The sequence below is a fragment of the Balaenoptera musculus genome, chromosome 18 (genome assembly GCF_009873245.2).
Source record: "Balaenoptera musculus isolate JJ_BM4_2016_0621 chromosome 18, mBalMus1.pri.v3, whole genome shotgun sequence".
Taxonomy (NCBI): Eukaryota; Metazoa; Chordata; class Mammalia; order Artiodactyla; family Balaenopteridae; genus Balaenoptera; species Balaenoptera musculus.
This window is the reverse complement of record NC_045802.1, coordinates 17,024,751-17,082,048: the sequence shown is the minus strand read 5'-3', so window position 1 is coordinate 17,082,048 and position 57,298 is coordinate 17,024,751. Positions and strand designations below refer to the sequence as shown.

General features: G+C 44.9%; 1 pseudogene; it reads right to left on the bottom strand.

The window, feature by feature from the left end:
* Positions 1-12,754: 12,754 nt before the first annotated feature.
* LOC118884402 lies at positions 12,755-51,183 on the bottom strand (annotated as a pseudogene).
* Between the last annotated feature and the right edge of the window lie 6,115 nt (positions 51,184-57,298).

The window sequence follows — 57,298 nt, the reverse complement described above, 5'->3', positions numbered from 1 at the left end:
GTTTGTAATAGTCCTTGGCCTATTGGACCAGGTCGGAAGCCGGACCAACCATCTGCTTGGATCCCAGTCTGCCGTGCCCCTGGCCTGTGCCCTGGGGAAGGCACTGGAGCCAGACAGAGTTCCTGGGTAAAACGAACCTAACAGGTTCTAGGTGTGGGAGGGGACCTCCGAGGACCTAAGGCTGAGTGGAGGCTCATCCCGGCGTCACTCCGCCTTCCCTGCTGAGCAGAGCATTCACTGCTCATAAACAAAAGTCTGTGATCTGGAGTGACAGCCAGACCTTGGACTGATGCACCTGGGGCGGACCACCAGATGTCGGTGTCAGCGCACAGCACTGGTGGAGGCCGGCAGTGTGCAGGAGTCCCATGAGCTAATCCGCCCTCTGAGTGAGTGTGTACACACCCCAGCTTGGCACTGAGGCTCCCGAGGGCTCCCACCCAGAGAGGTGCGTCCCAGAACGAATGCTCCCTCGGGAGTGCCGGGGGCTCACAGAGCAGCTTGTCAGCCTGCCTAGGTCTCCCTGGGCACCTGAAGTTTGTCTCCACCAGTGTTTACTCCAAAGAATAAATAGTAGGCTCCAGGGGGATGCCAAATGCACGATGTAGTCATTCAATTACAGCTGGAAAAGATTATTTTGATCCTAATAAACATGGAACAAAATCCTCTCCATTTTCAACCAGGGCTGGGGCACCTGCCTCGCCATTTCTGGCATCTTCGGTAGAGCTGAGCATTAAACTGGCATGTTCTATCGGGGCCAAGGAAGCTGCCAGCTGGGAGCTGGGGCCACAGGCTCCTGCTTTTCTCCTTCCAAAAACAAAACAAAAGCCACTACTCCACCGGGCAACCGTTTGGCTCTTCATCTCTCGTGCACTGCTACCACCTAACAGTGTTCCTAGTTCTGTCTGGGTTGGCTTTCCTCCCTCACCGCTGAGCTAAAGGATTTTGAAAAGAAAGCATACAGGGAAAGTAACAGGAATCGCGAGCTGGATCATCTTTCCTTAGCCCCACTTTAGCAGGAAGACCACTTAACTGGAGCATTTAAAAAAAAATCACATTCACAGAGGGATTACTAAGTGTCCGTAACTCTTCTAAGGGCTTTGTGTATATGTCACGTAATCCTCATGACACCCCTACGAGGTAGGTCCTCTGATTATCCCCATTTTACAGAAGGAACATTCAGACACAGAGATGATAAGCAACTTTCCCCAACACACACAGCTGCCAAGTGGTAGAGCCAGGATTCAAACCGGGCTCTACCTGGCTCCACGGTCCACATGTCCAGGCTACCCTGCCTTGTTTGATGTTGTCGTAACGTTGAACAGCATGTCTTCTGCTTAGGCTATTTGCCAGCGCCAGTGGTGTGAGCTTGGGCTACTAAATCTCCCTGAGTTTGTTTCCTCACCTGTCAGTTAGGGACTGGAAACATTGTCTTATCATGGGGTTGTTGCCAAGAGCAGAGGTAACGTGTCACATACATGCAAGGCCAGTGCCTAGAATTTGGTTATCAATAAATGTTAGTAGTTACTATTGTTGTAAATATCAAGGGCATCTTTGTGCTCTTGTATTTCACTGTGAGGTAGGTGGGGCAGCTGTCACTAACCCCATTTTACAGGTGGTAAAATTGAGACACCAAGACATCAAGCAGCAGAGTCTGGCCAAGAACCCACATCTCTGGAGATTGCATTCAGTCTAATCCTGGCTTGCTCTGGCCCTTCTGAACTATGGGCCACACCACCTATTTCTAGACACAAGACACAGCTGTTGTCTGGAAGGACAGCAGAGCAAGATATTCAGCTCTTTCCGCCTTCCCTTCCCTTCCTGCTCCTGAGATTGGCAGCCGACTGTCAAATCTGCCCTCCTGGGAACTGCTGAAGACAGTTAACGCCTCTTGGGACAAGTAAGGTCCCAGCAAGAATGAATCACAAAATTACGTGTGCCCTTCAGATTTTCTTTCTTACGTAGGTTAAACAAATACTTGTTTTTTCACCATCACCACGTGCAGATGCTAGACCACCAGACCACTTCTCTGCCGCCCCTCGCCCCTGACCCCAGGCCTCTGAGAGCATTTCCAGCACTCGCCACTCGCCACTGCCCAGATGTCCCCATGCCGCAGCGAGAAGCAGTCGAGGGGCCTCCTGAGTCTGAAGGCAGCCGGCCAAGGGACCTGGTGGCTGGCGGCACTCTGCCTAATTTCCCAATCTTTCCTAACTCTGCCCTTCCGGCGATTTTCACATTTTCTCCTCCATTTTACTTTCAGAAAATCTCTGGGGAATGCGGCTTTTGTTCTATCGCTTCACATAATTCCCAGGGCTGGGAATGAAAATGATTTCCTTTCACAATCCCTGGCTGAGTGCCTTTCACATCCCGGCTGTGTTCTGGGGTGATTTATAAACTGCGGGGTCTGGGGCTCTTTCCTCCTCCCTCCCTCCCATCATCATTTAGAGTAAGACATTGCCCACGGCCAGCTCTGAGGTCACGGTGTCCTCTGAAGTCAGTCTGCCACTGGGGCTTCTGCTCCAAGGCAAAGACTCAGTGGAACCACAGTGAGGAGAGCGGGAGAGCCGTTCATTCCCGTTAGAAGAAAACAGAAGGAGGTCCTACAGCCCAACTTCTCATCCACGAGAACAAACAAGATCCAACGTCTCCAAGTATCGGGGTTGGCTTTGAACTGAGACTGTGAAAGCACATTTTCCAAACTTGTCAGGATTGTGTTTCATTTCTAGACCTTTATTCTCAAAGGGACAATGAGGAAGAGACGCAGCTTAAGAAGTCTTGAGCTGAGAAATGAAGTTACTTTTCTTTGCCGCCATTAAACTCAGCAGGGGAGAAATTAACCCGAGGGGTTCGTGTTTCCCCGTCACAACAAAGCACAGAAACCAGACGGCAGCGTGTCATTAGGAAAGCGATGTGCCTTTGAGCTGAAGACCACTGTCTGTCAGCTGCCTCCACGGATTCCTGTCCCTCCACTGGACTCCCTCCGGGTGCCAACTGGTCAGAAGCTGAAACAAGACAGAGGGGTGAGCCGAACGGTCAGGCCTCAGACTGGTCCCGGGACAGGGGTTCTGTTTGAGCCCAGCCCCAGGGAACACAGTAGACACCATGGGCTTACTTTGCTACCTCCTGAGCAAGAAAACATCTTCACAGCTGAGGCCACAAAGGTCCATTCAGACATCTGCCTTGTTACATCTTTTGTCTAAGGCTGTGTCATCTTGTCGGTCACTTACCAAATCTTTACTCGTGCATAACTCACAAAACAGCATTGAGCCTCCATACCTGCTGCCCTGTGACCGTCTACGAGGTCTGAGCATCCGTACACACAGGGTTCAGACCCAGTGCTGCCATGGTTCATCACTAACCTCTCTGGGCCTCGTTTGTCCTCATCTGAAAAGTGGGGAAATAACGATTATACCCTCCCCCCAGGGTTGTTGTGATAATTAAATTAGATGCCTTCTATAAAGTGAGTACACAACGCCCCACACACAGCACAAACTCAAAGATGCCAATTCTTATTTCTAAGTGTGGGAAGGAGCCCATGGGGGAGGCACCAAAAAAGAACCTGGGTCTGTGAGCCACAACAAGGAGGGAGGGAGCGGGACTCGGAAGGAATGGAAACAAGGAGGCTGGGTAGAGACACAATCTCCTGCTCACCCTGCACTTTCATTTGGAAAGGTCAGCATCGAAGATTTTAAAGTAATCTATATTCCCATTTCTCTCTCTCTCTCTTTTCCTTTTTTTTTACACTAATCATTGTTCCAGGAATGCTCAAGTTCAGAGAGGCTCCCAAATTTGATTTGAAGCTCTAGAGTTCTAAAAATCAGGAAATGCAGGCGGGGCTTCGTCTCCAGCCTTCTGTCCCCAAACGAATGAATGACTTCCTTCGCCATTAGGGGCTGTTAGCACCTCCCTTCCTCCTGAACCTGGATCAGTGATTACCTCTATTTTAAGATCCTAAAAGCAATGGGTAATTTTCAGCACAAAACAATCAGATGGAGGCAAGTTCAATTTGCTAATGGACTGGTCATTAATGAACATAAGTGATGACACATGTGGAAAAACGTGGGCTACTGGACCTGTCCCCAGTCTCTCCCAGGCTCAGGCCCAGGATGAGGTGAGAATTTGGCAGATCTAGAACCATGTCACTGGGGCAACTCTGGGTGATGATTCATACGGAGTATTTTGCTCATGCAGAAGTTGGGGCTAAACTGACAAGGTTCATAAACCCCTCAGATGCGGCATTTGTATAAGGTATGGGTTCAGACGGGAGCTGGCTAAGTGGAGTTGTCATTGACTACAGGTTCATTTGCGCATCAAGGCACATCCCACCCCACTCCACACACATGCAAAAGACTGACTCCTGCTCAGCAGTATTTTATGCTCTTTGGAAATAGATTATTCCCATATGGGGTGGGATTTTGGTTTTGTTTTTTTGCTAATTCACTACTAGTTTTATTCCAAATACCCTTTATCCCTTTCACTTTGAATTACAGAGTTCATTGCAGTATTGTTTTTCTTTGAGATGTAAGCCCTATTATAATTTAAAAAGGAATTGAATTTTTCAAAAATGGAAACATTCAGGATAAATGATAAGGACAGTATGTTTGAAAAGTCTGAGTTCAGTTTTGTTTTGGCACCATCGCAAACAAAGGAAAAAGGAACCGATTACAGATGGGAATGTAGTTTTTTTTCTACTGAGAAAGAGTAGTACTGCCTCCAGCTTGCCCATCAGCATCAGAAAAGGGTTCAGCCTCCCCATCTAGCATCTCCCTGTACCTCAGCTTCTCCAGATGTAACAAGATACTAGACCATACATCCGTCTCCTACTCAACTCACAGAAATGTTATAAGAACCTATGAGAGAAAATCTCCACAAAGTAGTACCGTGATCACAGAACTTGTTTTGTCTTTAATTGTACCCCAAGTAGGGGTTACCCTAACAAAAATAAAAAACTGAACAAGAAGGAGTTGGAGTTGCTCCAAAAATAAAAATAAAAGTAAAAAGAGGGACTATAGCAAAGAAAACTGTCTCTTTACCTATCGACAGTCAGGCTCTGTTTCTGATGTGCTCCTGCTTCCAGACGGCACCAAGATTTCTTTGTAACCAGGATGAATAATCTATTTTCTGGCTTAACCTCTCACAAAAAATTTTGAACGTAAACTCAACACTAGGGAATAATATTTCACAAATCTCTTAGTCTCCCCTTTATGCAACACCTTTTCATGTTTTTCTTCCAATTTCTCTTCTCAAAAAATTTTCAACTTAGCTTTTCACTGCTGATTCCGTTCTCTTGCACCCACAGCACAATTTTCTCTCTTCTAACCTGGCTGTGTCTCATTTTCTCACTTGTGTCTTAACTGTGGTCCTCCTCCATATCTACTCCCATTTCACTCCTATGAAACTCTCCCCCCACCCTTTCTCTCCTTGAGAAAAAATCCCCTGATTAACAGTGAGAAAAAGATGACCAGCTAGGATTGTGTTGGGGAAAGAACTGAGATGGCCTACTGAAAGCTGGACAGGCCAAATTTTGAGTTCATGCTGCCTGACAATTCAAACGAGACTTGGTCAACACGGAATTGCAAGACTCTCTTGGAATTTCTACACATATATATTTGACATTTTACCCCAGTGCAATTCCACAATCCAGATGGTGGAAGAATTTCCTTGTTTTCTTGAGATAAATTCTCATTCATCATCTTTTGCTCCCATGAGACCACTGCTCACAGCCCCTGAGGACTGCCTATTAGGAGCATCATTTTGCTACAGTTTAATGCTCATTATTGTGCAGAGTTAGGAAATGCAGCATTCTGGCTATGATGTTTTCTGACTAATTGAGAATTACAATGTACATCTTCCATGGATTACTAATATCTAGACACCAGGAATAATCTAAATACCAAAGCTAAATTGAACTCGGTTAGTCCTTCTTGGAGAATTCAGAGGCAACTTCAGAATATCAGGGTCATCACAAATGGTTGCAAGTGTGCAGAAGTACAAGATAATTGGGGTTTCCATTTGATACAAAGTAAATGTGGCTTTTGGTGTGTAGCACCATGGGAAATAAGTGTACCATTTCAAGCACATAATTTTTTTTTTATAAAACTCGAAATGTGTTTTGAAATGTTTTAAATGTTTAAAGGAAAGAAATTCATCACCTGCTAATTTACCAAACAGTATACGTGATAATCCCAATTCTGTAACAAAAAGTACACGTATACACACATATACCCTCACACACTCAAGTGTGGGAGGATGGGCACCAAAATTTTAACAACAGTCTCTCTGGGTGATGGAATTAACAGGTGCTTTTGTTTTCTTCTTTCGGTTTATCTGCACTTTCTGGTTATAAAAAATAATAATTCCTTCTATAACGTAAATGAATAAACAATCCTTAGTTGAGCAAACTAACACAGCCCAATAAATAATTAAAAGCAGCACAGAAACCCATTTCAAAGTAGATTAAGAATGGATTAAGTGAAAAGAGTGGTAGCAGAAGAAATCTTCCCGTTTGGAAAACAGCCATCACACATGCTATGTTGTCAAATGTGAACTTGGCCGGGGGGAGGGGAGGGGAGCGGTGCAGAAGTGGTAGCAAGGTGGAGTCTGGGAGAACGCTGTTGTCTTGGGGAATATACATGGGATTTGGGTCATCGCCTGGACGTTACAGGCAGGGCTCTGTGGTCATAAAGGATATGATTTGGGGTTACAAGAAGGGATTCTTGCATTTGCAATTAAAATAATTCCTTGTCTGCATTTCTGCATCTGTTTCTAACCTCCTAGACAGAATCAGATATGGGAAACCACAACTTGGTTTCAGTACTGATTCTCCCCGACTGGGGAGGGGGTTTGGCTGGAGCCTGAAGTCAGACTCTGTCGGGTCTCCCCAGTACCCCGTCCCGGTCCTTCCCAGCACAGGGACGGTCACTGGCCTTTCCGTCCCACCCCACCCGTAACTCCCACCCTGCCCTGCTCCAGCCTTTACTCTGCGGGGTCTCCATGTGTGTGGAGCACCTTATCTCCTCCTGCTTGGTTCCATCGGGGTTAATATTCCAATAAATCGACCTGCTCTGGGGGGAGGGCAGGCTGACCACACCATAGTGTTCATGGGTGTGAACAGAGAAAGGAGCCATGGATTCTAGAAATATTTGTGGAGGGAGACACCATCAGTGAGAGAATTTTATCCTAGTGATGAAAAGGATTCAATGGAGTCTCCACACTTGGGGGAGGGGTTGCCATTCTAGGCTCGCCCACCCCCTTGCTTCCTCTTTCTGTCCATGGGCAAAAGAGGCCATGCCCTGGAGGAACTACATCTCCAGCTTCCAGAAGCCCCTGCATTCTCCAGGGATCAGAGCAGAGGCCACACCCTTGCCATGCCCATTCCTGCCGTCACCTGCACGTCCTCTAAGACTCTTTCAAGTCCTCGGTGTGTCTCCAGCCTCACCTGTGCTCGCTGTCAGCCCTGTAACACCCTGCGCTCACCTTGCCTGGGGCTCTCCTGCTGCCCGCTGATCTAAAGCTCCCTGTGTGCAGCAAACCAGTATTATTTTTTTAACCCCTGTAGTACCACTTACAGTTTTGTGCCAAGACTCACATATTTGTTCAGTGAATGAATTCTCAACAATAGGGTCCCTAAGTGATTAAGCAGTTGGCATACCTGACCTGTCTTCAGCACTTTACAGCTTTCGGATGATACACAGTATCTCCTATGTTCCTCAAAGCCACCTCCCTGGTAAAGCAGGCACTCTGTCGCCTGTGCTTTCAGGATGAGAAAAATGAAGCGAAGAGGCTGAGGCTCGCCCGAAGTGACACAGCTGGTGACTGGATATCAGGACCTGGATCCAGGCCCAGGAATTCTGATTAAGGGCCAATGAATGCTCTTTCCACTATGACAACGGTTCCTGAGCCCAGCAGCTCAACCGACTGCCCCGTGGAGATGCCTGACAAACCAGAGCGGAACAAACCCTGCTCTGGACCTGCTGAGTCGCTCTCTGCGCGAGGCCCCGCCACCTGTACTGTCAACCACAGGTGATTCTGATGCCCTCCCACCCACGGCTGCCTCCCACCCACAGCTCTGATGCCACATCCTGGCCAATGATACCAAAGCTGACAACCAGTGACTTTACCCAAAAGTCACATGTTCCTCCAGTATTGACCTGCTTATTTGTAAAGAGTTCATTTACACCTCCCAGGATCTTCCTTCTATGGAACGTTGCTGGGTTAACAGGTCAACTTCTAGAAAGCCTGAGGTTAAAAATGGCTATGCCATTCATTAGCCCCAAGTAGAAGAGACTGGGAAAGTTTGACAGCCATGCTTATGAAGGCCTCAGAAAAGCTGTTGAAAAGCTTTGGAGCTGAGAATGAGGGCCCAGGTTCCTCAGCCTGGCTCCAAACCAGCTGTGCCTCAGCTCGTTGGACACGTCTGGGAAAGGCTCTTGTATTGTCAAGACTCTTTAAAGCCAGGGGCAAGGACCCTGGCAATTAAGTGACCACAAACCCATCCAAGAATTACCCAGGGGGGTGGGAAAGTTCTTCCTGTTGGGAAGAGTGAGTAAAATATGAAGGGAATCGGCAAGTTCCCCAGCAGGCATGCTGCTTAAACTCAGTCAGGAGAGAGACCCTCAGCACTCAAGTTCTCCAGAACGATTAGGAATTGTTGTGAGAAGTCCTCGGAGCTGATTTAACCTGCCGTGAACCCAGCAAGTGGACACCCGCGGCCTGTGATTTATGGGGAGGAGTCGCCTCCAGAGAGGAGCCCGGGCTGCTTGCCTAAGCACCGTACGCGGGTCAGCCTGGAACCCATTATGATAATCGTCGGGAGAATCAGCTTGGAGACAAGTTGAAGCAAGTTGAAATTTGAAAAACACATTAACAGGGGTCTGAAGAGATGCCAGAAGAGCCTGCCAGCAGGGACAGCTGGAAGGCCAATTTGTTAGTCAATACTGAAAGGTGGTTGCTTAAATATCCGAGTCAAACACATGATTTCTCTCCGGCTCAATACTCCCGTTTAATTGCGCTGGGGAGTCTCTCCACTGACACATCTAACACCCAAATGCAGAGCGGAGTGAAAGAAAAGCGTGTTATTGAAGTGCAAATGGGGTCCTGGGTGGAGCCTGCAGGCCTGGGTCCTGCTGGAGAGGTTCCTGCCGCCCCGCAGGCGCTGGCTGGGCTTCCCGGCCGACCCCCGGTAGAGAGGGCCGAGGAGGGCGGCACGTCTCAGCTGCCCTCAGAGAGGGCTCTGTGGGTCGCTCCTCGCCCCTGCAGCCCCGCGGACTGCCCAGGCCCTGGGGGAGCCTTCAGGAGCCAGAGTTCTCCCGGGGAGAGGGAGGCACGGCGCTGGAGCCCAGTCAGAGGGAAATGCGTGCCCCTGGGGAGCAGTCGCAGGCTTGGCAAGCAGGTGACAGCCTGGTGGGGTTGATCGGTGAGGAGAGCCTTGACTGGCGTCCTGACGTTGGGAGACAGGCTGGTCTCTGAGGTATCGAGACCCAACAGCCTGGCCTTCGGAGGGAGGCCTGACAGACCGGTGGTTCCTGACGGGAACCCTTTCCCAGGATGACGCCCACAGAGGGGCCCGGGACTGGAGGTGACAGCTGGGGCAGCCCTCACCTACCTCAGAGCTAAGCAGGACGTTATCAGATGTAGCTAGGAACCCAGGAGAACTGGGATGTCACCAGGATGAAAAGGAAAAGGCAGGCCCCGGGGGCAGGTGACACGAATCCCTCAAGGCAGAATTCTCTGTCTCCTGCCAACCATCAGTGATAAGGAAGAAGCCTGGCAAACTGGAACTCAGTGCACCTGCAGCAGCCGTTAAAAGCACTTCCTGATTCAGTAGGTCTGGGTCTGGGGGGCTCGCCTGAGGCCCACGGCCCAGCTGGCTTTGTCCTCGTTTCCCCAAGCCCCCGGCTCACCAGACACGGTTTCCCATTCACCCACTGCGCGTGAGCTGTTCCTTGTTCACATCTCCGCTAATCACACCCAACAATCAGAAATCTGTTCAGGTGGGGCTCAGAGGATCGGATGGAAACATGGCTGGGCCATCCTGAAGCCAAGAAGTCCAAGTGCAGCTGCCCATGCTTGGGGAAACTATGAAATGGATCCGGTCTTTTCCCGAAGGAGGGCTCCCATGGGCGTGGGCTGCCGCAGACAGACAGACAGCCTGCCGAGCAAGTCCTGCTTCTCCCACTCGCTGGTGGTGGGACCGTGTACAAATTATACAACCTTTCTGCACTTCAAGCTTCCTGCCTCTCTTATGGGACTAGTCATGTGACTGGTGTAGCACAGGACTTGTATCAAATACGATCATGCGGGTAAAATGCCCAGGACAACAAATATCCGTTCTCTAGCCTGCCAGTTCCCCCCACCCGCCAAACTGAGGTGGCCTCAGTTTCCCCTTCTCTTGCTGTTGGGTTTAGTTTTTGTCCAGGGAAGCAACAGTTAAAAGAGGTACTACATCAGGGTCCCAGATGAGAAATTTGTCTCTCACCTCGAAGCAAGAGGCCAGCCCTGCCCAGCCCCGTTGGTTTCTCCCATGGAGGGGGACCCCCTTACGCAGCAGAAGTTTGAAAAATGAATCTCTTCGCCTCCCTGGAGCAGGCGTTCTTAGGGCTCCCGCTCTGAGCTGCTTATGGGGCAGCCATTGAGGAATGCCAATGGCAGAGGTCTTCTCCCCTTGGGTGTCCCCATGGAGACCCAGCAGCTCCTAGCTTGCCCGTACTTCATATCCTTTGAACTTGCCAAGCTTGTGTCTGCCTTAGAGCGTGGTGCTGCCCGGACGCCCGCACCCGGAGAGCCGAGTGGCTCTCTCCCTTTACGCTCGTTTCAGCTTAAATGCTGCTCCCTGCAAGAAACCTTCTTGGCCCTCTTCTCCATTACTCAGTTTTATTTTCTTCTTAACGCTTATCACTACCTAGGATGATCTCATTTATTTTGGTACATGTTGGCTGTCTCCCTCTACTAAAACCCAAGCTGTGTGAAGGCAGGGACCTCATGTGTTTAGTTCAAGGAACATCACAGATCCCACATAATGCCTGGCCTCCACTCTCTGCATTCCTGGAGCATCAAGAAACGTTATGGAACGAACGAATCTATGAATGTTACATTCCAAACTGTAATAGCATTGGACAACTGTTCAGGCCTTGAACACTGTCAGAAACATGTAACTGTAATCAGGTGGGGAGCGGGGAGGGGAGGAAAACGCCTCTGGGTGATGGCAGGAAGTCTGCTTTGAGCTTCTCATGCTCCAGAATCCAAGATTCTACCTGCCCCCAGATCAGAGCAAGGGAAGTTTTGCTCTGTCTCCTCTCACTGGAATTGAACAGAAGAGTGCTGGTCATTCCCTCAACCTCATATTCTGGGATCAAACTAGAGGGAAGTGTACAGACATTGGGGCGGTGCCCAACGCCAAGGGCTCAAGCAACACTCAACCTAAGAGATGTCTATTAAAAAAACGATAGCTAACTCTTTGCAAGGATTATTAAGCTGTTCTAACTCTTTCCGTGGATTGTCTCATTTGTCTTATGAAATTGTCTCAGTGACCAGGGATGGTTTTTGAAAGATCCCGGGGACGTGATCCTCTGTAACAGACACACACTGCTGCTTTGCCTCAAAAGCTTGACTCCACCGGGATCGCCGAACCCTAAATGGGGTTTCCAGAAAGGGAGAGGGAGGCAGTGGCAGCACGAAGCCAGAAAGGAGAGGGGGGCGGGCCTGCTGCTACAGTGGCTCGTTCTGCAAGCCCGTCCCTGGTCCTCCGGCACTCCGCTGGGACCCCACTGTGTCAGTCCTGAGAAGCGCTCCTGAGGAAGCTGAGGGCTCGCCAGGGCAGTCGAGAGTAAGCATGAATTGAGAGAAACCCTCATTTCCACCGCCTTCAGGGACAAAGAGGAAAAGAGGGTCCCTGCGCCGGGCTTTGGGGTGGGGTCCATGCTCTGAGGTGTCCAGGGAGCGCCACGTGGTGGGTACCAGGAGGTCTCCAGCACCCCTCCCTACCAGGCAGCGCACCACCGAGGGCACCGCGTCCAGAGAAACTTCATTTTGTGGGTTCACGGGGGCTAGTAAGTTTTTCTGAGGATCAGAGGTTCTTTTGGAGGGGGGCAGAGAGGGCCCTTTTCATAATGAGGGACTCCCACTTGGGACACGGGGTGGGGAGGTGGGCGGGTTGGGGGACCATTTTAAAAAAAGCTTCCTCGAAACACAGAAGCATCCTGCCCCGGGGCCCCAAACTCCACCTGAGCTGCCCCTCTCCGGGCCTTTCCCCTCCCCGGGAGCCGGGCCTCCGAGGCCGCGGCAGCGCTGGGAGGCTCTGTAACCATCTGGGCTACTCACCACGGGCTGTTTCACTCTTGGGGAGCAGCCGCCGGCTGTCTGCGGACCTCATGACGGCCAGAGTCCTGCTGTCTCGACGTCCCTGAGCACTCGCTTCTGCAAGAAAAGCACGCGGGGAAGGCCTCTGAGCGGGCGCCGAGGCGGGGCCTTCCGAAATGCCTCTGAAGGCGGCAGCCCCGGGCGCTCCCCGCGCAGGGCACGGACGGCCGGGAAGAGCACTGCGCAAGCCCCGCCCCCAGGGCACGCCCGGCTCCCCTCCCTCCAGTTCAACCCTCGGCCTCCCAGGCCTCCTCGAGTCACCCGGAGCCCGCGGGCGTCCCCCAGGGATGACCTGAGGGAGGACGCAGCTTGGGAAGAGCGCTGACTTTCCCCGCCTCCATCCCGGGCTCTGAGAGGCTGACCCGGCCGCGAGGGGGAATGTCCCGTGGCCCCTGGAGGCTCATGGGTCACATTCTCGGATCCCTTGGACCCTGAGGGAGCAGTGCCAGCACGGGGTCTCCCCTGAGGTGCGGATGTGGGGAGGGGAGGGGCAGAGACCCCCGTCCCCAGAGCTTGACAGCCAAGGCTCAACGTGGGAAATCCTAGGCTGATAGGGAAAAGGTGAGGGAAATATAGAGAAGCATGAAAAATAAATAAATAAATACAGAGAGAGGGGGAGAGAGATGGAGATTCCCCCCCAGTCCCTTCTGGGTTCCACACACACAGGGTTGTGTTTCTCTGCACAGAGATACCTGGCCAGGGGCTCGGCTGGGGGCTGGCATCCGCCCAGAGGAAGGGGTGACTTTCCTCTATTATAAGCCATAACCGGGGGCTCCCTACCCCCTACCTACCTGGGTGCCTTTTCCCATTTTGCACCAGACACTGTTTGGGGTCCGGGAGGGGCTGTCCCCTCCGCCCTTTTCACATCCTCTCCCTCTCCTCTTTCTCAGGGTCCATCTTGAGATCTTCAACCAAGACATCCTTACTCATCTCTGTTTTGTTTTGTTTCCAGCTCAGAACTGAAAGTGGGTTAGAGTCTACTGACCCCAGACCATGTCCTAGAATCCTGTTTCTCAAATTTCCAGCTTGAGAGCCACCCCCAGGGGGGATCTGGGAGGAAGCGGTCTCGGGTTTGAGCTCGGCACACCTAGTTTGTTAATCCTATACACACCTCTGTCCTGTGAGGAGGACCAGCTGGTGAGAAGAGCAGGCGATGTCAGTGGGTGAGGCGCCCAGAGCCTAGAAATTCAGAAACTCTAAGGAGGGTGGCTCCTGGTTCTTATTAGCCAAAGCTATTTCTACTTTTTAATTTAGATCTTTCTATCTCACATGTCTCCAGCAATAAAATGTGGCCAAAACCAGTCACAGCTCACAGGCATACTAAGGTGAGCTGCTATTAGAATGACAGCACCACCAAAACCATTTTAAAAGCTTTCAGATTTCTATCTCTTCGTTGGTATAGCCCCACTTTTAAAAACAGTAACTATAATTCATTTGTCCCAAAGAGACATCCTTCCTAAATTAGCTACGTAAACGAGGAACCTCTAGATTTAGAGATTTTCCTCTGCAGGCCCCAGGAGCAGCTAAAGATTAGCTTCTGTCAGAATGAATCCATTTCCTTCACCAGTTTGCTTCAGAGGTTCAGGAAGGTTTGCCTTCGGCTACTGGGTCTCCCCTTCAGGTCAGCATTTCCCAGCATTAACTAGGGTGGTTGTTAAGAAACCCTGACCGTGTGGGGGGATGTGCTCCTCCGTACAGCTGAAGGAGGCCTCTTTGCTGGACTCCAGCCAAATGGGGTTTTAACCTAAACTCACTCTCTTGCCATTACCGGAGCCAGGTGAGTCACAGATTTTGTCTTTCTTCCCTGTTTTCAAAGCCAACAGACAATGAGGAAGGTGGAAGTTTCCAGTGTGTGAAGAAAGCCTGTCTGGAGCCTCCCTGGAGGCTGAGGAGCAAATGGAGGCTGCGAAATCCTCCCCCGGCTGCAGGAGAGGCTGAGGGAAAAGCCCTTTCTTGGACAGGGAAGAACCTTGAAAACAAACGCATGAGGGACCCTTTAGGCTGGGTCCATCAGGCCAACTCAAGAAACATCCTAACATCCAGGATGCAAGAGAAGAGTGTTCAGGGCAAACTGGTCGCACGGGTCCTCAGGGGCTGTTCCCAAATGGAAGGTTGCAGCGTGGGCGTGGGCAGGGATGGTACCCACGCTGGCCTCAAACCCAAAGAGCTCACTAAACACAGCTGAAGTTGTTAGTGGGGGGGAAAAAAAAAACATTCAGCACAAATGACAAAGCTTATCTTTTTTGCTTACCCTCAGTATCAAGCCGAGTTTGAGGTCTCCCCATGATCTCATCCTCTGAGGCATTCAAGTTCCGGATCAGAAAGTATGTGGTCATTTTCCCTTTCCCTTTCACTTCAATTTCACCCCTCTCAATTATTTCAAAACCTTGATTATCCAGGGCTCTGCACAGAGAAAAGAAAAATGCCCCTGATATCCAAAGATCGCGGTCTGCAACTTGATAGTCGGCTGCAATGGGAAGGGTGATGTGAGAGGAGGATTCTGGGACCCAAGAAGAGGAGTACAGGGAGGGGACCATGCAAAGGGACAGGGCTGCAGGATGACTACGAAACGTGGACTTGCTTATGTATTTACTGGCCACTGAGAGATGTTGGAGACAAACCACAGAACGGTGCAGACCAGCAACGTTTCAGATTCATGGTCAGCTGCCTCAGCCAGGGCTCAGCACTCATCAGCCTTCCCTTGTCCTTGGCCAGTTTTGTGGAGGTTGCAGACCTTCACCATGCTCGTCACATTCCCGCATTTAGCACCTGCCCTCCTCACTCTCACGCTGCTGACCACGCCTCCTACTTCGTGACGTGATCCATCCACAAAACTACAACCCTTAGAGCGGAGACCCTGCACCTTCTCATCCCATTGACCACACCCATCCTTTCCCCCAACCTGAGAGGATGTCTTGTTCAAGGGCATCCCACCCACGCTCCCTTCCTACCTCCTCAACTCTTGGCGCCCTGGACCACCTCTTCCCTTATCTTCAGCTCCCTCTCCACTTGCCGCCTCCCCTCAGCCTGCCAGCACGCCAAGGTCTCTTCCATCCTAAATAGAAGTAAAAACCTTCTCACTTGATTATCTTCTGCTTTAATCCCGTACAAACACTCTCTTCCTTTTATCCTTCAACCCACAATCTGGTGTCTATCCTCCCCTGCCCCCCATTCTATCACATCCACTTCTGATAATGTCCCAACACCTCTGGTGAATATTTTTCACTCCTGGTCACTATATTTGACACTTTTTGTTCAATTCTTCCTCCATAAAAATATCCACAAGGGTTCTTCTCATCCTGAATTCTCTTATTTCTCCTGCCTCTTCCATGGGTCCCTCTTCCTCCACCTGCCACTTAAATGTTAGTTCTTTCCACTGTTCTTCTCACACCGCATCCCTCCCCAAGTGATCGCACCAACTCTCATTGTTTAATTACCACCTCTATGTTATTACTCCAAGTCTGGTTCCCCAACCAACAACTTGGCTCCAAATCTCACCCATCCATTTAATGGCACCTCTCCCTAGATACTCCCCAGTTCCTTTGAATTCAACACTTCCGAACTTGAATTCATCATCTGCCCCTCTGAACTGGGATCCCTCTCCATTGTTCCATCTCAGATGATGAGATTCAGGCCCCAGTCACCCAGGATGGGGACCTGGGAGACATTCAAGGCTCCTCCCTCATTCTCATCCCCCATTCCTAGCAATTACCAAATTTAGCTGATTTTACTCCTCAGATTCCCACTGACGAATTGTTTTGGTTCAAATTAAACTCTTAACGGGTCTTCTCTTTCCTATGTCCTGATGCTCAAACATCTGCCCGTATGCAGCCTTGAGTGGTCAATGTCAAACAGGACCCTGACCTTGGCATTGTGTCTGATCTCACACTCCTTAGGGGCCCCTCCTCACCTACAATGAGAGCCCTGCCCTTCAGTGAGGCACACACAGCTCTCCCCACTTTCTGCCTCATATTTTCCACCCCAGCAAAGCTAAATCATTTGTAGTTCTCTGCACTTATTCTACATCTGTGTTTGTACTGCTTGCTTTTCACTCCCAATACACCAGTTTGGGATAAATTGTGCTCTGGGACTCCTTGTTCAAGATCCAGCTCAGGAATCTCCCTCCTCCACACAGAATCTCCTGACTGGGTTTGGCACCCTTGCCCCACGACACACACTATAATTCCCTCAGGCATGAGAATGGGTGGTTAAAGCCTGATCCCCTGGGTTGTATCCAGGCTGTTTTGCTTCCTAACCTACTTGTGACCTGAAACTAGTGATTAACCTTTTTGCACCTGATGTTTTTTTTTCTTCTCATCTGCAGATGAGAATAATAATAGTATATCTTCATAGGGTTGTTGCAAAAGAGTAAATGGACTATCATATGTTGACGAACTTGGAAGAGAATGTGGCCTCTTACAAGTTCTCAGCAAACCATAAGTATTGTTTCATGCATATCTTGACCACTGTACTTATCACACTTTAAAAATAATTATCTGTGAATATTTCTTTCTTCTTCCATTAGACCAAGGGTCAGCAAACTTTTTTTTGTAAAAAACCAGATAGGAAATATTTTCAGCTTTGGGGGCCACATAGTCTCTGTCACAACTACTCAGCTCTGCTGTTGTAGCATGAAAGCAGCTGTAGATAATATGTAAATAAAGATCCTGGCTGTGTTTCAATAAAACTTTATTTACAAAAACAAGCAACAGCCGAGATACAGCCTGTGACTATAATTTGCCAATCCCTGAACTGGACCATATGCTCCTTGAGAGCAAAAACTACCTTATAGTAGAGGCTCAATAGTATTAATTGTCTGCCACAATGTCCTCTGTAAGTGTGGCATGGAAGGAAAAACACAGGCTTCCTCCACTACCCCCATCCAGTGGCTACTAGGCACTCTGTACCTTCTGGAAGAAAAAGGGACAAAGAGAGGCATGAATAAGTGAATGGTTACCTGTAGGCTGTGGGGCTAAGATGCACTTTGTTGGGAAGCCCGTGACTTTCCATCCTACAGACTGTATTCACAGTGTCACCAAACAAGCAGTACCGCGGCATCTTGTCCCCCATGACACCTGCCAAGACTGGTGCCGCAGGGATGCCCACTCTGACCTGCAGAGAGAACCTCACTGAAAAGGGACCATCAGATACTCTTGTTTTTAATTTTAAATTAAGGTATAATTTACATAAAAGGCATACATAAAAGGCAGACCTTAAAGTATTTAGCTCCACGAGTTTGGCAAATATCCCTGTAGCCACCATCTAAAATAAAATACAGACTAGGTCCATCACCTTTGCAAAATTATCTTGTGCCCCTTTCCAGTTAAGGTCCATCCCTCCCTGCAGAGGTCACCACTTTGTTATTTCTTCTCCCAGAGATGAATTTGCCTGTTCTGCAACTTCACATAAATGGAGTCATATAGTATATTCTGTTTTGTGTCAGACTTCATTTATCTAAATCAATGTTTTTAAGATTCACCGATATTGTTATATGTATCAGTAGTTCATTCTTTTATTTCTAAATACTAGTCTATTGTAAGAATATATCACAATTCATTGTGTCCAGTCTTCTCTTCACAAACATTTAGGTTATTTCCCATTTGAAGCTGTTGTGAACATTCTTTTACAGATCTTTTCATGGACATAACATTTTTCATTTTTCTCAGGAAAATACCTAGAAATAGACTTCCTGGATCACAAGGCAGATGTATACATGTATTACAAATATTTTTCCCATTCTGTGATTTTTATATATGCATTTTCCTTAATAAGCAGAATTTTTAAATTTCAATGAATGTATTAGTTTGCTAGGGTTAACAAAATACCACAAACTGAGTGGTTTAAACAACAGAAATTTACTTTCTCACAGTTCTGGAGTCTGGAAGTCCAAGATCAAGGTGTCAACAGGTTTGGTTTCTCCTGAGGTCTCCCTGCTTTGCTTGCAGATGGCGGCCTTCTTGCTGTGTCCTCACATGGTTTTTCTCTGTGCACACACATTCTTGGTGTACATCTCTTCATGTATCCAAATTTCTCTTATTATAAGGACACCAGTCAGATTGGATTAGAACCCGCCCTAACAACCTGATTTTGACTTGTTACCTCTTTAAAGGTCCTGTCTCCCAATACAGTCACATTCTGAGGTACTGGCAGTTAAAGCATCAGCATATGAATTTCAAAGGGAACACAATTTGGCTTAGAGCAATGAAGTTAACCACTGTTTTTCTTTCACAGTTTGTGCTTTTTGAAGCACTAAGAAATCATTGCTTACTTCAAAGTCATGAAGCTATTATTCATATTTCCTTCAAGAAACTTTATGGTTCTATCATTTAGGTCTGCAATATATATCAAATTAATTTTTATAAATGGAGTTAAGTAGGATTGAGGTTCATTTTTCTTCCCATATGTATATTCAATTGTAACAGAACCCACTTCATAAGAAGAGATTCCTTCTCCACTCAACTGATTTGGTACCTTGGTCAAAAATCAATTGTCCTTAAATAAGTAGTCAATTGCTGGGCACTATATACTGCACCAGTGATCTATTTGTCTATACTTCTGCCAATTCCACTGTCTTTATTACTGCAGCTTTAAAATAAGTCTTGAAATTAGGTAGTGTAAGTCCTCCAATTTTGTTATTTTTCAAGATTTGAAACAGTCTATTTTTATTTTCCAATTTGTTTATCCTTAGTATATAGAAATTCAACTAATTTTTAGATACTGCTCTTATATCCTGTGATCTTGGTAAACGTACAAGATCTGGTAGTTTATTGCAGTTTCTATAGGATTTTCTAGGTGCACCATTGTTTGGTTTATGAATAACAATAATTTTACTTCTTCCTTTCCAATACTTATGTCTTATTTTTCTTCTTCTTGCCTTATTGCACTGGGGTGGGGATTTTGGTATATTTGACTAGAAGTGCCTTTCTTTGAATTTATCCAGTTTGGGTTTCTTTAGCTCTTGAATCTGTGGGTTGATTTCCTTCATCAGTGTTGGGAAATTCTCAACCATTGTCTCTTCAAATATTTCTTCTGACCCATTCTCATTCTATTCTCCTTCCTAGTACTCCAGTGCACATATGGTAGCCCAATTGATATCCTACAGATCTAGGATGTTCTATTCCACTTTTTTCATCCTGTTTTCTTCTTTATGTTTCAGTTTGAATAATTTCTATTGCTCTGACTTCAAAATCTCTAATCCTTTCCTCTACTGTGTCTAGTCTCTTTTAAGCCCACAAATTGAATTCTTCTGATTTCTGACATCTTGGTTTTCATTTCCATGGGATGGATAGATAAGTAGTGTATATGTATATCTCATCAGTTTAAATGTGTTGTTCCCCTTTTCCAGCAGATTCTTTAAAATATTTATCAAAGTTATTTTAAAGACTGTCTGATAATTACAACATCTGGCCATCTCTGGATTCGCTTCTATTGACTATTTTTCTCTTGGCTATACACCACACCACGATTTTCTCATTTCTTCTTACAGCTCATATTTTTAACAATTTAATTGTATAAAAGTACAGTGGAGACTGAAGTAGGTAATATTTACCCCTCAGAAAAGTTTATACCCCTTCTTCTGGCAGACTGCTAAACTGGAAACTGAGTGAATTGAATCTGTATTTTAGTTAAGTCTGGGCTTTTTCCAGAGATACTGTTAGATTCCGTTCAGCACTTTTTTCTTTTTAACATCTTTATTGGAGTATAACTGCTTTACAATGTTGTGTTAGTTTTTGCCGTATAACAAAGTGAATCAGCTCTATGTATACATATATCCTCCTATCCCCTCCCTCTTGTGCCTCCCTCCCACCCTCCCTATCCCACCCCTCTAGATGGTCACAAAGCACCAAGCTGATTTCCCTGTGCTATGCAGCTGCTTCCCACTAGCTATCTATTTTACATTTGGTAGTGTATATATGTCAATGCTACTCTCTCACTTCGTCCCAGCTTACCCTTCCCCCTCCCCATGTCCTCAAGTCCATTCTCTATGTCTGTGTCTTTATTCCTGTCCTGCCCCTAGGCTCATCAGAACCATCTTTTCTTAGATTCCATATATATGTGTTAGCATACGATATTTGTTTTTCTCTTTCTGACTTACTTCACTCTGTATGACAGACTCTAGGTCCATCCACCTCATTACAAATAACTCAATTTCGTTTCTTTTTATGGCTGAGTAATATTCCATTGTATATATGTGCCACATCTTCTTTATCCATTCATCTGTCGATGGACACGTAGGTTGCTTCCATGTCCTGGCTATGCAGCACTGGTTTTAAATATTATGAAGTCTGGATCAGGACTTTCTCTCCAGCAGGACATAGGATCTAAGCACCACCAAGGTTCTGAGGACCTCCTTATGCTAACCCCAGCCAAGCTTCCAGCTTTGTGAATTGTGGGAGATCTCTTTCTGCTTTACAGCCCAACAGTGAGATTTTGGGGTGTCTCCTTGTTCTTCACTCCCACCTGGACTCTCTGCACCTTGGGAGATTTTTCTCTACCATTCTTCTCTGCCCCCAGACTTCAAAGGGTCATTGTAGTGCACTAGGTGAAGGCCAAGAGCACCTCAGAGCAACTTGTCTTAGTTCTCTGACTCTAACATTACGCTTCCATGGACCATGGCCTTGCATTTGGGAAAGGCCCACACTCCTCTGGAACTGGGGGTCTCTCTCAGGTCTCCTCCCTTATCCCTAGCCTTTGACTGAATGAACCTATGCATTTCGTGAAGACCTGTGGGGAAAAAGTTGGTAAATGGGTACCGACTCTGTGGCTAGAACTTATCAAAGACAGCCGCTTTGGGATTCTGACCTGTCATCCCAGCTCCAAGGTGGCCATTAAAAGTTCACTGAACTTTAGACTGGTTTCTTCTTACCCTCACCTCTGGTAGATTACTTCTCCTAGGGCTCTATGAGGGATGAATGTAATCAATCATGGGTGTCCTCCTCAAAAGTGTTTGCCACTTTCTGGAATTTGGTTCATTTATATTTCTTTGCTATGTGATTTTTAAATTTTTTTAACTACTAGCATGGAAACAGAATTCTCTTGCAGCTTTCAATATCCTAGTCAGACTTACTTGTCTTTTCATCTTTTCATGCTAGATTTTCTTTTCCCTAAAATAAGATCATAAATTTCTCTAGGAAAAAGAATCTGCCATACATTTCTCTGAATCCTTCAAAGCACCTAGCACTCATGCATAGTGTGACCTCAGCAAATGTGTATTAAAGGCTTTATGAATGAAAGAATAAAAGATCTCAATGAGTATTAATTTTAAAACTGTAGAAGTAGCAGCACAATTCTCTTAAGAGAGAGAATGTTTCCAGCCCTCTCCCCTACTTCCTTAAATAAACCCACATGATATACATTTTCTGGTGGATATTTAATGATGCTCGTAACTATGTCCCTATTCTTATCTTAGAACTGATAACATCTTTTCCTGTTTTTTTCTTGGTAAATCCACTATGCAAGTTTCCAGGAATTCATTGTTTAATTTCATTCTTTGTGGTGTAGCACTATTATTATCTCTGTTGCCACACCTCCTTCACAAACAGACACACGTACTGTCTATTTACACAACAGTATATTTTCAATTATTCTTCAGCAGCTTACATTAGAATTCTTTAACCAAAACACTAATCTCATATCTGACCTTCTTATGTCTTCTCCCTCATTACCCCCCATCTTGATTTTTAAATTTATTACATTGGGGGTTTTATACAACAGCTGTACCTGTGTGTTTGCAATGGGCCAGTATCATGGACATGATACATGGCCAGCTTTTACTCTGAAGACTGCCATGGACACCATAACCAGGACCTGCAGCATTTCTCAGCTTCTAAATCATTGAGGTGATGGCAAATGTGGTGCATTTTCAGAATCTCCTACCTAGGGATTATCATTTGGGAAAATCCTATTCCATCTTATCATTGGCTTTATTTATTTTTAGTTGGCTGTTTATTTTGCAGATCTGACTGACAGGAGTGGGAAAGGGATCTAGATTTTAAAAGACTGAGACACTGCTCTACGCCACCTCGGGGCAGTTAGGATCAGCTGAGCAGACAGAAGAAGACATTTACTTTTCATCACCAAACGTGTCCAACTTTTACAGTGAGAACAAACTTCCGTACATGGAAGAGTAGCTTCCTGTATTCCTGTGAGAAAGGCGAGCAGATGTCTCGCTCGTGGCCACGTGCTGAAGGGAAAGCTATTCTGAATATCTTATGGCACCCTGGTGTCTGGACGGCTGGCTGGAGACAGTTGCACACCTCAGCCTGAGTTCCAAGCCTGTCAGACGGCATGCTGGATATACAATTTCCCTAAGCGAAGAAAAGTGGGCTGTTTAGTAAACCTGAACCACTTGTTGAAAGTCTCGAACAAAAAGGCAGGAATTAGAAGTGAGCTGGCTCCCTATGGATCGAGCCCTACAAAGTCAGTGAGGAGATGTGCACAGCGCTGTCCTTGGTCATGGACAAAGGAAGCCAGCATGAATCGCATCACAATCCCGAGCTCCACAGCCCCTTCTCAAATTTGAGAGAATAACATCCTGACGAATATCTCTATTACTTAGTAACATATGCAAGAGAAGAGACGAGTTGGGAGAAACGACCCATTTTAATTACTGTCACATACCCAGTAACCATCCGAGCAGACTAATAAACAGAATTCCACTTTTTTGTGTGAGGTGGTTGGTATTAAGCAAAGAACTCAGTTGCTCTCTGCCTGGATGGGTTCTCCAGTAACAGGGTTCATTACTTCTTTTGCAGAAATTCTCATCCCCGAGGCAAAGTTAGCTATTTTTTGAGCATGGCTTCCAATAGGCACTGGTACACCCCCTACCACCATATAAGCATCTCCTATTGTTTCCACCTGTAAGGAGCAGGGGTAAGGCAGGATTCAGAGGGTTTTCTTAATGCACTAAATATAACACTAAATATTTTTGTCATTTTCCATGTATTGATAGAAGAACCATATTAAAGCTGGTGATTATTTTCTAGGGCATGAGGAGCATGAGGGGAAAGGTGAGAAGAAAAAAGACTCAGGAAACAGCCATGAGGGAGCCAAAAGGGCTTTCTGCTTTTGGTGGAGACAAGTTCCAGAGAAGACAAAGCTGCTGGGGTCGTTGTATGATGCTGTGTATTAGATCCACATTATTTAGGTTAGACTTGCTGCTGAAATGAAGGAGTAGTATTCTCTGGGAAAGCAGTATGCCCCTCAAAGGCAATCTTAGCATTGGGTAGTATAAGAGGATTTTTTTAAAAAATTAAAATCCTAAAATACCTCTAATTCCTTGTTAGTTCTTCCTCCCATCCCCACTCTCATCCACACCAAACCCCAGACCAGTGAGGGGAGAGGAAAAGGAGGACCCACCACCAGGTACGTGACCTGCCTAGGCACACAGGGACATGCACCCCAGAGCACCACATGCTTACTTTGTAGACATCGTGGACACTGGTTAACCTGTCGAACTTGGAGTACATTAAATTCAGCATATTCACTATCTGGATAGGTTCGCAGGCAGCACAGATGTTCATAAATGTCACCACGTCGCTGAAGAGGATTGTGCAGGTTTTAAATTCTCCTGCAACATAAACCGGGTGTCAGTGATAGCTAAGGATGGAGAATAACAGTTCTACTAATTCTGTATTCAAGTGCCATTTGGGAACCAAGTCTGACTGTGCCTTGGAGTAAAGGAGCCAGAATGCCCATCACCATTCACCATCCACCCACCAGACATTTATTGTCTCTTATGTGCTGGTCATCATGCTGGAGAATCATATACTGTGAAGCAGACGGGGTCCCTGCCCATAAGGAGCTCCTAGTCTAGTGAGGAGACAGAAAGCAAACAAATACTCAATAAGACGTGCAGAGTGCTGGGGGATGACAGGATGGATTGGGTGGGCACTGGCTTACAGAGAAGCCCTTGGCAGGTGCGCCAAGGCAGAGCCTGAACTATGGGAGACCCGAAGGGAAGGGAAAATTACTCGAAGGGGAGATTACTACCAGAGGTATACCTGCCCAGCCTCAAAAGACACCACTTCGCCATGTACCCCCATGTTCTAGGGATAACACCCTGCAGTATTGATCTTCACGGTGCCTTACCTTGGCTCTTGCTGTGCCATTCTCCTGAAATGCCTTTCCCTCATTTTCTTGCTGAAATTCAGCCTCAAGGCCCAACTCAAGTGCCACACTTTTTATATCAGCCTTCACACGCACACCCATCCCTGTCTCTTTCTCTTCTGACATTTATATATTATTAATTTCCATATTATCTATGTTTCCACAGTAACTTATGTGGTGGAAAACGTACGAATTTTGGAGTTAAATGGACTTCTGACTGGTTTCCAGCTCTTTTACTCATAAACTGGAGTGAATTTTCTTAGCTGTCATGGCTAATAACACCTCCCTCACAGAAATGTTCAGAAAATTAAATGAGAAAGCATACATATACGTCAATCCCAATCTCCCAATTCATCCCACCACCACCACCCCACCACTTTCCCCCCTTGGTGTCCATACGTTTGTTCTCTACATCAGTGTCTCTATTTCTGCCTCGCAACTTAATTCTTTTATTACAGACATTTGTAGTTTCTACCATGAGCCAGTCACACTGCTTTAGGCGTGGAAGGGGGTACAGCAGCAACTCAAACTGACAAAGCTGCCCTCAAGGTATTTACATCATGTCTTCTCTTAGTTAATCACACCTTTATGACCCAGTTACCTAAGCAAGAAAATTAATAATTATCCAGATAGTCTCTCTTTTTCATCCTCTACATCCAGTCACCAATTTCTGCCTTAAATCTGTTCCCGCATCACCACCCCAGAGCCACTGCCTGACTGCGTTCAGCACTCAAAGCTTCTCACCTGTTCTCCAGGAACAGTCTCCCCTGGCCTCCCAGACGCCATCTTCTCAGTGCTCTGGTCCATCCTTCACAGGGCTCCAGCGTGATCATTCTAAATCTCAAATCTGATCACAGTAGACAAAAGTATTTCCAGTGACATGATAGAGCTCAAGTCCTCATCTCACCAGCCTCCTCTCCCATCACTCAGGGTTCCCAGAACATTTCATCTTCCTCTCCAATGTCTCCATCACTCTGCCTGTGTTTATGCCTAGAATATCTAATAGTCAGTCCAATAGAAAGCTCAAAATATGTGCCCCCTTATATCATATAAAAAATTAACTCAAAATGGGTTAAAGACCAAACGTAAGAGCCAAAACTATAAAGCTCTTAGAAGAAAACGTAGGAGAAAAGCTTCATGATGTTGGATTTGGCAGTGATTTCTGGGGTGTGACACCAAAACCACAGGCAACAAAAGGAAAAATAGGTAAATTGGACAACATCAAAATTAAAAGCTTCTGTGCATCAAACGACACAATCAACAGAGTGAAAAGGCAACCCACGGGATGGGAGAAAATATTTGCAAATCATAAGGTGTTAATATCCAGAATATCGGAAGAATTCCTATAACACAACAATAAAACACCAAACAACCTGATTTAAAAATGGGCAAATAATTTGAATAGACATTTCTCCAAAGAAGATATACAAATGGCCAATAAGCACATGAAAAATGCTCAGCGTCACATCATTAGGGAAATGCAAATTAAAACCACAGTGAGGGGCTTCCCTGGTGGCGCAGTGGTTGAGAGTCTGCCTGCCAATGCGGGGGACACGGGTTCGAGCCCTGGTCTGGGAAGATCCCACATGCCGCGGAGCAACTGGGCCCGTGAGCCACAACTACTGAGCCTGCGGGTCTGGAGCCTGTGCTCCGCAACGGGAGAGGCCGCGACAGTGAGAGGCCCGCGCACCACGATGAAGAGTGGCCCCCGCTCTCCGCAACTGGAGAAAGCCCTCGCACAGAAACGAAGACCCAACGCAGCCAAAAATAAATTAATTAATTAATTAAAAAAAAAAATTCTATGAGAACAAAGTTTAAAAAAAAAAAAAAACCACAGTGAGAAACCACTTCATACCCATTAGAATACCTATTATCAAAAAAAACCAAAAAACAATAACAGAGGATAACAAGTGTCCATGAGGATGTGGAGAAATTGGAACTTTTGTGAACTATTAATGGGAATATAAAATGGTGCAGCAGCTATGGAAAACGGTATGGCAGTTCCTCAATAAATTAAAAATAGAATTACCTAATGAACCAGCAATTCCACTTTTGGATATACACTAAAAGGAACTGAAAGTAGAGACTCAAAACATTTATACACCCATGTCCATAGCAGCATTATTCACTATTCAGAAAGTGGAAGCAACCCAACTATCCACTGACAGATGAATTGTTAAGTGAAATGTAGTCTATACATGCGGGAATAATATAATAATAATTCAGCCTTAAAAAGGAAGAAAATTCTGACATATGCTACAACAAGGAAGAACCTTGAAGACATCATGCTAAGTGAAAAAAAGACAGTCACAAAAGGACAAATACTGTATGATTCCACTTATATGAGGTACATAAATTAGTCAAATTCATAGAGACAGAAAGTAGAGTGGTAGTTGCCAGGGGCAGGGGGAGGGGAAAACAAGGAGTTGGTATTTAATGGAGTTTCAATTTTGCAAGATGATAACGTTCTGGAGATGGATGGTGGTGATGATTACACAACACTGTGAAGGTACTTACCACTACTGAACTGTACACTCAAAAATGGTTAAAATGGTAAACTTTATGTTATGTAAAGTTTACCACAATTGAAACAAAACCAAAAACAAAACATGTGCCCTATTAACAGTAGGTCAGATGATCACGTTGCTGTATAAAGGACAGACCATTTCAAGAGTACAAATAATACTGAGTGCATTCTAAAACTTTTGGTAACAGAGACCAGGATTTTATAATTATATATAAATATAATTAGAGTTCATGTCTAAACTAGACATGGTTGAAGAAATAAAATATATTGTTAACTATAGATTAAGCCAAATGGGAAAAAAATATACTGCTCTCAATGTAGTCCCCCAATTTTTATCCAACTTTTTTGAGGCAATTAGAAAACTGCTTCTTCCCTTTTTGTCCAGTCTCCCAGAGCAGAAAGCAACGGGGAGGAAGGAGTTACTACCTCGGAGTTTGAGGGCGGGCTGACTTCTCAGGCATCAGGCTTTGCAGGCATCATCTCCCTTTGCGTCTTCAGGACAAATTGTTGATAAATTTGCAGATGCTGAAAAGGTTGAAGGTAACCTGGGGTTGGACGATGGAGAAGTACTCATCTAATCGAATCATCTGGGTTTGGAGTCCTGGGACATACTTCTGAATGTTCACTCCAGCTTGTTTGACCCGCAGCTATCCACAGAGAACACACATGAGACTACGGAAGAGACAGCAACCTGCACGTAAACTTTCCCCTAGAAATAGCATCCGCCCACGATTTGTGACTTGCTAGGGGGAAAAGGGCCAGTAATGGAATAAATACCATGGAAGCAATAAATATTATTTTAAAAAGCAAATCTGCAGCTAATCTCTGAAAGAGCAAAGAATAATCGCATGAGAGTGCCTGAAAGCACAGCATTTCTCTGACTAACAAGAAACAGAGGTTAAAGCTCTCAATGGGGATAATATTTCTTCCCTTGCTTCAGTCCTCTCTGTCTTTGTCTCTGTCTCTTTCTTTCTTTGGAATTAACTAATAAAGAAACTAGAAAAAACTGTAGCTTGGATCTGATGCCCAGGTCTGGGTGAAGGAACCCATCATGGAGGTGGGGAGACAACTTTCACTGCCATCTCCAGGGAACACACAGAAGGAAAAAACAAAATGAGCATCCTTTACATAAAAAGTCCAATGCCAGCCCAGGCTATCCAGAAATATTTAAATTAACTTCACTCTGTCAGGTTGCAGAAATCAACCTAGTCTTCTGGAATAAGTGTCATTACATTTTTGGTTTCTATGCCCAAAACTTAAAAAGAAAGGGAGTGTTTAAGTAGATCAGAATTTTAAATGTTAATAGTAGTAATAATAATAATATCCTCATGGTATTGGGGAAAAGCCACAGTACATAGCTTTATAATTCCCTGGTTGTTTCATTAAGGGGTGTTTGATTTCCTTAGTTAGATCATAAATTCTCTGCAATCAGAGATGACCCTCAAGTGAGTAAACATTAGAGAATCTGTGTCCAGCATCCACTGGTAGGTGATGATTTGACATGTCTGTGCATTCACATAAATATCAGAGGAAATCAAAATGGCTGGAGGCATTTTAACTGATAATTTTTGGACCAATTTATTTTGCCTAATTGCCCTTTGAATGAGTTCATAATCAATTCAACTTTATCAATCAATTTTATCCAAGGAAATTGATAGTGACCACACTTAAATGGTCACACCTCCCACAGAACAGTGGCATGAGTGGGCACAGGCCAATCCTCTACCTTCAAGATGCAGAAAGAGAAGCTTGGTGGAATTGAGCCATCCATGGTAGCCACAAGGATGGGGAGTGGTCACAGGTAGAATCCCACCCTGCCTTTGTTACTGTGTTCTTTTGTCTCTTGGTATAGTGATTTCAGTGTCATTTCCTTTTTCTTTAATGGCAAACTTGCTCTTGCACTCACTAGTTCAAACCCCTGGGCACTGCTCCCTTCCGTGCCAATCAAGAAGATGCTGCATTCTGGTTTCTGGAGGATGCTACAATGAAAAGGAAGGCAGTGGTCCTGCCAAGCTAAATCCTAGCCTCCCAAACCCTAGGTACTCCTCAGGGACTTGAAAGTCCCCCCCAGCCGTAAAAGACTATATGACTGGTGGCGCAGTGGTTAAGAATCCACCTGCCAATGCAGGAGACACAGATTCGTGCCCTGGTCCGGGAAGATCCCACATGCTGCGGAACAACTAAACCCGTGCGCCACAACTACTGAGCCTGCGCTCTAAGGCCTTCGAGCCACAGTTACTGAAGCCCGTGCGCCTAGAGCCCGTGCTCCCCAACAAGAGAAGCCACAGCAATGAGAAGCCCGCACACAGCAACGAAGACCCAATGCAGACATAAATAAATAAATTAATTAATTAATTAAAAAAAAAAAAGACTATGTGACTTACTCCTCTCCCCAGCCTATCCCCAGTTCAGGAGGGAAAGGGCCTCTTACTGATTCATCAAATACCACGTGGAAGGGAAAAGCATTGCAGAATGTCTTCTCTTCAATCCAGAGCCACTTGGGATAAATTGGTTCAAAGGTGTCCCTGAGATGCCCTGGATGGAGAAACAGAATCCCGTTCACAGGCAACTCAGGCCACCAACCCAAGAGAGTATCTCAAATGTTTCCCGGGCAAAGCGCAGTCCCCGCTGCTCAGCACAAGCTCCCTCCGCGTTTCCAGATGGCCACGGCAATTCTGCTTCCCAATTAAAACAAACAGAAAACTTGCTACCAGGTTGAGAAGCCCTCCTGCCCCCTGCCAAGTTTCTGCCCGCCGCTGAAGAGTTCCTGGGCCAATTGAGTGTGTCTCGCCATGAAAACAGGGCCGGCATTGAAAAGCTGACAGCCAGACAATGAGCTCGCAGAGCACAGCGCGCACGCCCGGCCGGTGTCAGGGACATTTGCCATGGAGCTTTGGAGACTGACAGTTTTGGGTGGCACATGAAAATTTAACCAACAGCCCTATTTGGCAGGGGGTAGAGATTCGAAATGGAGCCTTTTTGATATGAAAATCTCCTAGACAAAGCATGTCAATTGCATGTTTGACTCGCTTGCCATGGCTTGAGGGACTCAAAATTCAGTTCTTTGAGCCCTGCAGACCTTCTCCCAGATGCATGTCATCACGACCCATGGGGCATGACCAGGAGTCTCCAACTCCCTTCTCCCAGTGGGCCGGAGCCCCTGTTCTGACTCGGATCTTAGGCGCTGATCATGAGACCAGCTCAGCGCCAACAGGGGCACTTTTGAGAACCTAATACCTTCATTTTGCAGGTGGAAGATGAAGGACTTAGGTTCCCCAGGGACAGAGCCAGAAATCTACTCTCCTGGTTCTCGATCCAGGGTCCTTCGCACTCTTGGACACCATGATTCTTATCTACAGACTTCCGGGCCAGAAATACATCCCAGTTCCGAAGGCCTGAGTAGCTGTGGAAAACTCAGTGCTCTTGATAATATGTCAGCACTCATCCTGCTTCTCTTCAACACAGTCACCAAAAGGGGTTGATTCCAATCCCCTCTCCAGCGGCTTCCCCTGATTACTAGGAGAAACTGCGCCTCCAAGTGACCCCCAACACAAATAAAAGGGGCAAAGGAAGACAAATTAGAGTCTGATGTTTTAAAGTTAAAAACCATGCCTGCCAAGTCCAAGCTCTGAAGAAATCAGTGACATCCTCATTATAGAGGACTCTGCCCATTTGTGTGCACAAAGCAATCATTCTGCTCTGAGAGCCAAGGTTGGGAGAAGAGCCCACTTACCTTTTCCAAACATGACTATGCTTCTCATAACTTCCCAGCTGGACTTTTTCACGGGACAGAGACACTCAAATATTTCTCTTTCATCCTAAAGAAAGCTGCCTCCAGGGCCTGCAAATGGCAGGGAGAGAAGCATACAGGTCTGGTCATGTGACAGGAGATGCACGAGGATACACTGTTCCTCTGTGATGGGGCCAGAGGAACAGTGAGGCCACACAAGGTCAACTTTAGCAAGACTTCATAAGCCCCAAAATTGTTATCCAATTAATCCTCATGCTGTTTCTCCACCAAAGGCAGCAAGAACTTTTTACAAAATCTCAAGGTGAGGCTGGCAGGAAAATCACACAGAAACTTCTCTTCCTGTGGTTGAAGATTCTGTAGTGAAAAGACTCTGAGGTGAGCTTTGAATACTCTAAGATATAAACATTGTGTGCTCCAGGAATCACAGACTTCTCTGCATATTCGTATGAGCTCTGTGGACACAGAGAGTCACGTACCTAATAGATGTGGTGCCTCAACAGATAACAGTCACACCGCAAGCTGCAATCGAGGCAACCAACCACAGGCTCATGAGTTGACTCCAGACCCCAAACTGGCCCCAGCTGCACAAGTGGGCATTCAGGACTTGAAAAGTCAATTTACACCATGACAATTGCAAAATAAGCCACCAGATCCAAATCTCAAGGACTTTACATTGCTTTTTTTTTTTTTTTTTTACAGGTAAAAATGTTTCAGGCTAAGGTCCATCCCAGAGAGCCTCCCAATTTTTTATCCAAATGAACTTATTCCAGTGGTTCTCAACCAATAGTGACTTTGTCCCCTACCCTTACCCTGGGGATACTTGGCAATGTCTGGAGACATTTTTGATTGCCACAACCTGGGATGGAGGGGGAGAGCTGGGTGCTGCTAGCATCTAGTGAGTGGGCTAGGGGTGCTGCTAAACATGCACGGGACAGTCCCTCACAACAAAGATTATCTGGTCCAAAATGTCAACAGTGCTGAGACTGAGAAACCCTGCCCTAAATCCACAATTAGAAGGTCCAGTTCTTTGCGTAGATTGTTCCAAGACTAGTCACTCCACCAGGAGGAACTGTGCTTTCTGAAGACACAGCACACTGGTACCTCTTGGTCTCTCTGGCTGTCCTGAGTGTCTTGTGATCCCTTTGGCTTTGCCCTGCTCATCTGTGTGTGCGACTTCTGCACGATCAGAAACACAACATGCTCCTTCTTCCCTGTCCTCTCCTCTTGATTCACGTCAAGGATATCCACAGTCACGTCAATGTCAAAGAAGTCTTTGGCCACAGCCTCAATGATACCTGCAGCAGAAGGATACCTATTGGTGAGGGATGGCAGAAGGCAGTTGTGTCAGCAAAAATCATAAAATAATCAGGTTATACAACTTTTGATAAATATTCCAGAGTTCACCAAGCCCAGGCCCTGCATCAAGGCAGGCAGCATATGACAGATTAATAAATTAAAAAAACAGTAACTTAAAAGCAGAGATTTACACACTGGATACTAAATATATCCCTGCTACCCTGATTTCTTTTTTTTTTTAACATCTTTATTGGAGTATAATTGCTTTACAATGCTGTGTTAGTTTCTACTGTATAACAAAGTGAACCAGCTATACGTATACATATATCCCCATATCCCCTCCCTCTTGTGTCTCCCTCCCACCCTGCCTATCCCACCCCTCTAGGTGGTCACAAAGCACCGAGCTGATCTCCCTGTGCTATGCGGCTGCTTCCCCCTAGCTATCTATTTTACATTTGGTAGTGTATATATGTCCATGCCACTCTCTCACTTCGCCCCAGCTTACCCTTCCCACTCCCTGTGTCCTCAAGTCCATTCTCTACATCTGTGTCTTTATTCCTGTCCTGCCCCTAGGTTCTTTAGAATCTTTTTTTTTAGATTCCATATATATGTGTTAGCATACAGTATTTGTTTCTCTCTTTCTGACTTACTTCACTCTGTATGACAGACTCTAGGTCCATCCACCTCACTACAGATAACTCAATTTCGTTTCCTTTTATGGCTGAGTAATATTCCATTGTATATATGTGCCACATCTTCTTTATCCATTCATCTGTCAATGGACACTTAGGTTGCCTCCATGTCCTGGCTATTGTAAATAGTGCTGCAATGAACATTGCAGTACATGCCTCTTTTTAATTATGTTTTCTCAGGGTATATCCCAGTAGTGGGATTGCTGGGTCATATGGTAGTTCTATTTTTAGTTTTTTAAGGAACCTCCATACTGTTCTCCATAGTGGCTGTATCAATTTATGTTCCCACCAACAGTGCAAGAGGGTTCTCTTTTCTCCACACCCTCTCCAGCATTTATTGTTTTAGATTTTTTGATGATGGCCATTGTGACCGGTGTGAGGTGATACCTCATTGTAGTTTTGATTTGCATTTCTCTAATGATTAGTGATGTTGAGCATCCTTCCATGTTTTTGTTGGCAATCTGTATATCTTCTTTGGAGAAATGTCTATTTAGGTCTTCTGCCCATTTTTGGATTGGGTTGTTTGTTTTTTTGACATTGAGCTGCATGAGCTGCTTGTATATTTTGGAGATTAATCCTTTGTCAGTTGCTTCATTTGCAAATATTTTCTCCCATTCTGAGGGTTGTCTTTTGGTCTTGTTTATGGTTTCCTTTGCTGTGCAAAAGCTTTTAAGTTTCATTAGGTTCTATTTGTTTATTTTTGGTTTTATTTCCATTTCTCTAGGACATGGGTCAAAAAGGATCTTGCTGTGATTTATGTCATAGAGTGTTCTGCCTACGTTTTCCTCTAAGAGTTTTATAGTGTCTGGTCTTCCATTTAGGTCTTTAATCCATTTTGAGTTTATTTTTGTGTATGGTGTTAGGGAGTGTTCTAATTTCATTCTTTTACATGTAGCTGTCCAGTTTTCCCAGCACCACTTATTGAAGAGGCTGTCTTTTCTCCATTGTATATCCTTGCCTCCTTTATCAAAGATAAGGTGACCATATGTGTGTGGGTTTATCTCTGGGCTATCTACCCTGTTCCATTGATCTATATTTCTGTTTTTGTGCCAGTACCATACTGTTTTGATTATTGTAGCTTTGTAGTATAGTCTGAAGTCAGGGAGCCTGATTCCTCCAGCTCTGTTTTTCTTTCTCAAGATTGCTTTGGCTATTCGGGGTCTTTTGTGTTTCCATACAAATTGTGAAATTTTTTGTTCTAGTTCTGTGAAAAATGTCATTGGTAGTTTGATAGGGATTGCATTGAATCTGTAGACTGCTTTGGGTAGTATAGTCATTTTCACAATGTTGAGTCTTCCAATCCAAGAACATGGTATATCTCTCCATCTGTTTGTATTTCTAGTTTAACATCTATTCATTTGTTTTTTCCAGGAAGGCAGTCAACTCATTAAACAAACTCTGGAGAAAATGTAAGCAAAATTCAATTGTAAAAGCATTACGGATCATGTTTTTAAAAGTGTTCCTCTAGGGATCTATCCCAGGGTTCTAATATAAAACATGGGGAAAGCATGCATGAAGATATTCATCACAGCACTGTTTGCAATAGCAAAAGAGTAGTAGTATCAACTAAAAGTTCAACCATACGGGACTAGTTAATTACTACATGAAATATGATTCAGCCATTGAAGACGGTGGTTTTAAAGACCATGTGAAAACATAAAAGGATCCCTTTTCTATAATGCTGAATACAAAAAAAAAGATACAAAATAACATGCAGAATTATCACAACTATGTAAAAACTCACATATTGAAAATGCTGAAATAAAAATGAAAATCATTCCTTCTTTTGGTACTTGGAAACTTATTTTAAGGCTCAACTTTAGGAGTTATGGTCAAGATAGCAAAGAGTCAGACTGCACAAGAGATGGAACTTTAACCTCCTACCCACAGCCAGCTATTACTCATCCTAGGGAATTTATGGGGAAAGACTTCCTTACTCTGGAGACCTCAGAGCTCTGGGTCTGGTTAAGCCACCCGCCTACCTGGTACAATGTGGCACAGACCACTTCTATCAGAGTAGTAATGGAGAAGCATCTTCCCATCTGCTCCTCTCTCCACAAAAAACGATGGTGCATTCATCTCCTAATTAAAAGACACAGCACATTTTCCCCAGTGGATACAATTTCTCTAAATTATGCTTCTGAGGCTTTGTGAAACTTACTCATTACATCATGCAGAACTGTATCCCCAAACCCCCTCCAATCACATAAAAATAAAATCTACCATGGTTTCGGCCCCTAAAAGTCAGGAATTTTATATTATACCTAAGCACATAACCAACTCTATATGGCAAGCATTAGCTCCATTGTAAAGAGGAGGAAACTGAACCTCAGGGAAGTTAAGGCCAAATTCATGATAGAACAACATCTTGACACCCAAATGAACCTTTCTGCCATGCCATGCTGCTTCTACCTACACTCCAAGGAGTGGATGGCTGCCATTCTTGGCCTGTGACCAAGTGACCATGAGCATCTTTACTCTGAAAGATCAGGGGCTCAGAAGAATTGGCAAGTGGAGAAAAGTTCATCTCTTGTTCTGGAAGGATAATGCCATCTGTGGTGCAAAGTTGCATGTCTGGAAAATCAAGGATACATCAGAAGAGATCATCTTTCTCCAGGAATAAATGTTGACATCAAGTGTGTACCATCTCATGGTAGATTATGTCAGGACATAAGGATAAAGACTTTGCCTGGGGGAATCCCTGAGAGAAACAATTTTCTCTCCCATTTGATTAGTAAGCAGCTCAGTACCCCGGCTCACAGCTTTTGGTCTGAGTGACAGAAGAGATTAAGGAAGTGTGTTCCTTCTGAGATTTTTGTTCTCTTCCAAAGTGGTGGTGGTAGTGGGGGCTGGAGGGGGAGTAGGGAGGAGGCGGGGAGGGGGTGCTAGTTAAAATGAAGGGTTTTTTGCCAAGTATTTATCTTTCCAAAAGCATATACAAAGAGAAAGTATGTATTTGTGTGTTTACATTTTGACTGAATCTAAAGAAGATTTGTGGCAGCACATATAAAAAGCATATGATGAAACAGAAAATTAAGTTATTTCAAAAAAATATATCCAAACCCCACATAGCAAAAAGATAATAATAACAGAGTACAAAAGGGCTGAAATTAAAATCCACAAGCTTTTGCTACCATTTCCACCCTCACTTCTCACCCTAGCCTAGGCCACTTCCTAGACATACTTCTCAAAGTTTGTGCTTTTATAATCCTTCTGGTCAATGTCTCCAACTCTCTAAATAATATTATACTTTTATTTTTAAAAATTGAAATAGGGTTTTATAAAAGTGGAGAACTAGGGCAATGGGAACATAATGAGAAGTCGACCAGAGCATGGTCTTTGGAGACAGACACACTTGGGGTTGGGTCCTGGCTCAGCCACCACAACCTGGGCAATTTGGGACAGTTACTTAACCTTTCTGGACCTCAGTTTTTTCATCTGTATAATGGGAAGAATAAGAGTACCTAATCTTAGGGGTAAGAGGATAATTCAATGTTTATACATGAGTTAGCCCAATATCTGTCTCATAATTGGCCCTCAAATGAAAGGTAGCTAAAAAATAACAAGATTAAAGGCACAGTTAAAACCAGAAATGTAAGCCTTAAGGTACTGCCAAATTACTAGAGACAGACATAAAGAAAAAGTCAGGTTTATCTTACTGTATTTTTGCCTAAAGAGATAATCTATAACCTTTTGTCCAGTAGAAAGTACTATACAACAACCAGATATCATTGCACGTATTTTATTTCAGCTTGTGTGTGTGTGTGTATGTATGTATATATATATATATATATATAGTATATTTATGTATTTTATTTATCTCATTATGTGCAAAATGTCCTTACTGACCCCAGAGAAGTTCTAGTCTATTGCTTCTCTAACACTGGTTTTAGCATATGAAGGAATGACTAACAGAGGAAGGGTAGCAGGAGTAGGCATAAAAACAATGGACTTGGGACTTCAGAACCTCGGTTCCTTTCATCTTATTCCTAAGAATGACAATAATATCGTGAGAACAATATCTGGAACATAAAAGAGATTCCATAATATTTTTATTTAATGAATTAAAAAATATTAATATCTTCTCCAGAACTGTGACTTAAAATATTAGCCCAATTTTCAAATGAAAGATGTGATATTTAAAATACTATGGAAGATTACTTAAGGGCCTTAATTGTGTTTCTTTCCATAGTAATTGTAGTGATTTAGCAAAGAAATTTAAAAGGAAGTTGCCATATGAATTATTGTAATTTTAAAACTGGCCATACAGAAAAGAGAGGAAGAAAACATAAAGGAAGGAAGTTATTAAACATGGAATGCCTTATCTGGACTGATTACAATGCTAGAGATTTCTACATGTTATCTCCTATAATCCACACATCACTATGGAGTAAATTTTTTTTTCCTATTCATTCCTTTTTGTCTCTCTGTGTGTCCAATGCCTAAAAAGTACTTGGCACATAGTAGGCACTCAATACATATTTATTAAACAAATAAGTGAAAAAAATTGAAGACCAGAGAGGGCAAGTAACTTGCCCAAGATCACACAGCTAGGAAGTTGCAGAGCTGGTCAGACAGCATCATAGGCTCATGTGACCCCACAGCCAGGGCTCTCTTCACTCCCTCTTCCTGAGTAGTTCACATGATAACAACAGGACAGATCCGACTACTCATCCTACTTGAAGTCAATTAAGTCTCCAAGCCTCTTATTCCTTACTTGAAAATTGGAGGAAATAACTGTTTTCCCATTTAACAACTATGAGGATACATTGTGGTTCATGAGGCACTTTCACATTCACAATCCCACTTTCTCCTCATGACTACCCGTCAAGGGTAGTTATGAGCATTCAATATAGAAACGGTGAAGAAAGAGCTTAGCAAACTCTGAAGGGCCCTAGAAACAAATATTAACTTTTATATAAAATAATAAACTATTATTATGATATGTGCAAATGCCACTTTGCCTTTTCAATGAAGCATTTTCTTTTTTAAAAAAGAAAAGGGAGTCTGGCCATTTAAATTTCCAATGATCTCTACAAACAAGAAAACCAAGGACTGAACTCCAGAAGGACATATCCCAGTAGGGAAATTAGTTTAGCACCTCAGGCAGTCACTTCGTGGGTTAATCAGAGTTGGATGGTTTCCGATTCCGGCTCTTGGCCCTGTCAAGTCTTTCCTTCTAATACATGAATAAATGAATCTGGCTGCACAAGTTATTTATCAGCTCCTTCCAGGCCAGGAAACCTGAGGAGAGATTTTGCAAATCCACTGAAACCTGACTGGCTCCCAGCCTTTGTTCCCATTGTGATCAATCTTCTGGATTTAATGTCAAACCCCCCACCAGCCGCCATCAGAATAGGCCCTCCCCCATCACAAAGGCGACCCCTCCAGCTTGCCCTTCTTTGATTCTTGCCGGCCAGTTTATAAAAATGGGCAACAGGTTTTCATTTTCCATTCCTTCCACCAGAGAACTCAGCCCACCGACGCCACGTACCAAGCATTCCACAGGCCCCTGGCAACTGCACCCTCTTGGGGGAGGCGGTGAGATGGCCCAGAGCTGCTAGAGTCACCTGCTTCTTCTCAGGGCCAGCAAGATCAGACCTAGATAGGCTTACCTGATAAGAGAGCGCCGGGTAACTCTGGAGGGCATCTAGGTTTTCAGTAAACTCCGTGAGATTTCCTCCCAGTGTCCATAACATCCTGTCATCGCCAGACATCTTGCAGGATTTAAAGAAGTATTCCCCAAAGAGTTTCAGAATGGCTCCCATGGAGACACCTGTGGAATCCAAAATAAAAGCACCGGCCAGGTATTCATTCTCATTTTCACAGTCTACATTCGCTTCCAAAGGGTTCCAATCCCAGCTCTGTGATACGTTTCTGAATTCTCTCTAAGGCTTCACTTTCCTCATCAGTAAATGCCAATGATACCATCGACGGCATGGGGCCACCATGAGAAGCCCCATGCAGGCTGGCATCTAGTAGGTGCTCGTTAAATTAGTGAGTCCCCCCAATCCTACCCTGGTCTTTTCCATGGCTCCCATGGCAGAAATTTCTCTAGGATCCAGAAGGGGGTTCAAGGCTGTCAGATTCCTGTGACAATCTCTCCTGCCATCTTTAGACATCTTTGAACACAATGGCCATTAAGTGAACTAAAAAGCTACCTCTGAGAAATAATTAATACTGCAACTGAAAAACAATACCAACAAATTCATACTACATCAATTGAGCCAAAAGAGGATACCAAATATCTGCAGTGGTTTCCCCTTTCTTTCTCATCTCCTCAGCATCCTGGTCTTATTTTTTTTATGATAAGACCAATTATGCAAATATTTATTTTTAGGATCTTTATATGCTATTTACTCTTTTTTTATATACAGCAGGTTTTTATTACTTATCTATTTTATACATATCAGTGTATACATGTCAATCCCAATCTCCCGATTCATCCCACCACCACCACCCCCCCGCTTTCCCCCCTTGGTGTCCATATGTTTTTTCTCTACATCTGTGTCTCTATTTCTGCCTTACAAACCGATTCATCTGTACCATTTTTCTAGATTCCACATATATGCGTTAATATATGATATTTGTCTTTTTCTTTCTGACTTACTTCACTCTGTATGACAATCTCTAGGTCCAACCACGTCTCTAGTCTTCTTTTCAGGGCAGTTTTTACATTACATCCTCCACAGAAATTTCTCTGACTATCTTACATCACACTGACTTCTCTCTTCCTAAGTGCTGCACTTTTCTTTTCTTCCTAACTGTATGGTAATTCTGAAGGGCAGCGACCTCACACTACATGTTTTCTGAGCTGGACACAAAGTGGGTGCTTGATAAATCCCTGGGGGTAGGTTTTCGGTGTGAGCGGGGCTATCGCCCCATCTGCTCTGCTGGACTAGATTGCGTGCCATCATTTGCTTTATGGAGGGGCATGGAGTGTTTTTAAAGAATGTTTTTTATAGTTCCTGAAACAGTCATTAATCAATGTTATTTTACTCAGTGCTTGCCAAAATCTTGTAAGAGGGATCACCTTATTAACATGTCCCCTTTTTCACAGGTGAGACCATGGAGGCTGAGAGTCACCTATGTGAATTGACCTAAATTACCCAGCGTGGCAGAGGCTCTAACTCTAAATGTGGTGCTTTTTGTGCCATATCTCACAGCCTCTGGAGCAGCAGTTAGAGAGAAAAGGGGTCTCCCCCAAGGTAGGGGCTGCTTATAGGTTTTCATTATTGATACAGGAGACAGTACATCCATCCTCTGCGAGAGAACACTCTCTTATTTACGTTGGTGTGGTGAATCACGATAGGTGGTGTGGTGAATCACGAAAGCTGGTATGGTGAATCACGATAGGTCCTGAGGGCTGGGAGAAAGTCTGGAATACCCAGGCTGATGGGAGACCTGCCAGATTCACAATCACCAGAATCCATGGCTGGACCCTTGCAGGTTCTATGAGGCTCTGGCTGGGTCTAGAATTCACAAGTGGCTTTCAGGTCTCCAATTCCTACACTATCCAGGACCAATTCCTATGGGACTGGCAAAGGATCCAAGGAGGTCTGGGCACTTTCCAGCCTCTACTTTCTTCCTAAGATGGTCTGAGCCGCAGCTTCCCTACATCTCATTGTCCATAGCCAGACTATCGGACAGATCATTGTTCTGCAATCTGAGCAGAGAGTCCCCACTGAGTTGGTCAGGTCTCATCAGAGATGAATTATTTATATGTCCCAAAAATGTATTAGCCAGGTCTTCAGAATCCACACAAAGCTTGGGACGGTAGGGTGGATGTGGTATATGGCTTGTGTTAATTGCCTCTTCCGGGTTCTCTGCTTGTGGGTCCATCCCTAGCTGGATGCAGGCAGGTTTGTCTATAACAGCAATCAAGAGCCACCTGCTAACCCCCAAGGGAACTGGAATAATAAATTCCACTCCTGTCTTTTCCAGTGCTGATGAGCCCCTGGGAGGAGAACTCCTGAAAAGTACATGGACATGTGTGGAATTGTTCCTTCCTCTTTCCTCCTTCCACCCCTCCTTTCCTGCTAAATCTAGCTTGTTCAAGCTGAGGGAAAAAAAAAAAAACCAGCTGTGCTGCGCATCCCCTAGGCTGGAGCTCTGAGCAGGTGCATCCTGTAACCTGCTGGGAAAGCACAATCCCAGAGGCCTCCCCGTCCCAGGGACCTCTCTCAGGTGGATTGGGCTGTCTGCAAGACCAGCAAAGTTGTATTAAAGTGGCAGTGGCAGTCTTGTGTAGAAAGACTGTCTGCTTGACTTTTAGGTCTATAAACGTACAAAAATCCATGAAGTTTCTTGTTCCAGACACTGGTTATTTTGTCTCTGGGCACCCAGCTCTGTTCATAGGAAGGACATCTAGCTGAGTGGCCTACTCTTCCTTGAACAAGCATCTTGGGTTTGGGTGTGGTCTTTTCCATCCGTGCTGGGTTTGGGGCTTCCTGTAGGATTTGTAGTTGAGAATGCTTGTCCAGCAGAGGACAAAGGTCACTTTTCAAAACCAACACCTGAATAGTGTAGTTATACAGTTTCCCCTCAGTGAACTTAGGATTCCACGAGTTTTCTAAGTCACAGGGGGTCAGAAATATATAGGAAATGCCAAGAAAATGCAAGAGAGAACGAAACACAAGTCGTAGATGCCTCAGCATATTTTTTGATAATGCAAAGGAGAGTCTATAGCATGCTTAGTATTCTATCGTTTGTGTAGCAAATAAGGGGACATAAGGAAATATTCATCTATCTACTTATTTGTACAAAAGTAAACACAATAGACTATTGAGACTGGTTATCTACAGGGCACTGGGAATGGGTAGAAATGTTAGAATGGTTGTGGAGTGTGTGTGTATGCAGGTGGTGGGGAACTTCTCTGAGTGTAATTTTTTGCAGAGTTCTGGTTTGCAGAATCATGTTAATGACTCATACGCTTAAATTAAAGAAAATAAGATCAATAAGGGTAGGGAAAACTCTAAGATGGAATACAAACAGAAACATAATTAACAAAACAGTATTTCAACAGAACAGTTCTGAATAACCTAATTGCCCAAGAAAAAAATAACCCAGTAAAATTTGAACATAGTATTTAGACTTTCTCCTTAGGCTAAAGACAAAACAAAATTTAAACAAGTATTTGACTGTAGCGAGTAGGCTTTCTTCTCACAGCAGTATGAGTCAGCAATTCTGAAACGACTTTTTAAACACTCAAGGATGAAACCTGTAAGTAAATACGTGGTAAATGATGGGAACCAGCTTTCTCATTATGCGAGAAAGAAGAAGACTAGAATGAAGCCTGTGGTGTAGATTAGGAAATCTACCCTAAGAAGACCACAAAACCCATCACAGTTTCAGATAGATGGATAGAAAGGAAGAAAGAGAGGGAGGAAGATGACAGATAGATGGATGGTGTGTGTGTGTGTGTGTGTGTGTGTGTGTGTGTGTGTTCAGGGTTCCTTGGAGAAATGGCAGATTTCAGGGCTGGGGCAGGAAAATGATGAGTTTATAACATCTTGTCACACCAGAAAGTAAAGAAGTGATCAAAGAATGATGGGGGAGGGAGGGTGGGAGGGAGACACAAGAGGGAAGGGATATGGGGATATATGTATACATATAGCTGATTCACTTTGTTATACAGCAGAAGCTAACACAACATTGTAAAGCAATTATACTCCAATAAAGATGCTAAAAAAAAAAATAAGAATGATGGGGACATGTCAAGGACACAAGGACCAGCTTGGATGGGCTCTAACTGGCTAAATCTTGGAGAATTTGAGCATCAAAATAATTAAAGGATTACAACCTACTAAAAAATGAGTCAAGAGTTCACACTGGGATGGATGGATAGATAGATGGATAGATAGATAGATAGATAGATAGGGAAAATTCTTCCTTATTGTAGAAATTCAACTAATAAATGTAAAAGAAATGATATACTTAGAAAATCACCATTTGGCCACTCATAATTATTAATTCAGATAAGAATCACCAATGAATACTAAAATTAGGGAAGGAGAAGTTTGAGAAACAACAAGATAATATACATAGTCTGAAAGTATCTTCTCACAAGATACTAATTTCGAAGGGAAAAAATAATAACTTTACAGTGGAGAAACCTGGCAGATTCCATATTAACTAAGCGATCAAAGTTAACACCAATAATGGGACAAATCGACATAAGATGCCTCCTGATATGATGAACTGGGAAGGAAAAAACATCACTCTGTGGTCTTTCCACCAAGAAAGCATAGCCTGAATTGAATCATGAGAAGATATCAGATAATCCTGAGTTGAGGGGCATGCTACAAAATAGCTGACCAGAACTTTCCAAAGATGTCAACGTTATAAGACCCAAAGAAAGACTTGGGGACTGTTCCAGACTGCAGAAAGCCAAAGAAATGTGACAACTGACATGATCCAGGGTTTTCTTTTGTCCTACAGGTCATTACTGGGAAAGCTGGAAAAATCTCAATGAAATCTGTAGATGAGATAATAGCACTCACTTCCTGAGTTTGATAGTTGTACTGTAGTTACTTAAGAGAACTTTTAGGGATAAAGAGACATCATTTTCTTAACATACCAACGATTCAGGAAAAATATATAGATATAGATATAGATACAGAGAGAAGGATAGAGCCAACATGGTAAAATGTTAACATTTGGGGAATATAGATGAAGAGTCTATGGCAATCCTTTGTACTATTCTTACAAACCTTCTGTGAGTTTGAAATTATGTCAAAGTAAAAAGGTTTTTCCGATTGTCCTGAAAAGACCTTAGGAAATCTAATATAAGAAGACCACAGCTATCCACGGCCAGCTGAGATACGGCTAGGTCCTGGGCCTCTGTAATATTCTGAATTTTGAATTTTGCTGAGTATAATCAGGGTATTATGATTATGCTTTAAAATGTCTTTATGTTGTTAGAGACTCATACTGAAATATTTACAGGTACAATTATGGGAAACCTGAGATTCACTTTAAGACTTTCCAGCAAGAACAAAACCAGAAAAAAGGGTAGAGGAACCAGAGAGATGAAACAAGATTGGTGAAATAGGAATAATGATTGAAGCTGGGTGAAGGGTATGTGGGCTTCAGTGTATAATTCTCTCGAATTTAGTGTATGTGTGAAAATTCTATTAAAAAGTTGGTGGTTTTTTTTTTTTAAATAGAAGACTTCTTCGATGGCAGGGAAATAAGTGTCACAAAGTGTCTGTGCTTGGCTTCCCAGGAGAGCTGTAGAGCCTTCTGGGGAGTTTTTCAATTGGAATGATGTATAAACTCAAACTTTCTGACTTAGCAAGCTTGGCTCTTTGGCGTCACCAAGAAATGTTTACTAATTGCTGGGCGACACCTCAAGGGACTGGAAAGAACAGAGGTAGGCTGTACAGGACAGCGGGAGGGGACACCTGCTAAGGCTCAGTGGGGGCCCCAGAGCCACCGCCGCCCACGCTGGGCCTTCTGGGCAAAGGGCTGCTCGGGGCTGGACTGCCCACGACCCTTGCCTGCTTCCCGTCACCCAGAAACAGGCAACAAGACCCTCATTGTGACCATCCTCATGGTGACCCACCTGAGGCACCCAGAAAAGCATGTGCTCTTCCACAAGACAGGGAAGTGATTGCTACACATTTCTGAGAGTTTTCTATTGAAAATGGGTATTTTTCCCCCAAAGCTTTGGTTTCCAAAAGAATAAGTTTTAGGTATCGGGAAAGAACTATTCATCTAGAGTACTGTCCTTCTCAAATAATATATGGCTTCAGACACGCACGAGATAACCAGTGGGGAAATCTTCTGTGAGGAGATAGAGGCCTTTAAGAAACGGAGAAGGGGACTTCCCTGGTGGTCCAGTGGTTAAGACTCCACGCTTCCACTGCGGGGGGCATGGGTTCGATCCCTGGTCGGGGAACTAAGATCCTGCATGCCACACAGCGTGGCCAAAAAAAAAAAAGAAGAAGAAGAAAAGGAGAGGAACAGCTGCCCATGTTGGTACCATAGGTTGCAAGAAGGAAACAGACTCTAAATTGGGAGGGCTGGGTTCCAGGTGCAGCAATAAGTTGATGAGGCAATAGAGAAAAGGGAGCTGGGAAATGGATGCAGGCAGCTCAGGTGGGAGACCCTTTGCAGCCAGGGCGCAGTCTCACTCATGCCTGGTATAAGCTGCCAGCTTCCTGGTGAGCTTTGAAACAGAGACGTTGGCCCAACTAGGGGTCCACTGGGTGGTCTCAGTGGACCTGCTTTGCTGGTCCACTGAGAGAGAGGGGCCTGCTTTGCCGAGTACCCACTCTGTGGTAGACACTTTGCTTACATTACTGGACTTCATCTTGAGGATAACCATCCAAGGTAGGTGCTGTAGGTACCAGCGACGTTTACCGATGGGGAATTTGCCCCAGGTTACCCTATTAGGAGACGGTACAGCCAGGGGACTCACCCAGGGCTCGCTGATTCCAAAGCCCTCCCCAGAGATCGCATGCCCACCCAGCCAAACGCTCCTCCCGCCCGCAGGCTGCAGCGATGGCCTTGGAGTCAGGACACCTGAGTTCCAGCTCCATTTCTGGTTGGTTGCAGGGTTTGGGTTGCTTATCCTACCTCAGAGGGTCACAGTAAAGATCAAATATGATAGGCCTGATTTTAGGACTTTGTAAAATTTTATGTTGTTACTCTTCTTTTTACAGAGGTAGGTGCAGAGAAGGCTTGCTGGCATTTGCCGATGGTTAACTGTTGAAATGTGTTTCACTACTGGTTTCTTAGTGAGCAAAGTCTAGACGGGCACAACTGTGTCCAATGGCTATTGTGTGTTGTTTTGAATTTTGTCACTTCAGATCACTAATAACCCACTTACAGACTAAGTAGGCACTTATTCATATACAGAACAATTCTTATGCAAGGCTCAACCTGCCATCTGGTCCCATCCTGAATTATGCTAATTAGAAAGCACAGAGCTATGCAGTGGCAGAGTGGTCTGGAAAAGTCCCAACAATTGCTTAAAGGTAGAGAAACGGCATTCTGGAGCCCACTTGGAAGGCAAAGCACTAGCGAGTGGTAATGGAGCATGCTTTTTTCTTTGTCTAAGGGAAGAGTTTGTCTCAATTGACAAGTGTCTTTTATTAAACAGTGAAATGCCCTTCCTGCAGAATTCTTCCCTTCGGCAGGGACTTGCTCTCTCTGATTCATGGGAGATAGATGTTAGACATGATAGATAGATAGAAAGATAGAAAGATAGATAGATAGATAGTTAGATAGGCAGGTAGATGTATAGCCAGGGCACTCACCCAGGTCTATCTGATTCCAAAGCCTTTGCTAGAGACGTAGTCAGTCTATATATCTATATCTGTATCTATATCTGTATCTATTTCTATCAATAGATAGACAGATGTGGAGAGAAACCACACAGCCTACGCTTCCCAGGGCCATCCTGATTCCAAGTCTCAAGCATGTGTTTACTCAGATTTGAATCTCAACTTTTGATTTGAAAAATGCATTCACTGTACTTATATACCCTTTCAGGGATAGACCAACAGATGTCGTTGAGATAAACAAGAAGAAAACACCCTTCTGATTTTCAAAGGTGGACAGATAGAAATCACAGTGGTAGACTTTGGCCTTTGGTAGAAAGGCGATGTGAGTCAGACCACACATTGGTCTATAAACTTGTTGCTGCCTCTGAACGTATTAGTTGGTTTGGAACTGTGAATGCACTGGGGCAGGTGTGTGACGGGATCTCTCTGCTAAAGGTACTGCTACACCACATGGTGTCCACAATCATACATAGTTACAGAAACAGCCTGGGCGTGATATTAGACATATGTAGCATTTCTTTCTGGACATATAAAAACTTATTAGATTCCTGTACTGGTTTGCCAGGGCTGCCTTAACTACATGCTGTAGACTGGAGGGCGGCCTAAATAACAGAGATTTATTTTTTCACAGTTCTGGAGGCTAGAAGTTCAAGATTAAGGTGCCAGTATGGCCGGATTCTAGGAGAGCTCTCCTTCTGTCTTCTCCCTCTTTCCTCACATTGTGTGTGTGTGTGGTGCAGGGGTGTGGAGGGAGAGACAGACAGACAGAGACACAGAGAACAAGCTCTCTCTAGTGTCTCTTCCTATAAGGGCACTAGTGCCATCATGAGTCCCATCCTCATAACTTCATCTAAACCTAATTATCTCCCCAAAGGCCCCACCTGCAAATACCATCACACTGGGGGTTAGGGCTTCAACGTATCAATTTGGGAAGGGGCACAATTCAGTCCACAATAGTTCTTCAATAAAAAAGAGATTTTAAAAATCTTGAAAAATGTCTGTTTCTTACAGATCCGTTCTCCAGATCATGAGATGAGTATACTTTTCCTGTAAAGGGCAAATAGTAAACATTTCCAGCTTTGAAGGTCATGTGGACTGTGGAGTAGTGCATGTTAGAATAAAGAGTGCATGCTTTGAGAAAACATATGTAACACCATAACCGCATGTTTAAAAATACTAAAAAGCAATGTTTAAGAAAATAAACCCCCAAATCTCTTCGGCATGTGTGTTAAACCAGAAGATGGAGAGGTAGCACCCGGCCGGGGCAGGTGTGCTGCTGCACCTGGGCCAGGAAGGCTGCTACTTAGGAGCGGAGCTGAGTCTGGAAGCCGGGGCTCTGGGCTCCCAGCCCAGGGGTGGCGCAGTGCTATACAGAGCACACGGTCTGGGGTCAGACTCCTGCAGGAAATCTCACGCCACCTGCCTGTGGACAGCCCAAGCCCCACACAAACCTCCCCCAGCATCAGCTACGGGGATGACAAAGGGGTCTGGGAGCCCCCCAAACAGGCAGGACAGAGTACGAGTGGGGTTTGCAGGTGGCACTGGCCTACTTTTTCTCCAGAAGCTCTCCCTGTGAGCCCCTTTGGAGAGGGGTTCGACGGGGGGATGCCCAGCTGTGACTGCTGGGAGACCACATGAGCCCTGCCTGCCAACCACCTGTGTCCTCTTTCAAAGGGTCACTGCCAAGGGAAGCTGGGCACTGGCTTTGGAAAGTGTCCGGAGATGTTGTTGCTCTTGGATCCCAGATTCAAGGAGCTGAACGATCGAATGAACATTTCACTCCCTGCACCTCATTTCCAATCTCAGAGACAACCTTATCGAGTTCTGTTAGGAGGTGCAGGTGACAAGTCACTAGGAGCTGACAAACCTCTGACTGGACCCATTGATGCTCCGGATTCCTCCTCGCTCCAATCACCATCATCCTGCCAGCCCTCGTTGGCACCACTGGCCCCTGCTTGGCTCAGACAAACAGCCTGATGAGCCAGGGGCAGCAGGTAGCCCGGAATGCTGGGGACAGCAGGTGACCTCCCCTGGCTGGGAAGGGTCTGCTCATCACACACGTCTACCCCCTAAGCCTCAACAACCCGCCTCGAGGCTTTGCAGACACTCCCAGCTTCTCCCAGATGCAGACGCCCAGAAGGTCTTCTGCATCCAGGAGATGACCGGGGACATGAGAAGACACAGATGTCGGTCAAATCGCCATGTGAAAATCCAGGGAAAAGCTCTCTTTTCTATTGGATCCAGGTGCATGAGGTTAAGGCTGGCATATTTATTTTTTAATCAGAGAATTCTTCTGAGATTCAAAGGAAGAGGAAATAAACACAATGCCTCACCTGACACAGGCACGTTACACATCACTACCACATTCTGGAGGAGCCCCCGTCCCTGTGGGCTGAAGCTTGGCTGGCTGCCCAGGTGTGTTCTCCAGCACACCTGCTGGGCTGGTTCTGCGGTGCCTGGTCTGGCTGACTTTAACCTGTAACCGCCTCAGCAAGAGGCCCCGAGGACAGCAGGCCAGTTGTCTGGGCCCTCAGAGGCACCGTGAAAGCAGCTAGAAACCGCCCCCCCTGCCTCCTGATCCTCTGGGGCTGCACAGGAACCAGCTGGAAGGCCCTGAGCTTCCAGGACTCACCCACATGTCCAGCAATTCTGCCCCAGGGTCTCTGATGCCAGGTGAGGATGTTGATCCAGTGACCCCCTGCGATAATTCCTAAATGCCCTCTTAGCATGACCCAAAGCCACACTGCCTGTTGAGGAATGGGCAGGGGAAATTTAACTGGGGCTGACAGAGGGATGTTATCAAAGAGGCTGGAAGTGCCGGGAGCCTTCCTCTGCTTCCTGCATGCAGCCCCTAGAACCTGCGGCAGGGGACGCCACCTGCCCCTCCTTCCTGACCAGGGCCCAGTTCACTGTGTGCTCAGTGCTGGTGAGAAGGGAGGATAAAGGAAAGCAGGGTGGACCGGGTTGAATAGTGTCCCCCCAAAATCTCTGTCCACCTGGAACCTCCGAATGTCACCTTCTTTGGAAGTGGGGTCTTTGCAGATAGAACTGGTTAAATGAAGATGAGGCCATACTGCGTGAGGGTGGGCCCCAAATCCAGTGACATATCCTTATAAGAAGGCTGTGTGAAGACACACAGGGAAGAAGGCCACGTGAAGATTGAGGCAGAGATTGGAGTGATGCAGCTACAAGCCAAGAACTGCTAGCAACCAACAGAAGCTAGGAGAGAGGCATGGGACTGGTTCTCCCTCAGAGCCTCCAGAAGGAATTAACCCTGCTGACACCTTGATTTTGGACTTCTGGTCTCCACAACTATGGGAGAATAAACTTCTGTTGTTTGAAGTCACCCAATTTGTGGTACTTTGTTACGGCAGCCCTAGGAAATTAATACAGAGGGAAGGAAGGGAGGAAATTTTTTTTGAGAACTTATTATACACCAGGTACCACATTTGGTATATTCCACATACATTATCTCATTTAATCCTCAAAACAACTCTGAAGGGTAGATCTTATAATTATTCTCATTTGAACAGTGAGAAAACTATGACTGGAATAAGTTAATTGTCCTCGGTCCTTAAACTAGAAAGCGATAGAGCTAACTTCTCTCTTTGTCCTGTAGCTCTGCCCCTCAGTGCCTGGGGAGTGAGCAAGTTAATACAATAAACCATCCCTTGCTGATATATCCATTCTGGGAGTACATGTGCATTGTAAACGGGACCATCCACACATTGTCCCCCCAATTATGACCCTGTCAATGGCATTTTAATGTCTGGGCAGATGGGAAGATGTCCCATGGCAGAGCAGATGAGGGAGAATGGCCCTCAGCACCCCACAAAGCACACCATGTCCATTTCCAGAGAAACACAATGGGATTCTCAGTGCTGTTCCTCCTGACAGCCAGAAGTCATTGTGACGATCTATTTCAAAGATATAACAACATCTGTCAGAGACAACATCGAAGCCAAATATGACAGTGGTGTTGCAGATGATGAAATTCAGTGTTGCTCACAATTTTTGTCCATAAGACGCATAAGGTTACTCAAATGGAAGGGATGAGTTACCAGGTTTGGGTGGGCCTGAAATCCAATATGACTGCAGTTCTTATGGGAAGAGGGAAATTTGGACATAGAGACATAGACACACAGGGGAAAGGTGGCCATATGAAGACGGAAGCAGAGACTGGAAGTATGCTGTCACAAGGAACAGTTGGGATCACCAGGACCTGGAAGAGGAAGGATTCTTCCCTAGAACCTTCAGAGGGAGCGTGGCCCTGCTGGCAACTTGATTTCACACTTCTGGGCCCTGAGCTGTGATAGAATAAATTTCTGTTGTTTAAGCCACCCGGTTAGTAGTACAGTTGATCCTCATTATTTGTAGATCCGTATCTGCAAATTTACCTACTCCCCAAAGTGTACTTGAAACCCCCAACTCAATACTCATCAGAGCTTTCGTGGTCATTCGTGGATGTGTACAGAGCAGGGAAAAAAGTGAGCCACCCAACATGCATGTTTCTGGCTAAGGTCACAGGAGGCAATGCTCTGCGTTCTGGACTCGGTTCTCAGACTATAAACAAGTGTCCTCTCGGCAAACTATGTAGAACTACGTTTTTGCATTTTTGTTCTTTTTGTTGGTTCTGCTGTTTAAAATGCTCCAAAGCATGGTGCTGAAGTGCTGTCCAGTGTCCTAAGCACAGGAAGGCTGTGATGTGCCTTACAGAGAAAATACATGCCTTAGATAAGCTTCATTCAGGCACGGGTTGCAGTGCTGTTGGCCGTGAGTTCAATGTTAATGAATCAACAATACATATGGAAAAAGGTGTCTTTAAACCGACACACACACAAAATAAGATTATGTATTTATGAGTTATGCAAATGAAAATGGTTGTGGCCAGAGGCTCTCAGGAACCTAACCCTATCTTTCCTATAGGAACAATGGCTCAGTAATTTGCTAATTCAGTGTTTGCAAACTTTATAGACCAGAACTACCGCAAATAATGAGAATTGATCATACTTTGCTACAGCAGCCCCAGGAAGCCAAAAAAAGCCCTATTCAGACTTACCAAGAACCTTGCAGGCCTCTTGGATGAGCTTAATGGTGATGACGTCATCATACACTGTGTAAGTCATACACTGTGTAAGTCATGAAGGCATCTTGCACTTCTGCAGAAGCTCTGAAAGATAAATCGCGGTGCAATGGAAATCCAGCAACTGGAGCTTTGCCCCAGGAATATACCCACCAACCCAGCAAGATATAGCAAGAACACTCCTGATCATAAGGGATGGGAAGCATTAGAGTGTTTGGGTGTCAGCTCTTCAAAGAAGCCTTCCCTGGAGCCCAGTTTGGATCAAGAGCTCCCTTCTTGAGTACCCACAGCAGGCTATGAGTTTCCCCAACTTCTATCCAGATTATCGGTCTTACCCTCTAGACTGGGTTCCTTGACTGTGACTTTTATTGTGACATCTTTGAAGCCCCTGCAGATGGCACTGTGCTTGGCATGTGTTAAGAACCTAATACACGGTAGTGAACTTGGAGCTCTGTGGTCACGGAGCCTCCTTCTCTGAAGCAGGTAGAGTAGCTCACGGTTTTACATTGTGCTTGGCTGGGTTGTAGGAGTTGCTGCTGGACTTTGGTCTTGCAACAGCTAACCAGACCTGGTGAAGAGAGGCTTAACCAGGGAGTCAGAAAATTTGCACTCTTGGCTTGGCTCTTGTGTGAATCACTAAAGTGTAGTTAGCAATTCAGTCAACTTAGGGGGAAGGAGACAGGTCAGGGAATGCTTCCCTGAGAAAGGGAGGTTTCATTGGAACTGAGGAATGGGTAGGCCAAGAGGAGCATTCTGGACACAGAGAATATGCTTCGTGGCAGCAGAGAGCACATTTGAAGAACAGCGAAGAGTACAGAACATTTGAATTTATCCCTGAACACATCATAGAATCTTGGAATTGGGAGAGGCGAGAAATTTCCTAATTGTCCAATTTCCCACCTTATAACTCAGTTTCTTCCTAGCAAGAATCTCACTTCCCTGCAAGGCAGTACATTCTATTCACAGACTACTCTCTCTGAAAGAAGTTTCTTAAGTTGAGCTAAGAAACCTACTTCTGAGCCCTATCAATACCTTCTATTTGTTGAGCATCTGCTTTCGGCCACAGATGACAGATTATTTCTAATCACACCTTGTACTGTTGAGGAAACTGACGCTCAGAGAGGTTAGTGTCTCGCCAGCATCAGCCAGTGGACAAATGAAGGGTCTCTGAAGACCACATACATCCTGCATTTTGCTGCTGCTACTGGCCTTAGTTCTGCCCTTAGGGGAAAGGCAAACTGGGCTGGTCCCACCTCCAGATACCTAGCCCTCTGTCTTTGAAGATCCTTACTCACTCCTAAATCTTTACATTTTTCTCCTTTATCTTTCTGGAATTCATCTTCTTCACTGCAAAATACGGTAATGATAACTGTCCCACATTTCTGACAGGAGTATGGATGAGGATAAAATAGGATGACCAAAGGGAGAGAGCTTGGGGAAAATGAGAAGCACCATCTCATGTGCCAAGAGGAGCTTCAATAGTACTGAGGACACGGAGGTGGCCTGGAAAACTGGGGAGTGACTTGGGCTGGGAGGCAGGAGACTGTCCCAGGCCCATCCTGACACAGATGAGCTCTGAGGGGAAAATCCCTCCCTCTCTTTAGGCCTCAATTTCCTTATCTGTAAAATAAAGGAGATGGTTGGTGAATTCAGTGTTCCTCAACCATTTTTTCAATCCATGTTCCTCCTCTTCATACACATACTCACTGGGGATTCTCAGACAGCCCCAGGGGCCCTGACCCTGCGGTCGCACGATTGAACTAGAAGCTCCCTGAGCTTCCCTCTGTGTGTAAGGCTTCCTGCTCGTGTGCATGTCTGTACAGTGGTCCCTAAGCATCAGCAGATGCAGCTCTGCAGAGAAACTGGTGGGGCCCGGGGCAGAGGGGGGATCTAAACCACCACCTCTCCCTTAAATGGGGTGTTCTCTGCCGTGTGGCCATCACCCCCGTCCTGCTCCCCAGGGCCCGTGGGCCTCTGTGAAAACACGTGCCCTGCTTCTGTGTCTATGAGCAAAAGAGAAACATAATGGGCAAGACGCATATTTAAACTTGACATGGTGCCATGGTTTGTTCTGAAGGCCCCAGAAAGATTATGTCATCTCCAGGACCCTTGGAAATGAAACAAACTCTGTGGCATCCCCAGGCCTTTGGTGGGACCACCCATTCATACCTGTCTGGGTCTGGCAGCCTCTTCTTTCCTATAGGCTGAGCTCATAGCACTTTAGTGTCAAAGTGTGTATATGTTGCACATTTCTGGGATGCCAGACATGCCCAGACTGTTATGATTACACAGAGATTGTCAGTCTTGTTTACTGATCCCAGGATCTTGCATCTAACACTTCTCACAGAGTCAGTGCATGCTTACATATAGAGTCACTTGAATCGCTTTAGTGAAACAGTCTGTTTACCAAGAATTAAAAAAATAAATAAGCCAATTGATATCTTTCTAGTAAGATGGCAAAGCCTCTGGTAAGAAGAGAAGGAGAGAAAAATGGCCATCAGAAAACATGTTAAAAGAGATTGGGGATTGGAAAATCAGTGAATGCGGTAAACGAAGTAAGAGGTCAATGTTTCCAGCTCAAAAAAGAGCAGAGTATTTCATGTAACATGAAAAGTGCCAACCACGCAGGTGGTCACATAGACACATATTCAGGAGATGCTGCGAGTCAGTATTTAACTAAAACAGTCAGTCATTAAATGTATGTTCTTCTTTAGTTGGTTTCAGCTAATGATACCCAAAATATCTGGGCAGGAAACCACGGCCAGGCTGCCTGTTCCAGGATAACTTGGGGAGCAAAATAAACGTACAGATTCCTGGGCCCTAGAGGTGGTGTCTGGAAATTCATATTTTTTTAACCACTTGTCTCTGATGACTCTCCAGGCTTGGACACCACTGCTCAGAAACACTTTCTAGGATTCAATCTGGCAAGGCAAAGGATTACAAATTATAGATCTTACATTGTTCGACATGACTAAACTGATGTAATGGTTTCTAAGAGTCCGGAGTGAGCCGTAAAGCCCACAGGAAAAATAAATAGCACTCTGTAGCCAGTTTCAGGCCAAGAAAATGGGATTGATTCTAAAGCATGGGAAATTGTTCCTTCATGAGTTCCCTTATGGCAGGTGGGGAATTCATATAACAAATCTGAGTGTCACCGCGTGACCCAAGGTATAGCTGGGGAAGGGGAGGCGCTGAGAATTGGTTGGGGAGGAGGGGTGTTGTCCTAGTGCCGTGGCCATCTGCTATTTGGAAGACGCACCAGCCTGTCACCCAGCCAGTCGTCTGGCTGGTATCCACAGCTCCCCAGGCTTTCATGACAAATCCAGACTTCTTGGGTTGATGCAGACAGTCCTCCGTGACCTAACACCTGGACCACCCCCCCTTCTCTCCTCCAGACTCTCCTCTAGCCGTTCCTCCAGCTACTCAGAATTCCAGCCATGCCCATTCTTCCTCCCTCCCTTCCCACAGACTCTCCCTCCACGGGGAGGGCCCTCACTCCCTCTTATCTGGCTAACTCTTGTTCCTCCTTCCCAGCTCAGCCTAAGAATCACTGCCCCTGGTTGTTCTGAGCAACAGTCAGATGCAGGCGTCCCTCCTCAGAGCCCTGAGCCTCCCCGTGTTTACCTGCCTTAACACCGGCTGCAAGTGGAGGCTTGGATTTGCCTGTCCAAACGCTCCCTAGACTACAGAGTCCCAAAGGGCAGGGAAATGTCATTTGACTTCATATCTTCAACACCTACCATTGTACCTGGCACACAATAGGGCCTGATGGATATTTATAAGAGAATGTAGCAGATGAGAGACACCTACCTTGACAGAGGCTCACACATTCACTGCATGTGAGTCAGGAGACCTGGGAGCTAATCCTGGTTCTGCCATAATGCAGCTGGATAACTCGGAACAAATCTCGCTGTGCCTCCATTTCTTCATCTTTATAATGATAGTATCGGGTTAGGTCAATGTTTCCATGGAGATTTTGATGTCCATCCCTCCCCTCTCGTGCCCTTCACTCTCCCCAGCCAACACATGACATGATTCACTGAGAAAGACTCTGATGCTTCAACCAGCAGTTCTCAAACTGTGTTCCATGGAACCCCTGTGGGTCCCTAAGATGCTTTTAGGGGTCCATGAGGTCAAAACCACTTTCATAATAAAATCAAGACATTATTTGCTCTTTTCACTGGTGGATATTTGTGCTAATGGTACAAAAGCACTGGTGGGTAAACTATTGGTGCCTTAGCATGAATAACAGTGGCATTACTCTATACTAAGTAGTCACTGTATTTTCTTCACTGCCACAATTCATGGTTTAAAAAAGAAAAAAGAGGAAAGGTCAGCTTCACTTCAGATCATCCTTTATGACACGGTAAAAAATATCAGTTTTATTAAATCTTGGCCTTGAGTACACATCTTCTGACCATTCTGCATGACAAAGTGGGAAGCATGTGTACACAGAAAGCACTTTGCTGTATACAGAAGTGTAGAGGGTCACCTCAAGGAAAAGCACTTCTGCAATTGTTTTTGTGAGCTGAATTAGCCACTTTTTTCATGAAACATCATTTCTACTTGAAAGAACCACTGATAGACAAATAACGGTTACTCAGACTAGGATATTTGGCAGACATTTTCTTAAAAAAAGAACAAAGTTAGCTTGTCATTTCAAGGAAAGTAACTGACAGAATTTGTTGCCAATGATCAAACTCAAGCTTTCAAGTGAAAATTGGAATTTTGGAAAACTTGCATCTGCTACTGTGAGCTCATTAGCTCCCCAATTCTAAGAGGCTTTGGTGAGATTGTGGTGATATTGACAAATGTGATTTTGGTATTGTATAATGTACTGTATCATGTCAACATTCATAAGATCTGCATAACTCAAGGAGCTAGTATTTTCCAAATGACAAATGCATGACAGCTCAAAACAATGATAAAAGATTTATTTCAAAGGGTAACACAGGCCATGGGACTTGCACATAGAGTACAAAAAAGGCCATTGGTGTGGTTTCACACTCAATATTGTAACAGATCTTTGAGAAACAACCACTTGTGGAGCTTTGGTGGGGTTTAAATGAATCACCACAATTATCTAAAAAGAGCATTAAAACACTTCGTCCTATATTTTCTTCATATAGTTCAACCAAAACCACAGATCACAGCAAACAGGGTATGGAAGAGAATATCCAACTATCTTTTAGCAATTCAAATGTTAAAGTGATTTGTGAAAATCTGAAAAGAGTGACATTTCACTTTTCTCCCTAATTTTTTTATTTGGATAATGCAGTTATTTTTCATAAACATAATATTTATGCTGACATGTAATGGGTTTATTATTGTTATTTTTAGATCAATTAATAAATGACTATTTTTTAAAGTTTCTCAGTTTAAATTTCTAATATAGTAAATGCCAATAAATAAACAAAAGTCCTTGGGGTTTTTAATAATTTTTAAGAGTAAAAAGGCTACCTGAGACAAAAATGTTTGAGAATTTCTCGTTTACACCCAGAGTGAATCAGATTTACTTTTGAAGCCAACGAGGCTGAAGTTGCTGGGGAGGAATCAACCCTGCCCAGCCCCCTCTACCTTGGAGCCATCCCCAGCATGGAGGGGGGATCCCTGTGTGCCCTGATGGTGGTCCTGGGTGCCTGTGGGAGGGACTTCTGGCCACCCAGCCCCCAAGGGCCACCTTCCCCTGGAAGACTCAACAAGCATCCAGACCTTAATGTGACCCCCCAAAAAAGGCATCCAAAGGAAAGGCCACAGTCCCTTAACTGGGGACCACCTCATCCCAGAGAACTTGATAGAAGGCAGGGGAAGAAGGGGGGAGACAGGTAGAGATGAAGGGCTGGCCTTCTCCTGGGACTTGCTACCAGGAAAGAAGCATTCCTTTGTAAGAAACTGCTGAGAAAGTTATAGATGTACAGGGAGAAATTTGTCTAAGCTATCAATAAAAATAAAACACAATAAAAATAATTTTCAGCCAGCCATGTCAGAGGAATATTCATTCTATTCTCTTTATGGAAAATGATCTTATTAAATCATTGTCATATGAATGGGCAAACCAAAAGCAGCCAAAGATGTGAGTAAAAATGTTATAAAAGTGGATCAATAGTTAATTAATGATAGTAATAATAAATAAACTTTACCTTTGGGGCCTTTGATGTTTTGTTATCTGTCAGCTTTTAATTTTTTTCTCATTCT